Below are 72,089 nucleotides of genomic sequence, written 5' to 3'. Positions count from 1 at the left end.
ACATGCCAAGTAGTACATAGCAGTGATCCAATTAAAGAAATGCACGCAGAATTTAGTGTTGATTAGTATATGTATTATAATTAGCGCATACAGCAGTACTTCAGAGTATTAGTGTATATATACATATATGTGTATAGACACATATTAATAGAATGCTTAAAAGACAATTACAGATAATAAATACGGTTAAGAAAAAATGAAAGCCCACAGAATCATATAAATAATAAAGTTCACACAATAATAAATGCAGTATATTGCCTGCAAATGAAATGTATCTACGAAAATGTAGTGATAGACAAGAATACGTCTTTGTTTTATTCTGAATTTCTGTAGGACTATGCAGGAAAATAGAAATCCTACTGATGACATAGTTCCATTGCTAGCTGTGGAAAACAAAAAGCATTCTGGATTTCTGTTTTGCATTTAGAAAGGAAAATAGAGTCTGCACTGCCAAAGTATCATCTATTCTGACATCCTCCTAAGTGGATAGTAAAGAGGATCTATTAATTTTTTTTAATTGACAGGACCAGATAACTTGATTTAAAGCCTGTAAAAGGAATCTTGCACTGCTGCTCATTGGCAAAATCTCTGGCATACTGGAGAAGTCCAAGAGGCCTGGAAAAATCTAATGCCATGTTGATATTTCAACAGCGTAAACAGGATGGCCAGGGTAACTGTAGATGAGTTAGCTTGACCTTGGTTCTGTGTGAAAGAATGGAACAGCTGATATGGGACCCTGTCCATAAGGAAATAAAAAATGGTAACATAATTACTGCCAGTCAACGTGACTTTATAAAAAATAGGTTAAGTAAAACAAACTGCATAATGATTTTATGAGATAAGAATTTTGATTATTTGATTTGTTTAATAAAGGTAACTATGTTGAAAAAACAATGTCTTTCAGACTTCTTTTAAGCATTGACACCACATGACACCCTGAATAAAATATTAGCACCACAACAAAAACAAGAAAACATATATTAAATGAGACTAAATGTATAACCCAGGAATCCAACATGTAACTGTTAACTAAAACTTGCCATATATTGCCAGCGTGGCATTACAGAGGTCCTTTCATGTCTGAGACACCATTATTCAATGGTTTTACCTATAGCATGAGAAAAAGAACATAAACTAAGTTCTAGTAATACCTCTAAGTTATGCAAGTGACATAGAAGGAGAGAAATTTTGAGGACAGATTACAAGCAGGAAGTGATTTAAACTTTCTCAGCAGAAACAATATGGGTATTAACACTGCAAATTAAAGGCTATCTATTTTGGGAGGAGGACATATAGATTACACTTGCAGGACTGAGGAGTGTAATGACTGAAAAAATGGGAAGGCAATAGTTGATGGTTGATTTTTTAGTGTAAAATAGGCTAAAGTTGGCTAATGTGATTCACAGTTTTACACTGGAAGGTGTCAGAGATGGTCTTCTAATGGGTATGGTGGTCAGATCATGTTAAACTTTCCACAGAGAAAGGCAGAAACAATGAAAGCTACCACCCTACAAACACACATTACTCTGTTTTGGGCTATATGAACAGAGCAATTTCTCTGGGATATATTGCAAATGCAGTGGATGGAGAAATGGTTAGCAGGGGTTATGTACATCTGCGTAAGTAAGGCACAGAAGAACAACAGGGAGTTTTTCCTTGCTGTGTGTGGGGAAACAAGACTTTGGCTGTGTTATTTGTAAATAACATTGCACAACTTTGCTAGTCTTTGTGGTATTTTTGGTTTTGGTTTGGGTTTTTCGATTTTAGGAAGCACAAAGCAAGTCTCAGAGTGAATCAAGAAGCTTGAGACTGCTGAAACTTTTGAGATGTTTAATGGGAGACCCATCCTGACAGTGTTCTGCTTATTTTCCTGTCTCCTGGTCCCCAGGGGTTTGCTGTGTAAGAGGTGGAATGCTCCCTGGTCCCCTCCAGGGCAGTCATCATTGGCATGGGAGGGCAGAACCACCTGTCCACCCCACACCCAATCTCCCCCTCTCCTTCTGGTCTCCCTTCCGCAGAGCATCAGAGAAAGACACTAGCTTTCCACATCCCTTCCTGGAATGCTTTAAAATGGAAAGGTGATAAAGAATCTCTGTAGGTCTCACCCTACTCTTTTAGTCTGGAAAGGAAAAAGCATACACAAAAGCAGTTTGATGCTGACTTGAGAAGCTGTACCAGATTGCACGCAGCCAGTCCTGGGACTCTGGTCTCTTAGCCTTCTCCAGTCTCCAGGGCTTGAGTTTCAGATGGAAACCAGGAGCAAGAAAAGGGGTTACTCAATGTTTAAGTTTCATTTCTGTGTGGAGTCAAACCTGAAGTTTGAAGAAACTGCTTGGGGTTTGCTAACCTGGTAGGACTAGGTAAGCTGTTGCAGGGAAGCAGAGATTAAGCTGAAGAGAAATAAGCAGGGAGATGCGTATCTCTTGGTATTACTTGGTGCCTATGGATGAAAGAGTAGTAACGGCTGATAATGTGATGAGGAATCAAGGTCACGTTGTGAAGCAGCAGCCCTCCTGCTGCTCTGCAACACAGGCATATACTCCACACTCTAAGAGTGCAAAGTACCTTTGGTGATTCACTACTTTGCAGCCCTGCAGCTTTTCCTGCACCTAATCTCACCCATGATCCTATATCTGATTAGTAAAACCAGGGAGGTGTCAATCAGCTGCATCTAGTACATCAGTTCATGAAGCAGGAAAGCCTGCAGCAAAAATGGGTGAGATGTGGGCCAAAGGGAGAGCAAGTGTACAAATTTCATGCTTAAGGGATGAGATTCAGCAGACTGGGAACTGAGAGGCAAATGTGGGGCAGGACTGATATTGGGGCTGGGAGACTGCAGGAGTCAAAAAAATCACCTAATCTAATAATCACTGACATTTGTATGGAATGTGCATATCAATATTGATGAAAAGGGATAAAACAGATGGATAGGTTACAATTAAAGCAACTGATGAATAACATACCTGCCCCTCAGCATCTTCACCACCACATGAAGGATATTGTGGGCTTCTGTTTTTAATCTCTCTTCTAAATAGCCTGTAATTCTGCCCTTTCTAAAACAATGACCCAACAGCTGGTGTCTTTCTTTTTTCTTTACCATCACCAACAGACTGTCTGTGAGGAAGGAGAAGGAAAATATGAAATGTCTCCATTTTGCTCCCACCCTGGCTTCCCTAGCTGGCTAAGTGGCTGTCACCCAGGTGCCACACAGCACTTGGAGAGCAATGAGCAACTTTAAACTACAAATGTCTTCCAGTTTTCTGATTTTCAGCAAAACCATCAAGGTTTTGCCCCATAATGCCCAAAATGTTTCCTGAAGTTTCCCAATACATTCCAAAGATCACATCGTATCCAGAGAGGCAAGCAACCAAATGCATATACCCATCCTGGCCATCTAAAGGGGAGGGTGCAAGAGTAAGCTAGTGCTCTAGAGTCCCTTGACAGCAAATGGAGAGGGACAGTGATTTTCTAATGGAAATATGTCATAGCTTTTTTAGGCCACTGTTTTGTGATCATTAATACCTGAGCCGAACACAAATGAACATAAGACATACTGAACATACCTTGAACACTTTTTTTAGAGTAAGTTGAATGTTGTTAAACGAGCAGAGCACACAATATTGAGCCCATTCTGGCACTGGGGTTTTATGCTGCCTACATAAGCTCTAAAGATGCCCTACTTGGCGCGAAGGTGAGTGATGAGAGTGGATGGTATCTGACGAGGCATAAACTTCCTGGTACAAAGTTAATGTCTTAAGTCTTTGTAAAAAAATTGAATTAGTTTTGTTGCAATCACATGAATCAACACCTACGTCACATGGCTATGTATTATCTCCTCCACTATTAAGAGGAACATAAACCCAGATTCACTATATTGTGAATATATTCACGTTAGACTTCAGATCTACCTGAAGAAAGAATGAATAACTCCCTTCATCTCTGTGGAGGAACTCTGGAGGCTAAAATGCATTAGTCATCCAACTTTTAGATAGCTGTGGTTCACTGAGACGAACACCACCTCACCAAATATACAGGGAGAGTCAATCCAGCTGAGTTTACAGCATCTCTTCACTTATCCCATGACTTACGGATATAACTTAATGGCCACTTGAGGCCTGCATAGGAAGACTTAAATATTATAATCTAGTTCAATCACAAGTTGTTTGTGCTGCAGAGGACATCAGATCACTGAACTCTCTACGGTTTGCTTTAAAGTCCATGCTGCTATAACAATTACAATTTGAATTGTGAATATCTATTCTTAAGTGACTCATTAAGCCTGAGAAATAGTATAAAATTTATCCAAGAAAACCAATAAAATAGATGTGCTTGTTGAGAGAAAATAGATCTTGGGGATTGTGATGGTTTTCTGCAGATATAACATCACTTCTGGAACTGCAGAGTACAGTTGCTGGATTTATGTAAAATAACCCTGATCTATACAGCACTAAAAAATGTGTAATGAGGGACAGACATTAATTTACTGAAACTAATGAACTTGAGACAAAACATTCTCAGTTCTGTGGGGTTGGTTTCAAAAGGAAGGGAGCCTCCTCAATTGTGTGTTCCCGAGTCTTGCTGAAACAATTCAGAGGCAATAGTTTGTAAGATTTTAAGATACTTTAAATTATTGAAATTCAACTGGAGGCAAGATATCTGTTTAAAGCAATACGTTAATTTGATGTGTGTGTGCAGCGTGGATACAAAGTTGAACCTGCAGATGGAAAAAGCAAATCAAAATTAATTATACCCAGCCTTTGAAAGTGAGAAACTGAACAACCTACTTTCTCTTCCCCAACTGAAAGTAAAAAAACAACTAAAATCAACAAGTCATTAAATTGGGTTGTAAAATCGTTTCAATATTATCAGGCTAAAGGACTGGTAATGTAAGGATGTTTGGGTGTGAGTGTTTTGGGGGGTGTGATTTTTAACTTGTTGGTATTTCTTTAAATATAGTCAACACGGGAGGGTGGCAGACAACTGTTGTTTTTAAACTTGATTATCCTGTAAGAACATCTAGATCACTTACCCATAGGCATTTTTCACCAAATGTTCAATTAACAACTTGATAGCCAACCATTGACTATAAAACTATATGATCTTTCCACAATCCATAAATCTCATCTGCATCATTTATACCGCTGCGATAGTGATGTGTTTAGCACATTTGTGGTGCTTATGCATTTCTAAACAAAGCAAAGAAGGTAATTTTGTCACAAAGAGGGACACCTCAGGAAATCGTTGCAGAGGAACCTGTTGGGTTGATACATCAGCTGGGAAAGGTAAACCGAAGGCCAAACTACGGTGCAGCCCAGTGATCTCTCACCAGGTCCAAGTTACTTAGGACAGAAGTTTCTGCTATCAAACAAACTTAGAATGCTTTGTACCAGAAATGAAAGGCTCTTCCAGCTCACTGGAGGGCGTAAGAAAAAGATACTCCTAGGAGGCTTCATTCCTGAGGCTTCCTCCTTACACAACTCCAGCTGAAGAAATGGTTTGCTTTGGTTTGGTCACCACAAGGCAGTGGACTGAATCTTAGCTCATTGATCCACTTCCATGACAGCTGCTTTCAAGAGATGACAGCAGCTCTTAGTTCACCTTTAAAAAAATCTACTTCCATAGCCTCAAAAGATTTTACAAGTCAGCAAAAGGTCTCTTAAAAGACAAGCGTGTTAGGAATGAAGTGATGGGCCCAGAAACATTCCCTTATTGTATGATTAAATGCAACAGATGAAATTAAAAACATGTTCATGTGCCATGATTACCTCATTCTCCTCTGTTACATATGCTGTTCCTTTGCTTAATCAGCAGTTTAACTGAAAGCACACTCTTCACTTGTATTTGATTTTGTGGTCTCCTGGTTCAGGAATGAAAATGCAATGTTCACATGAATATTTTACTAACATTAAGTGACCATTTTGTTTTGTGTCCATGAGCACTCAGCAGAACATGCATGATTATTTTTTTTTTTTTGTGGAAATTACTTGACAGTTTTTTAGCAAGTTATTATTATTTACACATATAAATTGCTTCCAACCACAGTAGTGCTTGCTGCAAGAAGGATCTTGGAGATAGCCACTCCTTCTTCTGCCCCACAATCCAGCCATCCGTGACAGAATCTGTACCAGTGTGTGCGGTGTTTGACCCATGATGCTCATCAGCTGAGAGGTTTTATTCAACCTGTTTTGTAGGCACATGGATCTGCAGAAATTTCTAGTGCCAACAGTTTTGCACTCATCTTGTTGTGATGCCTAATCTTCCTGAAATGAATAATTTCACCTAAGCTGTACATCTGAAAAATACACTTCCAAAAATATATTGAAAAAGATACTCCACCTTTTCCATCAGCACACTTGTTGCCTTTTATGCTTTCACCACCCGTGCATATGAGCCCACCAAAATATGGAATGTTGACACTTTTCAGTTCTTCTTTAAATGCTGAGCATGCCTGCAGTGTCCATCAGTTAGACAACTGGCAAGCTGAAGCCGCTGCTTGTCAGCCACACTGTTCACAGGACTGCAGAATCGCCTTTCTCCCATTTGACTCCCTACATCAGCAATCTTCCTCAATTCATTGTATATGTACAATATATACATTACACAAAACAGAAGGAGGCCCACCATTAATTACTCCTCTACACAATGTCTAGCACAATGGGAGCCTGAGGCTCCAGTGAGTTTCCCAGACGCCGTCTAAATAATGCAGATAGATGATAATTCTCCTTGAAAGCAGTCAGACCATTCCGAGGGCAAGCCTTCCTCATTTTATTCACATAAAACTTCCACTGAAGAGGTACATTGAAAAAAGCAGGCAAGATTCCCCTCTGTAGTGACTATATTTCCCCAAATGTCTCTTTATCTCCCTGGTGGTCTTGTGTGCACACAAATTAGACCAGCAAATGTTTTGCATGAGTAAGAATTGCACCAACAGCTTATCCTGAACAGTAAGAGTAAGCAATGGCTCATAATCATAGTTTTAAACTCTTTATTTTGTATAATTAAATAAGTAGACGGGGGAGGGGGGGGAGAAGACTGGTTTTTCCCTTTCAGCAGTAATGGTTCTGGGGCTATTTATAAGGTATATATATCACAGAAATCTAGTAAAACAGGACTGGAAGTAAACATGAGATCATCTAGACTATCACACTGCCCTGAGTCAGGACAACTGTACTTGTGTCATTCCCGATAAATATTTGTGCAGCTTAAAATGCTCCAGTGATGGGGACTCTATAAAAATCTCTTGACGATCTACTCCAGGACTGCATTACCCCTGCTGTTAGGAAAATTATCCTGATGTCAAGATAAATGACAGAGGAAGTTTGGCTCCCTTCTGAAGTTTTAAAAAAAAAAGAAGTTTAGAGGAAAAAGAGTTCCTACCTAAAGCAGATGCAAAGGCCATCTGAAACAAAGACAAATAGCCACATGAATTGTAGGGCAGAGGGGAATGAATGCCTGGGATTGTTTTGCTGGGGAACAGCCTCCAAGAGCAGTAAGAAACAAACAGAGAGAGGATGGAGTAACCTGCCTAGGGAAAAAAAAGAAAAAAGAAACTAATAGATTTTCAAACAGAATGCTATCTGGAAAGAAACACAGTTGGGAAAAACAGACCACAAAAAGACCTTCCTCTGTGTAGAGTCCTATTGCGTTTGGGCTAATAGGCCAGTGTAAATTTTCTGTAAATATTGCATCAAAGAAATATTGAATTCTATCATCAGTCTCTTCTTGAACAGAAATGCCCCGAAGGACCCTAGATCTTGGCTATCCATGCAGGTCAGAAAGATACATTAAAAAAAAAAAAAAAAAAAAAAAAAAAAAGAAAGAAAGAAAGAAAACCAGGGCATTGTTTTCAATGGTTCTTAGGTATTTACATTTTCTCCTAGAAGAGAGATCTATACCAAGAGAGGTATAGATTTCAGCTATTGCTTGAAACTATTTGGCTTTATTGCTACATGAACATCTTTTTTCTTTAAGGAGATCAGTTATTCTATCAGGCTTTTTTCTTTAAATAAACAACAATAATTTTTAGATCCATGGTCACTCCAGAAGGAATGAAAGATAGCATTCCCCCCCACACACACACACAAACAAACAAAAAGAAATATTAAAACCGATGTGTTGGTCCCTGCGCCTCAGGGGAGCGCCTAAGGGACGGCGGGAACTGTGGCCGGCCCCGCTCCCAGCCTCAGTCCCGCTTTCCCGCCGGAGCTCCGGGGCCGCGGGGCGGGGCGGGGCGGGGCGGGGCGGGGCGGGGCGGGGCCGGGCCGGCGGCGCTGCCGGCGGGGGGCAGCAGGCACCAGCCCCAGCGCCGCGACCGGGCTCCCTGCGCCGCCGCCGCCTTTCGGAATGGGGGGGAGGGGGGGGGCGCAAACAAAACACGCCCCCCACCCCCCATTGTAAACCCCGCAATCAACAAAAGCAGAGCTGTTCCGGGAAGACAGTCCCGGTGACGCACCTCAGCCCTCAGTGCGTAATTTTCGCACCGTCAGCGGAGGGGGGGGGCGCGGGGCAGGAGCTGGTGCCCCGCCGGCCCCGCCCGGGGTCGCCCTCAGAGGTTCGGCACCGGCAGCGATTCCCACGGGAGACGGCCAACGCGCGGGGCCCAGCGGGCGGTGCTATCGGCGAGTCCCCCCTCCTCCGCCCTGCCGGGGGAAGGTGGGGGGGTGCTGGCCCGAGGACCCCCCCGCCTGGCCCGAGCCAGCACCCCGGAGCACCGGCCCGCCTTGGGACACGCTGCCGAATCGAGGCGCTTTCCCCAAACCGGCCCGTTTTGGGGACACCTGTCACATGAAGAAGACTGTCCCCCTGTTTAGGCCACAGGAACTTTGCTCAGTGTCAGCTCCGAAATACCCCCAAAGCATCGGGCTGCGCACGGACTGACTGCGAGGCCCTGAACTTGCCACTTGAAATACAAACTTTGAGGCAGAAATGATCTGAACTCAGAAAAATATCCAAGTCTTTGTCAAAAAATAGTAATGCACTGGAAATCAGGCATGCTCCAGAATTTCCTCAGCTTTATTCCCCTCCCATATAAGAATGTACAGGCTAATAACATCGTTTTGGCATATATTTAAAACAATACATGTATTACTAGCTTCAAGAATTAATGAATATGCACAAAGTTGCATAACCATAACCCCTATTTATTTAAGCTGGAATCCTCTGGAAATCTGTGGGTGCAATATTCAGGCAAGTAATCTTTACTTAAGAAAGAAGTATTTTCAGAGTCTATGAGTTCTGAGTATCTTTCCCCCATGTACAAAGCCACCCATAATGGTTTTCACAGGACAGGGGGGCAAGGGGAATGGCATAGGATTGGCAGCCCCAGTTCAAGGGGGCAGGGCAACTGCATCCCTTAGCGTTATTCTGGCTGTGGAGGGATAAAGCATGCTGTTTGGAGTCACTAAATGAGTGGTTTCAAAAAAATCTCTATAAAACTATCTGGAAAGATGGCCTGTCATCCCTTCCAAATAACACAAAATTCACAACTAAGTAGCAGCACAGTCACGGTACATTAGCACTCAAAGGAGCTGAGAAAGGTTAGAGAGAAAGTAGCTGATGGGAGTTCATGTCCTCTTACAGTCAGGTTATGAAATGACACTGTATCAGAAGTATGCAAATAAATGTACAAGGGAATAAACCGACTTCACCTGTTTATGTAGAGGTTCAAGGACATCAAAATATAAATCACTCTATTTTGTTGGAACAGATAACTGTACTCTTGATAGTATAAGAAGGTGTTGCTGACGCACATAATCTTTCTCTACACATTTTTCCCATGGCTCCGCTACCATCAGCTCTGTGATCCTGGCAACAGGTAGAAGGCAACAGCCAAGTCAAACATCAAGCACATCCCTTTCAACTGTTACTCCTTATCCCGAAATTGAAAGATATTTCAAAATGAGATTTAGACTAAGAACAAACAAAAAGGTATTTTTAAAGGATGTGACAAATTTTGAAATTAAACCTGCTTGTGCATGCAGTCTCTCAGAAAGTCTTTTGTGAGTAGCCTGGCTGTGACTTTGGGCAGTCATTTAAATACAGCTACATAGTCACAGGGCCTGGTGCTCCAATTCCCTTAACGGGGGGGTGGGCGGGAGGTGAGGAACAAACAAAATATAACTGGATCCTTTTGTGTGTTGGGCTCGTAGCACTAAGCTTCCACATGTAACTAAAAGCAGCTGCATGCCCCTAGAGGTAATACTTTTATCTGACCATTAAGCTACTATTCAGGCAAACAGTCTTCCTAGCTAAAATTCACTGATGGCTTGAGAAGTTCGTAACCTGCAGAACAGTGTTGCTGTGCACTGTAGATCATCCATCCATACAGCTCAATAACCAAAACATGGAGCTTAAATACATTTATACATAAACAAAATAATCACACTTTCCCCCCCTCTTTTTTAACATATAGCTAAGGAACCCCAAGTATTTGAAGCACGGAAACATGAAATCAGTAAGGCTCTGTGCCGGCAAAACTGTATCCAGACTAAACTTCATCATTTTCATAAGCAAGGTCTATAATTTTCTAGGCATGTCTCTGCCAGTTTAGGGTGGATAGAGGTAACTTTTTATGACTGCCATCACTGGCATCAAAGCAAATGCCCCTCACATAGGTAGTATATTTTGATAAATCTGACCATTACCTGGCATGGCTTATTATTCTTGGAGGAAAAAGGAGATGGCTGAAGCAAGCAAGGTATGCTGGCAAAATCATAGTTTAGCAGGCAGGAAAGATGCTAATATTAGCACTATTTTGTTGGTCTGCTTTGTACATTAGCAAAGCATTTCCAGCAGAGAGCTCAAACTAGAAGATAAATGTGGGAAATAGGGATGGGGCAGGGTGATATGACATAAGAAAAGGAACAGGAGAGGTAAAGCGAGTTCATTTTTTCTTTCATCATGATGGAATTATTCTACAGTGATGATTTAAACAAATATCCTCTGGCAAATCTATCACAGTTACTGAAGATGCTGCTGCCCCTATTTGTCCACCCCTGCATTCTGCCTGAAATTACTTGGTGGAACAAGAGAGCATGTGCTATGCTTCAACCGTCCAAATTCACAACCTGTTGTATCACTGAAAACCCACTTATTTCAGAAATTAAAGCTACTGTGCAACATGACACACAGGAACAGCTGAAGTGTAAGACATGCCAGCCTGCAGAAACAGAGACCTGTAGCTGAGAGGTGGGATGGACGAGTGGTGGTACTGCATTTATTTTATTAAATGCCTCTGTAATAACATTGAAATGACTGGGAAGTTTTTCCAGAAGGGATATAGTTTTGAAAAGCAATTCAGAGTGGTTCAGAGGAACCTCTGAATAAGACAGATCACTTGTGTAAGCTGTGGTCATTCATTCTAGTGTCGGTCATGAAACAATAGTTCTTTTTAACCTGAATTTCGCGCACACCTGAGTCCCACTTGTGTTCTGTACTCCAGTTACGCATTAAAAAGCAAACTCCAGCCATAATTATGGAAAAAATAATACTTGTTATGAATCGTCCACTGCTAAAAATGAACTGAAAAAAAGATGTTCCTTATATCAATGCCAATATAGAAATGAAAAGTATAAATTCAACCTTGAATTCTAGTCTATCCTACTGCCTTTGTCACAGAAATTGTTCGCAAAACTTAGTTCTGATGCTATAACCAGTACATCAAATGTGTATTGCCCACACAGTCAAGAATAACATATATGGAAATATGAAATAGATGAATTAATATTAATCTTTTTTACATGTCAAACCTATGAATGCTTGGTCAAGGTCACCAAACATATTTCACAAAGGTCTGGAAAAATCTTTTGAAATTTCCAAGAGGTTTCTAGACAAAAGGCTCCTCTCGGTGTTTATGGGCCCAGATTGCTCACAGCGGCAAGAAATTGTTCAGATAACAAAATCCCCTTAGGTCTTCGGTAGCGTGAGTACAGCAGATAGTCTGGCCCATCACAGTCATAGGCAGAAAATCAACTATTCCTGAGTTTTCCTATGAAACTTCCCTCACTGAGATCAGTTATGCAATCATTACATATAATCTAAATTTACAATTACCAGATCTATGCATTTTTCCAGATACAGAAATCAAGGAATGTTACCAGGAGAGTAAGGACTGTAAGCATCGTTTTCTGTGGGGAGCCGCACAGGTACAGAAAGGTCACCGGTACCTTGCCCAAGGTTACGAACTGAAGCAGTCGCATGTCGCGGGAGCGCATTTCTTGCTTCTTCGGAGAGGTCGGTGCCTCAGATCTCCAATTACTTCTCTCTCTCTGCCCCCCCTTAACAAAAAAACACAATGAACAAACCCAGGTAACCAGTACTACTTTGTATGTAAACGTTCATATTTCCCTACAAGAGGAAGGGAGAGGTCTTTCTTCAAAAGCTGCGTTATTGCAGCGTACCGGTATTTACAGTGAAGTGGTCTTTTCCAATCACACACACACACCGGGTTACAGCTGTTGATTTCTAAATGGGTTATTATGACCCAAACCGCGGAGAATTCCTGGCAGGAGGGCGCGGAGCAGGGCCGTGCGGCGGCAGCGGTACGTGCGGGCTGCGGGCTCCCGCCGCCTCCGCCGGCAACGTGGGGAGCGCCCGCCCCCGGCCCCGCACGGCGGCAGCTTGGAGGCACCACATCACTTTCGTCTTTTTTTCCCTTTTTTTTTTTTTTTTTTTTTTTTGGGGGGGGGGGGGTTGGGCGTGGGTAGGTGGTGGTGGTAGGTGGGGTTTTTTTCTCGGTTTTACGCGCAAACCCGCTGCTTCAGCTTCATCGCAAGCGCACAAACGAAAGCGCGTCCCGACGGCGTTCGGGAGAGAGACTGGGAAGCAGGGATGGATGTCAGTGTGACCCCAGCCTCACTTTAACTCCCGGGCATGTGCAAAAGCAGGCTTCACCCGCCGCTCGGGGCCGCGACGAGGAGCAGGCTGGGCCATGCGCTCCCGGCACAGCCTTTTCTCTTCATCCCCCGACTTTTGTTATCACCGCCCGCCCCGCCGCGGGCTGCGCGCTGCCTGAGGAGCTGCGGCTGCCCTCCCCGGCAGGCGGTAGCCGGGCATCCCCTGCCGGGCCCCCTGCGCCCCCCCTTCCTTCCCCCGCTCCCGCCTCACACAGGCAAATGGGGACTGTCGGCTCCGCCGCCCACCCCGGCCGGGGCCCCTTCCCCGCCGTCCCCCCCGCCCGGCCCGGAGTCGCGCCCCCTCCCCGCCGCCATTCACCTCCCTCCGGCGGCAGGGGGAGGCGGGCGGGCGCCTATCCATCCCCGGGCGCGGCGGCCACGCTCACTAACGTGCGGGTCCCCGGTAAACAAGCGAGGGAGGGCCCCGCGGGGCCTCGCACGCCCCATACAGGAGCGCGGGTGGCGGCGGGGGCAGCAGGCAGCCTTGCTGGGGGGGGGCTCACCGCGGCCACGCTCCTCTCCCCGCCGCTCGCTCGTTCCTTTATTGCCGCGTGGCGAGCGAGCCCCGCCGGGGCCGGCTTCGCCCGGGGGGGCGCGGGCGCTGCCCCTACTCGCCGCTAACGCCAAACGCCCGGATCAATTAATTTATTTAACTAAAACCGGGTAACAGTGCGCCTCTCCGCCCGCCCTGGGTGGCATTTCCTCGCCGCACGCGAATAGCCGCTGCGGGGGCCGGGAGCAGCCGGGCACGGGGGAGCGGCGGCTCCCGCGTGTTTCGGGGCTGGGGGGGCGCGATGGGGGCGCGTGAGGCGGGGGGAGCGTGGGGGCGGCCGTGCGCGTGGGCGCGGGCTGACACACCAGGTGGAGGAGTGCGCGTGCGGCGCGAGGCGGGGGGAGTCGCCGTGCGTGCGTGTGCGAGAAGGGCTGACGCACACACGCGTGTGTGTGGGTGTGCGGGGGGGAGCCTGGCGCACACGCACGCCCGGAAGCTCCGCTCCGGGGGCGGAGGGCCCCACGCCAGGCGGGTCGGCAGCACCTGATGGCCGCGGCCAGCGACGCCGATGTCCACCCGTGTCCCGCCCGCCGGGCTGCCATGGACGGCGGGGGGCGGCACAGGGGCTCAAGCCGGGTGCACCGGCTCGCCCCGCCGTTCCCGCGGCCCGGCGCGCTCCGGGCTGTATGCGCGGAAGGCGGGGAGGGGGGGGCGGGTCCCGCTGTGCCTGAGGGGGGCCGGAGGCTGTGGGCGGGAACACGCCCGCCGCGGAGGGGACGGAAAGGGGTGGGGGACGAGGCTCCCGCCACCCAATGGCGTGACGCTGCCTCGCGTTCGAGGGCCTGCCCCACCGTTCCATTGGCGGTCGGTGCCGTCTTTCGCGCGGCGCGGCGGCCAATGCGGGGCGGTGCCGGCGGCGGCCGAGCCCCGCCCTGTCTCGGTGTGTGAGCGTCTCGGTAAGGCGGCGGTCACGTGTTGTTTTGCTCTTTAGTTGGGGCACTCGGTGCGCGATGTGTTACTTACGGCGAAACTCCCGCCGGCGCCGGCAGCAGCAGCGGCAGCAGCAGCGGCCGGAGAGCGGCAGCGGCGCCGCCGGTAGCCGAGCCGGGGAGGACGCCGGGCGGCCGCCGGCAGCACCCGCTGCCTAGAGGCGACGGCGGAGGACCCCGCCGCGGCTTCGGGCTGCCGCGCTCTTCCCGCGGAGGAATAACTTTATTTTACTCGCTTCACTCCCCGCCCCCCGTTCCCGTTTTCCCGCGGCGCTCGGCCCCCCGGGTCCCGCTCGGCAGCGGCAGCAGCGAGAGGAGCGGGGCGGCTCTCCTGCCGCGGGGTCGGGGATGGCGAGCCCCGCCGTGCTGGGGCTGCTGCCCCCCCTGAGCTCCCCGCCCGGCCCCAACCTGAACAACAACAACAACAACAACCAGGGCGTGAGGAAGTGCGGGTACCTGCGCAAGCAGAAGCACGGCCACAAGCGCTTCTTCGTGCTGCGTGGCCCGAGCGGCGGGGAGGAGGCGGGGGGCGCCCGGCTGGAGTACTACGAGAGCGAGAAGAAATGGAGGAACAAGTCCGGGGCGCCCAAGCGGGTGATCGCCCTGGACTCCTGCCTCAACATCAACAAGCGGGCGGACGCCAAGCACAAGTACCTCATCGCCCTCTACACCAAGGACGAGTACTTCGCCGTGGCGGCCGAGAACGAGCAGGAGCAGGAGGGCTGGTACCGGGCGCTCACCGACCTGCTCAACGAGGGCAAGGCTGCCTGCCAGGGGTCCCCCCACCGCCACCTCGCCTCCCCCTTCTCCGCCTCCTGCGGCGCGGCCGCCGCCTCCCTGGCCGCCGCCGGCGAGGACCTCAACTACGGGCTGATCACCCCGGCCGCCGCTGCCTACCGGGAGGTCTGGCAGGTGACGCTGAAGCCCAAGGGCTTGGGGCAGAGCAAAAACCTCACCGGCGTCCACCGGCTGTGCCTCTCGGCCCGCACCATCGGGTTCGTGCGCCTCAACTGCGAGCTGCCCACGGTCACGCTGCAGCTGATGAACATCCGCCGCTGCGGCCACTCCGACAGCTTCTTCTTCATCGAGGTGGGGCGCTCGGCGGCCACCGGCCCCGGCGAGCTCTGGATGCAGGCGGACGACTCGGTGGTGGCCCAGAACATCCACGAGACCATCCTGGAGGCCATGAAGGCGCTGAAGGAGCTGTCCGAGTTCCGGCCCCGCAGCAAGAGCCAGTCCTCCTCCTCCTCCTCCTCCGGAGGGGCCGCCGGGCCCGGCGGCAGCGGCGCCTCTGCCACCCACCCCATCACTGTGCCCGGTCGCCGGCACCACCATCTGGTCAACCTGCCTCCCAGCCAGACCGGTCTCCTCCGCCGCTCCCGCACCGACAGCCTCGCCGCCGGCACCGGCACCAAGTGCACGCCGTGCCGGGTGCGGACGGCCAGCGAGGGCGACGGCTGCCGGGTGGGCTCGGTGGCCGGCAGCCCCATGAGCCCGGGCCCCGTGCGGACCCCCCTCAGCCGCTCGCACACGCTTAGCAGCGGCGGCGGCGGGGGCCGGCAGGCGGGGAAGCTGCTGCCGGTGCTGGCCGGCGGCGGCCTGCAGAGCAGCCGCTCCATGTCCATGCCCGCCTCCCACTCGCCCCCCTCCGCCACCAGCCCCATTAGCCTCTCGTCCAGCAGCGGCCTCGGCTCCGAGCCTGCCCACCCGCATCACCCGCAGCGCCCGTCTAGCGGCAGCGCCTCCGTCTCCGGCTCCCCCAGCGACGCCGGCTTCATGTCCTTCGACGAGTACGGCTCCAGCCCGGGCGGCGACCTGCGGCCCTTCTCTTCCTCCTCCACTGCCAGCAACCGCAGCAACACCCCCGAGTCGGTGGCCGAGACCCCCCCGGTGCGGGACCCCGGGGGCGGCACCGACCTTTACGGCTATATGGCGATGGAGCGGCCCCCGAGCGGCCGCCTCTGCTACCGGCCGTGCCCCGACGCCGCGGCCGAGCGGGGCCATCGGAAGCGGACCTACTCGCTGACCACCCCGTGCCGGCAGAGGCCCGCCCCGCCGCAGGTCTCCTCCGCCTCCCTCGACGAGTACACGCTGATGCGCGCCACCTTCGCCGGCAGCGCCGGCCGCCTCTTCCCCTCCTGCCAGGCCGGGGCTTCCCCCAAAGTCACCTACACCCCCTACCCCGAGGACTACGGGGACATCGAGATCGGCTCCCACCGTAGCTCCGGCAGCAGCAGCACCAACCTGGGGCCGCCGGCAGGGGGGGGAGGCGGAGGAGGAGGGGGAGATGACGGCTACATGCCCATGACCCCTGGCGTGGCCGCAGCCTTAGGGCAGGGAAGCCGGGGGAGCGACGACTATATGCCCATGAGCCCCACCAGCGTATCGGCCCCCAAGCAGATCCTGCAGCCCCGGGCGGGGGTGGGTGGCGGGTCCCCCGGGAACGGGAGCAGCTACAAGAACAGCTCGCCCGGGGAGAGCTCCCCTGACGACAGCGGGTACATGCGGATGTGGTGTGGCTCCAAGCTGTCCGTGGAGAGCTCGGACGGGAGGCTGAGTAATGGCGACTATATCAATATGTCCCCTCGGGACCCCCAGCACGGGCCCCAGGCTCCCTCCCTCACCCCCCCGGACTTCTTTTTTGCTCCTTCAGGGCACGGTTCCAGCGAGCCCCCCAAGCCTGGCTGCTACTCGTACAGCTCCTTGCCCCGTTCCTACAAGAGCCAGGGCCTGGCAAAGGACAGCGACCAGTACGTCTTCATGAACTCCCCGGGGAGGACGATCCCAGAGGAGGTGGCGTGTGGAGCGGGCCAGTCGCCTGCGGGCTCCTTTGCCCCCTCCAGCCACACGGTGCCTTCTCCCCTGCGGCACAGCCGGACCGAGAGCTTCCTGAGCCAGCGGTGCCAGCGGGTGGCCCGGCCCAGCCGCCTCTCTTTGGAGACCTTGCGGACGATGCTACCCTGCATGAACGAGCACCCTCTGCCGCCCGAGCCCAAGAGCCCCGGTGAATACATCAACATTGACTTTGGGGATGCTGCTGTCTATTCTCCCCCCTCACTGCCCGCTGACAGCCCAGCCTCCTCCCTGGGCTCGGGCACTGGGCAGAGGCGCTCCCCTCTCTCTGACTACATGAACATTGACTTTGGGTCACAGTCGCCCTCCCAGTCGGGCACGGTCTCGGTGGGCTCCCTGGAAGCGCTTTCTCCAGGCTCTTCCTCCAGCACCAGCCAGCCCGATGGGCGCTACCTGAAGGCAGCTGTGGGGGTGGCTTGTTCGTCCAGCCCATCCGACGGTGGGGATTACACAGAGATGACCTTTGGCATGGCCACTACCCCACCGCAACCCATCGTTCAGAAGTCAGAAAGTGCCCGGGTCACCAGCCCCACGGCTGGGGTGAAGAGGCTCACCCTCTCTGGGGTTGAGGCTTTCATTCTCTCCAGCCCTCCCCCAGACCCCAACCGGGGGGGCCAAGGTCATCCGGGCAGATCCCCAGGGGCGCAGGAGGCACAGCTCGGAAACTTTCTCCTCCACCACCACTGTGACCCCCGTGTCCCCCTCCTTCGCACACAACCCCAAACGGCACAACTCGGCCTCAGTGGAGAACGTGTCCCTCAGGAAAAACGAAGGCCTGGAGGAGGAGCAGGGTAGCAGCCCCATGTGCCGGGAGACCTCGGCCGGCTTCCAGAACGGCCTCAACTACATCGCCATTGACGTCGTGGACGGGACCCTGGCAAGCTGTGACAAAGCCAGGTCGAAAGCCAGGCATGTCCTGAACGGGGGAATCAACAGATTGGAGATGAGCGCCTATGCCAGCATAGACTTTCTGTCTCACAACCTGAAAGAAGCGAGTGCTGTGAAAGGTGAGTAGCTACGTCTGACAGTGCCTGCCATGCGTGTTTGTGCTTGGTGTTTGTTGCTCACCGCGGGGTTGTGTTTTGTCAGGTAGAGCACTATCCCTCCTTGCTTTCTTAAAAATCTCTTTTACCCCCAATGTGTCCTGTAATAAACAGTCCTGGAGGAACTCGCTGGCTCTTTGTATAAGAAAAAGTTTAATTTTGGGGTATTTCTTCATATTTTAATTCAACTGTGCTATTATTATGAGCGTGTACTTTCGGGTCGTGTCTCCCCACCCCCACCCCCCCCAGAAGCTAATGTTTACACGGTTACTATGTTTGGGCTGTACTTCAGAGTTTTCTGATGTAAGATTTTGGAAAATGTGACCAGAATAGTTTGTGTTAATGCGGCTTCTAAATACTATTTAAAAATGTAAAATGACTGAGTTAAAAAACTCAGGATTGTTAGACTGGGGACATCAGGTTACAAAAAAATTCTTGGCTCTCTAGCTGGGAAGGTCAATCATATCAAAATGAGAAAGATAAATTTAATATCTTGGTTTTGAAATATCTTCTCTCTTGCAAAAGTTTAACAGTAAATCGCGCTGAGCATGGAATGTGAATTTAAAAAGAAAATAATAATTCTTTCCAGAAGTCACTGTATGCACGCGCTATTGCATGTTGTATCGCACATTTCACTTAAAGGCCCACCCTATGGTGGCGTGTAACTATGTCCCAGCTGGCGGCTCAGTCCCAGCATGAATGACCAGTTGGTTGGCTTGCTTTTACACGGATTGCAAACGCTGGGTGTTCAAAGGCAAAAGCAAACTGAAGAAATCTGAAACTTGGGGTGAGAGAGAATTCAGGTTTCAATTATGTAGCTGTTCCTTTCTTGAGGTGCTAGTTATGCTGTTTGAAAGAAGAAAAAAAAGAAACAAAGAAATACACACACATTTACACAACATCCCAAAATAGCAACCCGCCTCCTCGTAGGGAGTGAGAATTTTTACACAACTGGGGGCTGGTTGGGGAGCACACAGAACAGCCGGTCTGTCAGGGATTAAAAGTCAATGATGAGACACTGTAGGGATTTTCTTTGCTCTTGAATATATGCAAGATGTGGTACTTTAAACCCGTATGCATATATGGCTGTGCTATCTACGTTTATGGGTGTAGCTAGGTGAAACAACATACCACCTAATAGTAGTTGCTTGGAGGGGAGTAGGTACTGCTCCTGTATTCACAGTGCTGATAGAGGTCACCAATAATAGGCAAACAGCGACAGTTTGCAAGAGCCACTTGCAGGGTTGGTTTTTTTTTTTTCTGTTTTCTTAGTAGTTAGTGGATTTTGAAGAAGAAAATATTTTCTCTTTTGATAGGAAGTACAGGAAGATGGAAAAGATGAGAGATCCACCGTTTGCAGAGCAAGCTTTGAACCTAATTAAGACGAGAGGATTGTTGAATGAAATGTCAGAGTTTGAAAGCATGAACTCTTATTCTAAGCGACTGGAAGGGTTGAGGGCAGAGTGTTACTTGTTTGTTGCTTCTAGTTTTACTGGGGTCGTTTTCAGGATCCCTGTGGCTTGACTTAGAGCGGTGGGGATGCTGCAGCTCCCCCTGTCCTTGTTCACCCTTGGGATTGTTTTCCCGGCCACCAAAAAATCGTCACGCCCTTTGCTTTGCAATCTGATTTTTCACAGAAACGAGTTTTTCTTGAGCCACCTACAGCCCCAACCGCAAAGCAAGCCCCATGTTGGGAAAGAGCTATTTCCACAACGTTCCCCAAACTGCTGACCCTAAAGCAGGGTGGGGGTGGAGGTGGCGGGAAGCGGGCACCAGTTACCGGGAAAACCTGGAGTGGATGGCAGCCTGGTCACCATCCAGGCGAAAAGCAGGATAAATGGGGAACCCGCTGTTGCCCTTCCCATCCAGTAAACAAAAGGCTAATGCAATAAACATAACCCTGTTAATTTGGTACACAGTGTACAGAGGAGGGGGGGGGTGTTGGTTCTGCCATATATTTGTCAAAAGGGTGGTTATAGGCTTGGCTTATTTTAATATTTAATCTGCATGCGTGTTTATTTTTCCTCTTTTCCGTAAGCTTGTAAATGCAGACCGCAGCGAGAAGTGGTGCGGGGAAGCCAGTTGAGGTTTACTCTCTCTGTAGGAGGCAAGGCTGTCTTCACCACCCTGCTTCCCTGAGAAGCGTGCACGCCTGCTGGGCTCAGGGATTAATGTAGCCAGTATCAGCAGGCCAAGGCGGTAAGGAAAAACCTTACACAAGCATCAGCAGGCAGCAGCACGCAGGGTTAGGTACCAAAAAACAGGGCTTCGGGTTAATTGCAGGCAAGCTGGGGAAGTCATAGCACAAAGAAGGAGAAATCTTATCACAAAGGACTTCATCAGCGTAAGTTGAATCAAGTCATTAGCTTTTGCAAATTTCCTAGTTTTCCTTCTGGTTTTCGTTGGGATTTTACACTGAAGTTTGTTTAAAAAAGATCACCAAGTATTGTGCCAGTGTATGTGAATTTCAAACACTGTAATTTGGGAGACTACTAAGAATTTAGTGTTTTCCAGAGAAATACATGCAATTTAAGGAAACTGTATTTTGAGCATAGGCAAGATTATTTTAACACAGTAATTCAGGTAGAGTTGAGAGAATCTAATTTTCTAAAAATTAATGGTTTGCACAAAAGATAGCTTATATATAATCAGCATTGTTTACTTAGTAGTTTGCACTTTTTTCAAATTTTGTTTTTAACTATATTAGCAAAGTTAAGAAGCTGTACTTCTTCAAAAACCAAGAGAGGTTTCTAACAATTTTAAAACAGTGGATAATCCACATATATTTAGTGTTTAGAACAGGAGAATCTCAAGAGATACAGGGTATACAAAGAAGCTCCTTGTAATTACCTTCCCAGTAAATTAATAATTTGGTTTGTGTAAAATACATGTTAAAAACCAGTTTGAATTCTCCCTGAATGTCTGTAGCAGTAGATGTGTTTTCTTGTGGATAAGTGTTTTAAGGGAAATTATTTGTATATTTTAAAGGTGGCTGGTTTTCACATGTAGCTTGTCTCTCTGCTATCAGTAACTTGCCTCTGCTGTAGGGAGTGCTGTGCTTTTGGAAATCTCTGTTCATGTTATCCTGTTGTGGCAAGAGAAGTCAGTGCATCCACAGCTGCTGTCAAAACAGAAAAATTAAAAAGGTTGCTTGAAATTATTGGCTCATTTAGTTTTACTGTGTTCTGAAAGTGTGCAAATATTTAAGAATTGGAGAAACACTTGCCTTCATCTGATGTGTAAATAAAATACTGTTGCTGGTTGGTTGAAACTTGTTACTTGCTGACAATTAGCCTTTGTTCTTAAATTATGACCTTTTTTTTTTGGCTTAAAAACATATGAACTGTGTATGGTTTTCATTATTTATAGAGACATTTACATTCATTTTTCTCATATAGTGTAATTTATTTATTCCAGTATATTTATGACAGTTTACATCCAATAATGATGTGACTTTTTATGGTGGATCTTAGCTCCATTGAAATCAAATGGGAGTTTTGTTTCTATTTTGGTGGGGTTAATATGTGTAATCGTGAAAATCTTAAGTAAAATTCCTGTTAAATTTAGTGGGTGTATAACAGGGAATTTTGCTTAATTGAAAACACCGAGCTTTGGTGGCTTATCTTTTAATTTGTTTTCTTTTCCGTTAACAAAATGCTTTGTAACTTGTACATGTTTCTAGTAGTTGGTCTAGTTTTCTGAAACTGAACAAATACTGTGTGTAATAGTGCAAAAAAACCCTGAGGGTTGTTCTCCTCCTATGTTAGTTTCCTTTGTCTTGATTTATTTAAAGAAGTAATCATCTGTAATGCATCAACTTAAGATCATAACAAGGTGATTTTTGATAATAATGACCCCCCTGCCTTGTCAATTAGCTCTTACTTTTGTGAGGGTTTTATGATTGCACCTAAACAATAAAAAGCCTATCTTGAGAAATCTCTTCCTGTGTCTTTCTAATGGCATTTGAGATTATTGAAGACATAACCCTTGCTTCCTTTTTCCTTGGGATTGCTTTGCACAGTGAATTATATTACTAATTTTTTTCTCCTCTGATATGCTAACTGCCATTAAGTTTTGGTTCTTAGAGCAGCATGAGAACGTTTGTCTCTAACAAAACTTGTATTCATTTTAAAATGACTTGTTAAAAGTATTAAAAGAACTATATGCTGTGTTAGAAATCTATACATCTTTTTAAATTTTTTTTTAATAAATCAGTTGTAGTAGTTTTTTATTGCAAGTTCTGCGGGAACATCAAAATTAACAGCAGAAATAACTACATTTAATACCTTACGTAGTTTTATTTTTTAAATCTCTTATGATTAGAATTAAAAATCTGAGGTTTTATTTTAAAACCTCTAGAAATTCATTTCTTGTCTTCCAGACTGCATTTTACAGCCGGCCAAACCAAAATGGTTAGGTCTGAACCCAGCAGTGCCACTTGTGAAACACAAAATGTAAACTGAAGTTATCTGAGATTAAATGAAGCCTTTGATATTTTAAATCATGTTTATTATACGGATGTCAGCTTTTTACAAGCAGATAGAATATTAAAATGCGTAACATCTATTAGACTTTTATTTTGCTTTTTATACTTTATGTTTAGCTATACTGCTCTTAGAAAGAATGTCATGGTTACTTTGAGTCATTTAAGATAAATTGTTATAGACCAAGTTGAATGGTGGATTTGTTCTAAAATGAACCAGTACAGTCATTGCTCAAGGCAGAGGAAATGCTTAGGTTGATGATTGCTTCTGATTACATGATTTCTTTCAAGATAGCTACAGAGACTAACATTTGCTTCTAAGTAAAATGGATAAAGGAATGTGTGAACAGAAAGAGTATTAGGACATGTTTTATACGGTGGTTTGTTTGTTTTTAATAAGGAGAAAGTAACATAGGTTTCTTTACGGTTGATTTACTATTATTTTAAATAGCGTTAATTACACTGGAATGTTGAAGTGGTTTAAAGGTTGAAACGCAGCAAGCATCCAAGGAAAAATTAAGCTAGAGTTCGTGTGTGTAATCTAACTTTCCTTCCTATTAGGCAGTTAAATGACAACATAGGTACATCCAGGTGTTTTTTGTTTATATCAGATTTTCTCTAAAGCACTATTTATGTTAATATGTTTCTTTCTAAAGTAATAAACACATAAAGAAATGCCTATATCTGGGGTCTTTTCTTTTTCCCAATTTGTTGAGGTATAGTATGCTTTTATACTGGTTGTCTGTATGTTTTCTCTTTGTGCCTAGGTGTGTTGTGTATTAGTTATGATACACTTCAGCAGAGTTTGTGGAAGTTTTAATGTTATGTCGGTGCAGTGTGTGTAATGGCAATTTGAAGTGAGTATATTGACTGATGTGATAAATTGGGGTGTGTAGTTATGAGGGTTTCACAACACTGTTTTTTGTTGTAGTTTCTTACAGTGTTTACTTAGAAGTGGTCTGTGTATACACAGAGATCAGGAGCACCCGTTGAGTTTTTAGAAGATGGTATGGTGACCCCAAAGTTCATACACGATTTGTTTGTGTGTCTGTTGTCTGGCATGTGGTTGTTTTTAAAGTTTTTGTGCGTATGTATGCAGAATGTCAAGAGTGACAGCCTTGAAAAGCCAAGTTCTGCTCAGGGGTCCCCTTGCTGCTGGTTGTTGAAAAGGCTGGTTTTCCTCCTTCAGCCTTTCCAAAGGCTTTCTTGTTTTGTTTTTTACACTTGTGTTTGTCTGAACTGCCTTTAGCTGTCCAGCATGTGGGCATCTTGGGTTAGTCAGATTGCCAGGCGCTCACAAGAAGCAGCCGCAGTAAACAGAGCCAGCAAGGGTGACTGCTCCCATGTCTTTTAAATGCAAGTTACAAAGTAGCCCAACTTCTCCCCTGCACCTCTGTCAGCTGTAGAAGAAACCAGGAATACTGGTTTACATTGTATTTGCAGTTTCCACACTTATATAGGTAGGACGAATCCCTTTGTTGCAGGGTTGTAGGTGTTTATATTTAAAGCAAGCTTTTAAGGTTTACGTATTATAAGCCTGATCCAAACCACAGAAAAATCACTGTAAAGATTACATCTTTACAGAACCTCACCTAAAAAATACACTTAATGGAGCGTTAAAGCGTTAGCATTTGAGGCGCACCTAAAGACAGCAGTAGTGTGTAAACTCCTGTGTGTTGCCAGTTAGACAGTAATGAGTAACTTTCCTGAACAAGTATGATTGCAGCGACTAGTCTGGTAAGTGTGTGCACATTTGCATGGAGTTGTGCTATTGCTTGGTAGCTGAGGTGAAAAATGGGCCACTAAACTAGCACTGTTGAGAAATCCCTTTGGAAATGGATTTAAAAGACCAAAGACTATACTCAGAGTTCTGTTACTATCCAGGGATTTTTTACTCTCAATTTTTAATTTTTTTTTTTCAAAACAGATGTTCTGAAATTTTTAATGAATTGATGGTGGCCCAAAATTGTGTATAGATGTATCAAAAATAGTGATTGAAAAAATCTAGTTCCTGCGCACAGTGAAGGGCAATATGCTCTGGAAAGACGTATGTTACAAGTTAACAGCAGGGAAATACTTTCCAAAATAAACATCTTTGATACTAGGGTATTTGTTTGTTTGTTTTCAAATCAAGGCTTGCCTGTCCAGTTAAATAAAAGTTATTTTAGAGGTTGTTTTTTATCTCAGTAAATCAACCACAGAAATAGTTAAGTGGGGGGAAAAAAAACAACCCAAGACCCAAACCTAAGCCCCCACCTCTGTTGGTAACATCTACATTGCAGAAGAGTAATGCAATAGCTTGATTCCATAGATTAGGAATGATTCAGTGTTTTGTTTACATGATTTGTCAATCCCTTCAGCATCCTAGAGGAGAACACTTCCTTCCTGGCAGATGGCAGCCCCAGGGCCATGCACCTGCCATTACAAGCAGTACGCACTAGTAATCTACCCCAGCATCGCTGTTGACAAGAGGCTAATGATTGGAGAGTGTCTGCCTGACAGCCTAAACAAAATAGGAACATATTTGTCCTTCAGCGAGGGTCTGAGGGATCTTAGGAAGGACAGTCAGGACGGTATACTGAAGAATTACAATGGAATTTAATTTAGACCTCTTTGGTAGTATCTGCAGTGTGAGCCACTTTTGGGATAGTGATGCTGCAGGAAGCAGACGATGTCTGAAAGAAGGGATTTTCTGTTTCTCTGGCGGAGCGGTAGCTGACTTTGTATTAATTGCTCTGTGTGGATGGGAGGAAGGCTTGCATGATTTAGCTGGCCATGCCACAGTCCTCTGCAGCAGAGTCTGCCCTCGCTGGAAGCAGGGGGAGAGGTGTGCCTGCACAGGGTTCTGTCTTGTACTGGTAAATGTGGCCAAAGCAGCGTCGAGAGTCGGAATGTCTCTTTAGTTGTTTGAGTGGTGTGTTTGGTGCTCACATCATCTTCATGTTTCCATTTCAATAGTTTGATTTGTAATAGCGTATGTTTTTATTATGTTATTAGACCAGGATCTCTTATTTCATCTTTTGTTCATTTCTCTTATGCATTTATGTGTGTTTGCTTTTCTTCTTTGAAATGAGTGTGGGTGACGTTTCTAAGGGACGCTACCCAAGGCGAGGGTATCTTTGAAGTAGGCCAGGATGTTCTTTGCTAAATTTAAAAACTACCCAAATATTACCCAGAGTTTGTAGAGTATTAAGCAGGATTACATGACGCACGGATTAGACATTGTTGAGCAGCTTGTTTTTGTTTGAAGGGGTCAGAAATGGAGGCACCAGGGCTTTAGTGTGATGCCAAAATAGCAAACTTGCTGATACCAGTAACAGCAGAAGTTTCTTAGAAACCGTAAGGCATGGTGGAGAATTTTCCAAGCTTTTCCAAGTGATGCTTTAGTAAAATCTGTTCGATACATGCCATGATGATGAGTGTACGGTATGAAACTCATTGTTCCATTGGGTCTCAATTTCCATATCTGTTTCACAGATACTTTAAAGCAGACTAAGAACAAGTGCTGTAAGTGCAGCTTGAGGGAGAGGATTTTGCTTCTCTTCAGTCAAAGACAAATCAATAAATCATTCCAGTAACGGTGGGAAAATCATGTCAATGAAATAAGATCTAAGCAGTTTTAGGTTTGCCTCATGTTGTGTCCTAGGCAGTATATTATTTAAAAACAGTATTTAAGACAGTCCTAATGTCCAGTTTAACCCCTTATTAAATTGGATAGCATTGTCAAAGTAATGTATGGAATGAGAATTTGGAAGATTTTGTTTTTTCTTTGGATCTAGGCTTTTGCTCACCAGAAGTCACAAGATGATTGAACAAGACATCTGACAGCCTTTTTGGGGGAGAGTTAGGTTTAACTCTTATGTAGGAGACAGTAATGTTTAACAGTTGCTCAAGACAAGAAAACAAGAATGATGCTGGCTTAGTCTGCCTTCACTGATGGAGATAATTCAGGCTATAGAAAGTTATTTGCAATAACTGGTAATGTTGTATTTTAGCATTATTTAAAAGAGATAAGACTAGGATTGACAAATGGATGCAAACCTCATCAGTTTTGTAGTTAATGCAGAACCCTTCTACATCACCAAGTTGACTGCTTCAACTACAGTGGTCTCTCCAGTGCTTGAATTATTGAGAAGTCATGGTATGAATTTCCTCTGTAGTCTTTTTACCATGTTCTCTGATACTGATTTTTTTTTTTTTTTTTTTTCAAAAACTCAGTGAGTGTTTTTAGTTTACTTTAAAAGGCAGACGAATGTCAGGTGATGTATCTAACCAAAATTTTCACCGATTCCCACACAAGAAGTCTTTTTTTGTGTAAATGAGATTTGGATCAGGAAGGTGGAGGTAAAATTTTTCTGTAAGGCAGTTGCACTCTTTTGTGTTGTAACATCATTTGATTTTGTGATGTAAACATTTGGTAAAGTTTATAGGAGGGTGGACTTCCACCTTTTACAGGATAGGAGGGTAGACTTCCACCTTTTACAGGTTTCAGTCCTGAGTAATTATTTCTGCCAAAAGTAATGAAATATAACTATAATATTGACTCTTTAACACAACAAAAAGTTATGCTTTTGTTGTAACAATCTTGTACAGAAACTCTTGATAAAGATTTGTGATGTTGATTAAAGTTGTTTGTGAACTACAAAAATTCACTTCATAGTGAAATTATTTACAACTGATTACTTGTGGTCTAGTATAAAACTTTGATTATATATCTTTGGATTTGGAATCGAACTTGTATAACGTAATGCAAGGGTACATAATCCCCTCGGTGGTGAAGTTACAGAATTAGTGCTCATGGCTTTAACAGTAGTTAGAGAAGTGGTTATGTGGAGGAGAATTGGAAATAAACACACACACACACACATGATCCTGAGGCACAGAATAGTTGAGAGAATTGGTCATAAACTTAAAATGGTTAGTACTTACAATGTTATAATCCCAATAGTTTAGCAGTTACTCTCACAAATACCAGCAAGAGTTTCTAATGTGCACCAAGGAGTGCTAGGATAATATAGCTTTCTCTTGGACGTCTATGGAAAGGTAACTTATTACACTGTTCTGTTTTAATCTTTAAATGTCAAATAGAAATCTTGTCAAGATAACCTTTTTAACTTTAACCATAGCTGGTGTATTTTAAAATAAATAGCAGATTGTGTGGTTCTAAATAAATAAATGGGTAGTACTGAGTTTTTGAATGTTAGCCAATAGGATGATTTCCAGATACAAATGCACCAGTGTAATTTCAGCACTGTAAGTTTAGATTTCTAGTCCAGGCCCTCTCTTAATTTTTTTTTTTTTTTCCTGTTAGTATGAATGTTCAAGTGACAGTAATCTAAAAGCTTTGTAAGATACGGTAACATGAGATTTCATCCATTTGTTTTTTAAAAAAAAAAAGTCTGAACTTCATAGTAGTGAAATAGGTGGACATTTTTATTATTGATTTTAAGTAGAACTATAATTCAGCCCTCAGGAAATAAATTGATGGACTTTCATTTTAATAAAAGTACACTTGACTGTGCTAGGAAGTTGAAACAATAGACTTGGATCTTGCAGCTTGAGTGAGCACAGTCAAGCTGGTGTGCCTGAACACGGAGGGAGCTGGTCTGTGCTGGGAATGAGCTGTGTAGGATGTTTGGATACCATGCTGCTGTTTGACAGAGTCGTTGCAAGAGGTCATTTGTAGTGTTCTGCCAGTCTGAAATTATTCCCTCAGTCCTGAGTCTGCCTCATAGGTCACAAACATGGCAAGCTTTAACTTGCCATACTGGCCATGTGGATGCTGTGTTGTCAATATATTAAGAGAAAATACTGTGGCATTTTGTATTCTTCTCACTCCTCAGTAGATCTTTTCCATTTTCTTTGTATTCATAGATTGGCTGTTGTCACTTCTACAGTGTGATAACATTTCAACCATACTATTTTAAAAACCATATTGAGAGTTATTTTTGGTCGTGTAGACTCAGGCTTGTATTCTCCTTATTTTTACTTTGCCAAAGAGTATAATTGTATTGATTTTTACTAGTGATTTCCATGTCGTTATAGTTCAGCTTGCTCTGTTTCCTTAATTAAGCATAGAAGAAGAAGAACGCTGAAGTTTTAAACAAACTAACAAAAAAAAGAGGTGCTGGTACTTGAGAGCATGTACCTGAGGAATAGCGAGCTCTTTTGAGAACTGATGCGTAGGAGTTAACTTTAGACTCTCCACCGCAAGCGGATTGAAGCATATACATCTTGTCCTTAGTCAGGTATCTGAACTCTGAAGGTATTCTTAGCATTTCCTATTAGTTTGCTTTAGATCCCAGCCCCTTTATCTGATTTTCCACTTGTCGTCTTGAGGCTTTTTCCCATATATTTTGTAAAGGGCCACCTGAACAGCCAACTCTTCTTCTTTCCACTATGGCGGCAAAATTCTGTTAAGTTCTGCTGAAGATGGCAAAACAGTAGACAAATAAGTCTTTTACTTGAACTGTATGTTAAACTTCTCTGCAATCTTTTTTATCATGTAAACCCATTTTTTATTGGGCTGTGAAGTGTCTCTATGTTACTCATTAGTTGGGCTGTGTTTTTGTGTGTGTGTACCTGCAAATGATCTTCATTTTGCTTCTGTAGTTAAAGAAATGTTTCACATTTTGGTATGTCTGAGAATGCCGTAACTCATTATTTGCATCAGATACAAACAAAGCAAATTTTTATCTGGAAGAAGGGAATAAAGTGTATTTGATACATAAAAGCCTGTGGTCTCATTGGTTAAAAAGAGCACCATGCTAAAAATAATTATATTGGGTAATTGTCATTTAATCTGGGAGCAGGAAACACTCATCCAAATTCTGTGATTTACTTTTGGAAAACCACTGGAAATAAGTGGTACCCATATTGGTACAGGATATAGCATAGTGAGGCTATGGCTCTAACTGTTGGAATGAAGAGCATTGCCATCTGTGTCTCCAGTCTGAAATTCTGTTTCTTCATTGGATCAGATGCTACTGCAGGGTTGTTTTTTTTTTTTCTTAGTATGTGTCTTTGTGTACATGGTGGCACCTTTCTTAAAATTCTCTGCTGCTGCTGTAGTAACTTTTAATTTGACAGAGGTTTTCAAGATTTTTCATAGCAGTGATGAGAGATTAATAGGGAGGCTTGGAACCATTTCTCTTCTTTCTCATGGATTGTCTGAAGTCCCTTTTTGGGCCATTGGTGACCACAGAATATCTTTCTGGAACAGTAATAATTAATTACTTCAATTAATTTTTTCAATGTACTTTAAAAATAGCTACTGGAAATAAGGACCTCTGATACAGTATAAAGTAGTCCATGGACTACAATTTGGAAAGCTGTGATGTGGAGGAACCAGTCATTTACAGCCTGTTCAGAGTTTTTACATGTGTTTGATGGAAATGGTGAAGTGATTTTGCTCAAGTGTTATTCCTGCTGTATAGGAAAGTGTATCTGTGGTCTCTTGTCTCAAACAGAAATTGAATCTGGTTGTTGTCTTTTTTTTTTAACTTAAGAGATTTTTTTTAACAACAATTGGAGATGCTGAGGCATCAAAGTGGAAGGTGCTCAAAATTGTTGTGCCCTTTGTTAGGCCCCCAGCTTGGTTGGTTGGCTTTTCCTCCTTGTAAACAGGCGTCTTATAATTGCTGCAGAAAAGTTTCAGTAGGATTGTTTAGCAGACAGGATGGGATTATTTGCAAGCTGAGGAAGGATATTCCAGAGAAGGCCACTTATCCATGTTTTTCCTAACAGGTTTTTTGGAATTTGCCTGTGCTGGGCTCCTGTTTTAGTCTGATGACAAAAGCATAATTAAAAGGCAGAAATATTTTCATTTAAACCACGGGATGACCACAGGACTTTAGAATCATAGGGAACTTAATGCAGGTGTTCTGAGTTCCGCTTAATGCCTTCTGTGTTGCAGAGTCCAGCTCAAGTGTTCCCAGTATGTCCCAAGGGTCCATATTCCTGTTTTAGATTTCCACATATATGGTGGGTTTTTTCATCTAGTCAGTGTTCATGCACTTTACATAGAAGTGAGAGGTTTGGCGCAGTCTGTAGACACCTCATTCGCACCTGAGTAGGAGCCTACCAAAACAGTCCTTGTAAAATAAGGTTCTGGCTTCCTTAAGTAGTCACTGGAAGGTTACAGGTACCTTGTAAGTATTGAAGAGGCTGATCAAGGCCAGACTTAGGAGATCAGCACAAACCTGTCTTCCCTGACTATAGAAGGAGCCTATATGCTTGGTGTAAATGGAACATCTACCTTCCAGAGGTCTGAGGCTTGTGAGATCAAAATTGCTGTGTGGTGTCTATTTTAAGCAGAAGGACTTGAAATGAGGCTGATATTTGTATGTGGATCAGCTGGCGTAGCTAAGTATTCCTGCCTGACCTGGGCTGTGCTCTAGTTAGTTGATGATGTATTGTACTTGTTCGGTAAATGTGAAATTAAAAGGGATTTGTGTTTTCTTTAGCTATGCAGCTGCTGCACTGTTGGCTGAACACTTTTCAATGTATTTCCTGGTCAATCACAGTATGTGAAATATGCAGTGGTATCAGGGCCTTAGCATCTGGAAGCAAACTTGGGCTCTAAAGGCACAGACATCTTGGGGGAAATACTTTTGCAAAGTATTTCTTCATGTGCGTTGTCTGTGATCTTTCCTTTTCTTCACAGAGCATCCTTCTAGAACAGCTTTTTAGCTTTACAAAGTCTCACTCACTGCGTGGTATCCTGCAGGAAACTATAGTTCCTTAATATGATGTCCCGAAGTGTTCATCACACCTATTTGACATGTCCTAAGCAGCTTTAAAGAGCCGGGATGCTGGCAGTAGGAGAAGATACATGCAGGTCTTTATGTACTGGAAAGCCTCCCTGAAGTCTAGGGGAATTCTTTGCTAAACATTGTGGGACTAGAGCCAAACTCTTAAGTATCCCATCTTAAGTGACAAAGATGGGGTTTAATCTGTTTTATAGAAACAGTCCCAGCAATATAATACAATTTCAAAACTATGACAGTGTCATTTATATAGTCGTGTGGTCAGATATATTGCTATAAGTAAAAAGTATTTTTCAAAAATGTTATGAGGTACCAGTGAGCCTCTTCAAGAAAATTAAGTGTCTTTGGTTGCTTATAAAAATGTTTACTGGCCAAAAAAACAGGGGAGCCATAAAACAAAAAAAAGACACCTGTGTGAAAGCACTTGGGAGGAGATAAAAATGGAACTGGTGAAACAGTAGAGTACAGCTCTGTTTGTGTAAATATTTACTGAGAGCCCTTGTAATTTCAGGAAAAAAGTGCATCTTGCTCTGGAGTTAGCAATAGTGTATTTAAATGATACTAATTTTTTTGTATTTTTTTTAAACTGAAGTTTTGAGAAAGTGAAAAAATGAGCACATTGAAAAAGTTCTGTGAAAACACACTGTGGTCTGACAGCGTAGTATTTCTCATGTTTTAACAAAGACTTTGGGGGGTAACATTTTGTACTGTAGGTCTTGGCTGAAAAACAGTGAAACAAGCGCTGTTTTCTGAGATGAGATTTACTGCATGTCTCAGGTACTCTTGTTCCTTAGGGTAGGTAAAATTTGGCATTTTGCATTCACCTTCTTTAGCTGCCTTTTTAAAAAGTGGAGCTTTAGCATCTGTTTGGTCTTGCAGAGCTATTGAAGGTGGACTTCACTTTATTTCTGCAGTAAGCTATTAGATGTGGAGGATTCAAGACACATCCAGTGGAGTTGGGAACGATCTCATTCATTCAGTACAATCTGTGTTTCTTGCTTGAGAAAGAAAGTAAAATATGAATAAAACAGAGACGGTAATTACTGTATATGCTTTCTGCTATCACAAGTTATTTTATGATCAGCTTTGAGTTTTGAAACTGGTGTCTCGGAAGATAAATTTTAACCACCAAAATTACTTTTCTAAACAGTCTACTAAGCCTTTTGCCTCTGCTTCCCAACAGAGCACTAGTTAGCCTCCAGGAGTGATATGCAGATGCTATTTATGATGCCCATGTGACAAAAACACATCCTCTCCTTTCATGTCCTAACAGAATACTAGCTTCTGTATGCAATACAGTCCACATCAGCTTCAGAAAGAAAAGCTAATTCATCTCAAGATGAAATTCAGAGAAGGAAATTACAGGTGCCTCTGTTGGTTTTAAAAATGCAACATTAAAATGGTTTTTATTTTGTTTTTCTAGCACTTCTCAGAAATGCATTTGATGCAAGGGAGAATACGATCCCATCTGTAAATAAGAAATATACAAATTTTTTGAGACTTAGTTTTGCTTTGATTACTAGGGTGGGTGTTGGTTTGTTTATTGAAGGAATAATAGGAACTGTCTGCTGGGGGATTGTGTTAGAGGAAGAGTGGCTGTTTTCAAGGGGACTTACTGGATTGCTGCGGACTGGTAATTACTAAGGCTCAAGCAGACGAAGGTGTTGAAATCAACAGGGACAGGGCACCTTGCTAGATTTGTGAATCTGGCATTCAGACAGCATCCAATGTGCCTAGCTTAGCTGTGGGTTGCAAGCCTACAGTCCCAAGGAAGTTGATGAGGGTTCAGCTCGTGGTCGTTAACAAGCTGCCTAGGAGTACTTTCATAAACATTATCTGGAGAGATTATCATAGCCCCATTGTGCACCTGAGAAAAGGGTAAGACGTTTTGATCATTCTCTGTGGAGGTACTGTAAAGCATTTGCTTAAACTCAACTCTTTCGGTTCTGGGCAGGATCTGTCTCCCAAATCCCATGTCTGAATTGTGGGACCAGGACATTTTCCAGGCCCTGGGTTCACGGCATGGACTCCTCAGTCAACTTCTGACTGCATGGGAAGTGACAGAAAAAGGTTTAGATTTGCATCATCTTCCAACCCCCATCCTGTCCCCTGATACTCATCTAGGGGGGAAACCCAGCCTCAGGCAGGGAGGGAGCCCCTGAGCCCTGCAGTGGGTTCCCTGGTGGCTTCCCATAATAATCTTGCTTACAGCTCAGGACTTCAGGGCTGTTGGTCTAGCCTACTTGCCTCGTTTCAGGTGTAGCCATCATCACTTCTGGTTATCTTAAATTGTGACTGTCTCCTCTCTTCCTAAATCTATTTCTAAGACTGAATTAATGTATTTTCATTTTGTGTTACATAAATTACATTTAACAGATGCCCCAGGGGTAAGGAGTATAGCTGAATACAGCAAGACGCACAGATGATTATGAAATACCAGCTGTAATACTGTAATGAGCAGAAATAAATCTGTAAATGTTTTTGACCAGCGATAAGCTAAACTTGTAATTCAGAGTCAAGTCAGAAATAATGTTCCTGCGGAAATATTTTTTTTTAAGGCTTAAAAAAGTAAGTTACTCACAAAGAATAGGTAGTTTCTCATCTTTGTGTAGTATGTCTGGGACAGCATACTGAACCTGGGACTGCTGGTGGCTGGGTATCCCAAGCAGAGTCAGTACCAAGGTGTGTCACAAATGAAGCGAAGGAAGGTGCTCAGCGGTGATGCAATGAGGAACAGCTTGCTCTGCTTGGAGGAAAACATGCTGGTTAGAGCTTGAGCAGCAGCTGGGAGCTGTGTCCCTAACATGTGATGAATTAGTAAGGCTGTGCTTTGGTGCCGGCTCCCACTCACCATGAAAGTTTTGTCAGTGGTCTGGTAGTATGAGGAAATTTGCTTTCTCACAAGGTGGTGGTGTAATGGCTTTGTCTCATAAATTCAGTCTTCCAAATTCTTTTTGCAAGCTTGTTTCCAAGCACTTTTCTGGAGTGCTTGGGTTTTTTTAGTTCTTTTATGTGTTGCTAACAGGAACAATACATTTGATAAGTCATAATCACAATTCTATTCAGTTAATTTTCTGTGGTTAGTAGAAAAGTATATTGTGCCTATATGCATGTGCAGTGCCTGGAACTATAGACTCCATTAACAGAGGTTTCTAACAACAGCAATATAACCCCCCAAAAGTTTACAGAACAAAAAGCAGCCTTTAAAATAAGGAGACTCTGGCTTTATTCACATAATATTTTTTTTTCTCCATACATTTGTATATAGAAGCTTGAATTCCTGTTTAAATAGAATGAATAAAGCAAAAATGTTGAGGGCTTAACCTGTTTTGTGGTGCTGTAGTAACAACTCCGAACTCGAAGACATAATTTTAAAAGATCAGGGGTAATAATATATGCAACAGTAGCTGAAGTGAAATATGTAGTTGTTTAATGACTCAGTAATGACACTTCAAAAGATACAAAATTGAGAAAGTAAACTTGTTACATTTTCTAAGCAATATTGCCTAAAATACATCAGGTCATTCTTCTTTCAATGTAAGAAAGGGGTCCAGACCTGGTCTCATGAAAAAATACTCTAAATCTGGATGAAGCAAACCTAAAAACCAAAAAATGGGTGGGTGGGTGGGGTGGAAATCTTTGTGTAAACCTACTGAGAAAGGTTTGGTTAAAATGAAAATCAATTGTAGGAGCTATCTTTGTCAAATATTGGGACCTATTAGGAAATTATGTAAAAAGAATAATGTCTTGTCCTAAAGAGCAGACATTAAGTAAATGGCCAAAATAAAGTAGTTACCTATGTTGAGAAACACTGTACATCTGTGGATACTTTTCTCTTTTCTCACACAGAATTTGTTTTCCTTCCCTCTACCATAGTCCACATACACGGTGCAGCTGATTTCCCATCAAAGTGTTAGAACACTTTGCAGGTTAACGTATAGCATAGTCTTTCTTCTCCCAGGAATTCTGCAGAAAATGTTGGCCAGCTGTATGGGGCTTTTCTTCTCAGTTTTGCAGGGTTGTATAGAAATGCTTGGGCACCGTTTTTTTGAGCCTTTCCATTGTGCTCTCAGGTTGTAGATGGGAAACATCCGTATGGGGGAACTGCAGTTCCTGTTGCTGCCTGTCTCGATGTATAAAGGAAGGACAACTTGTGATGATATATGGACTCATGGGAAGTAAGACTTCAGCTTTAATGGAGGCATGAAACTAACCTGTGGCAAGTTCAGAACAAGCAGAAGGAAATCATCTTCTTGCAGTTCAGGTGTAAACTGCAGGCTATAGGGTACTAAAGGTTTCCATGAAGGAAAGTGAAATGCAGGAGGTCCTTGATAGGTAAATCATTAGAAGCTAGATGAGAATTTGGGACAGTATTTCCACATGCTTGTCTTGGTTTTTATAGTCTTGCTTAAGCAGCTGCTTTTGGCCCAGTGTCAGAGAAAGAGGTCAGAGGATTCTTCAGCCTGCTTCAGTGCTGCTGTTCTGTGCTGTTTTTCTCATTTCACTAAATGATTTTGTGGAGGTTAGGGGGTGGTGATGTCTTTTCATCATGGAACGTGAAGTCTGCAACCTCTTGCCTAGCTTCGTCTTTCCCTCACTCCTCCTGCTGACTGATTCACACTGATAACACTGAGAACACAAAAGGTTTCTAGAAAGGCATCGATAGAGATTGAAAAGCATCCTTTAAAATCTTTGTCTATCCTACTACAAGATGCTCAGAGTTTTAAGTGAGGGTGTGACAAGAGAAAGCAGTAGTGACAAGATTGCCCTCCTGTGCATGCTGGGTTGTTCCTCTTAGCTCTTCCCTGCTTTCTTCTCTGCCCTCACTCCCCATGGATTTCTTCTGTGAGAAGAAACATCTCTGTGGACATACCTCCTAACTTGAAAGTCCAAAAGCTGCAGCAGCCAGCCTAATGAGCATGTTGCCATTCAGTGCATTTAGATGTCAGGTTAGATGCATTAATTAATGTATGTAATGCCAGGGGTGTGTCAGTCTCCTTGGTAAGCAGTCTGAAAGTCAGTTTACAAAACCTGTGAAAGTTGAGGAAGGCCTTGTGTTTTCAAACATGCTGCGCTCTGGAAGATTAATGTATCCCTGTAGGATGGAGGAATGCTCCAGTCTCCATGAAGGCTTTGTAAATATGAAACTTCTTTTGATATTAGCTGCCTAAACTATCCAGCGATGAAGGCAGGGATCAGTCTTTCAAAGAGTGCCTGGATGAAGTGTTTCTGTTCCCCTGCCACAATATTTATGTGGCTAGAGCACTCACCCAGGACTGACCAGTGTCCGGTACCTTTCTGACTGAAGAAAAAAAATCTCAGTCCTGCCTCCACCTTCCCATCCCGAGCACATCTCAGCCACATATTCTTTGGCAGAGGGCTCTTTAATTTCTTTACTGAAGCTTTTTTCATGGAATAATTAGATATTCACTGTAATGGAAAGGGAGAGTGAACATGACTTCCACAACTTACATGAGCCCTTATCCCTGTTCCCATGAATATTTAAACTTTTTAATATGAATAATTCTTCAGTTTAATCACTGGAAAAGATTGCTTTTTCTCCCAAGTGAGAGAGAGAAAAAGTGTGCTTTTAAGCTTTTTGAAAGCACTCTTAACACTGTGTGTTCAGGCATGTGGATGGAGGCAAGTAGTGGCTGAGAATAAGCTGTTGGACTTTGGTATTGGCCATTGATATGTAGAAGGGCAGTCAGGTTCTTGCTTGTGGATCTAACCAGAAGTCTAATTATATTTTAGATCCCCCCTACCCCTGCTGCCATTCCCTGCCTGAAATGGGTCCACTCGGCTTGAGAATATCAAGCTCTACTTAAAAGAGCTCTTCTTGTCAGACCTTGTTGCCCTCGTTAATGACTACTGATACATGTTAGAAGAGGGACAAACAGGCCTTTGACATTCCAGCTGAGCAAACTTCCCAGCAATTGTAAAGGTGTGTAAAAGGATATGGTCTCTGCTCCTAAAATGAATACCAAGTCATATACCTCACAGACCTGGAGATCTTTCATAACTCTTATTCATCTGATCCTAATATGAAATAGGGGAGGAGAATTGTTGCTTCAAAGTGCCAGTTTCTTCTCCTTGTCTATAAGGAGCTAGAATGACTAGCACCTTCTAGGCTGAATAGGTTAGAGATGTGGAGGTATACATTGGGAATGGCAGAGGCTGGCTGAGTATTGCCTGGTGTATGCTGTCAGGGCAGACGTGCTAATTCAGTTGTTTTTGTTGTGTCTCCGAAGATGGGGTTGGTAGGTAGTTTGGTGTATTAGTCACTAATTCCTTCCTCCCTCGCTCTTCAGCACTTGTAAGGTGAGCATGTTGTTTTGCAAAAATTCTCTCTCTTAAGAAACTTCCAGCCTCGTTTTGTATGCAAAGTGGTGTCGCTGGACTTTGTGCATTGCTGTCTGGGTCTGTACCTGGGAAGAGCTGTGTGCTCTTGTTGGTGTGGTGGAAGGAGCTGTGAAAATCAAGCCAACCACCTGAGACCATGTTTGCAGTGTTGGGTTTTGAATCTGCACTGATAAAGGAATGGCGTGATGGTTGTAAGGTGGGGGGCAATTCCAGTTGCATGCAAATGGTCATCAGCTGAGAGCATGACTTCTTGTTCCGTGATGGTTAAATCCTGTGCATGTGAACTGTTGAGTGGCTCTTTGGATGGCTGCCATGGACTAATCTTTTCAGTGGCAAATTTTCTATAGTTTCCACATCTGCTTCTGTATGTGTGTTTCTGTCCCTCTTACAAATTCCCAGTGGAAGGCCAAAAGGACTAAACATTTTTTTCCTAGCTTTTTTTTTTTTTTTTTTGCTTGGAGAAAGCAGCTTGATTTTGTTTAATTTCATGTAATATTTTTAAATGATTTTATACGCAAACTGAAAGGGAGAGGATAATTGAACACATTTCAGATAGTACTATGCTGAGATTTTTTTACTGATCTTATTTTATCCCCAATCATGGGATTAAATCACATCTATACAAACTTGTTTAATAGTACACAGTGGCTGTAGCTCTGAAATTAAGAGATACAATAGCAACTATATTAAATTAATCCTGGAAAAATGAGCATGTCTAGTTTCTTAATTTTAAATTTGAAGTGCTTATTTTTACTATAATTGATATGGCAAATGTATTGCTGGACCAGCGCTTCAGCTATAAATTCATTATAATGACATTCGTAAGTTTAATCCTTTATTTTCCACATGATTATGTTTTAAATTTAGTTATTCATACTACAAAAAGTATAAGAACCTTAACAAAATGATACGAAACACAAATTATATCAAATTCTGAAACCACCTAAGCATAACCCTCATCATCATCTGTACTTCTACTGTAGACTCATGTGCTCTAAACTCTAGTGTAAGATTGCAGGTAAAATAAGTGTTAGTCATGTAAATATATGGTGTCAAATACAGATTACTTTGATTTTTAGTACATTTGGATAAAAGTTGACACTCATAAGTTGTGGGGCCATGCCAGCAGATGAACATTTTAGCCTTTTGTGCATATGCCAGGCGAAAAAAATAAGAAGTACTTGCAGGTGCTGACATGCATCATCTTTTTCCAGATAATCTAGTGCTGTGTTTCCCACTTTAGAAGATAGTATCTTTCCCCATGATTATCTTAACACAATTCAAGATGTTATGATTTTTAACTATTTGACACAAGAGTTAAAAGTACTATAAAGCTCCTTGTAATACAAATAACTGGCTGCAAAATCCCTACTTTAAAGAAATTCAGTGATTTTTATATTATTTTTTTTTGTAATTACCGGTCATGAAGAATTTATGTTGACCCAATGCTTGCTTTTCTAAATTCATACAACAACAGAGACATATCTAAATAACATCATGTACTGTTTCTTAGTGGAATAACATACCAAAAGAGCGTAGTTACTTGGGGCAGCATGTCTCCAATTATGATCAACCATGGTTTGTTTAAAAAAAAAATAACAACGTGTTTTTTTCATTTCATGGTTTGACTTGTTTTTCCTCTGAAATGTGGAAACATTTTACTTTGGATGGATATTATTCATGAGCTTTGTAAACTGCTAGATCACACTATGTTTTCCTGCGAAGTGCTTGTGAGGCAAATGTTTAAGCTCTGATTGAAACCTTTTCCTATGACGATGGCCAAACTTGCCTTTATTTGGTATGAACAGTCCCACTGAGTGGAGCTCAGATTCCCTGGAATTACTTGTGAAGAGCCATAGCTCCGCACATGAGTTATTCTGTTATCTTTAGCAGGTTTACCTATGTACTTAATATTAAGTATAGTGTTCATTAAATTACTTAATGAGAGTCAGAGCCAGGTCAGGATTTGGCTCCTAATGTGCACCTCTCTGGTAGCATCCCAGGGAGCAGGCAGGCTGCATTCTCATTGGGGTGCTTGACCAAATTTGTGACCTTACAATGTGTGTGCATGCATCATACAACTCCTCCCATAAGGAAGCCCTCAGGGACTGTGGTTCAGACCGTCTGCCCTCGCCATCGGTGCCAGGCCAGCACGGCTTCATCTCCATCGGGATCCAGGCTGTCCATCCCCACCCTCAGCCTCTGCAGCTCACCTCCCTGCTGTGCTCGCTGGCTGATGCTGACAGGTCTGGGTGCAGGGAAGGTGGTGCGGAGGTGCAAGGCTACAAGCCGTGCTGGTGCCCGTGAGCCCACCTCCTGCGGGGCACCCGGCTGGGTACAGTGCAAGGTGCTGGAGGGTAGGGAGGGCACTGCAGCTTGCTGGGGGGACACACACCAGCCTTTTCTGACCAGCCAGCTGCCTCACCCAGGGCCATGCACCGCTTCCTCAGTGTCAGGGGGGCTGAAGACATCTCCCTGTGGGTGGGATTCAGTTCCTTGGGCTGTGCTGTCTAATGGCCTGGCCCGATGCCCACAGACGTATGTGGTGTTAACCTCTAGATTCAGTTGTATCAATAGGATTGCTCTTCCAGGAAAAGTTAGTTAGTGGGATCAGAGCCTGAATCGATTTGGCAGGCAGCATGGGGAGGGGAAACAAAGGGACAAAGCCACCAAGCGATTTGCCTGCAGTCAGGGCAGAAGCCCGTGGCGGAGCTGGGCTTCTGTGCCTGATGCCTGATCTGCTCTGGCAGTCGTGCTGCCAGTGGAATAAATTTACTGGTTATGAAAAACCAGCAACGTGTTTTGCCATGAGCCACATGAATAGCTGTTTGCGTGCTTGTTAGTAGATGAGAATTATTTTTAGGAATTAAGAAAATTTTTATTCATTGCTTACTGACTTTGAAAATTAATAAGCAGAGTAGATCATCTTTAATTGACTAACCATTGTATTCTCTTCACAGTGTATTTAACAAGTCTTTGAGTATTTGGTAGTCTCCTAGCAATTTGTGTGTGTGTTTATTATCTGATTTATTCCCCAAGAAGCACTGGTGGAATCAAATGACTTTTAAGTAGTTTTGGAAACTCAACAGTGATCATGAATACTTTCCTTAATAAAGCCCAAACCCAAGAGGAAACTTCAGCATTGACATAGTGCTGGACTTTGAATTTGGATTTGTGTACGTCCATGGGGAATGAAGTTACCGAAGAATAAATTCATGCCCTGTAGGAATTTTGTTTAGTTCCTGGGTAAAGACAATGTATGCTGATGTGACTTGCTGTGTAAGTGGAATATTGACCTGAGGCTAAGTAAAAGATACTAATCACTCAAGTAAAAATCAACACTGATACTGATGTAATTTATTTTTTTTCACTTCAGCATGCAACTTGCAACTTCTTGCAAGTAAGCTTCCTCTGAAGCTGACATTGCTGTTGTGTGGATCAAGTGGTAACATTGTTAGTTTTTCTTTCTTGATTCAAAGCTTCTTCTGAAGTCAGAGGAAGTTGTTTCATGATTGAAGACTCTGTTTGGGTTAGTTTTTTGTTATAGGTCAGCATTATAGACTCATTGGATGACATGGTTATTGCATCATAGGTTCTTAGGCTTGTGCTCACAGTCCCGTTGTCCACCTACAAAACACTATGAACCAAGTCTGGAAGTGCTTTGAAGCATCAGCCACTTCGCCTGCTCCAGTTTAATTCTGGCTGGAAAGTACCTGTTGTGCCGTAAGAACAACGGCAGGTTTACTCAATTGCTAATAATCCTCCCTGATGACCGCCCTAGGCTGACATACTTCTGGAAGCACACTTTTTTGTGTTTTTGCATGTACAAAAATATCTTCCTCTGATTTACCTATTGGAACGAATGTTTTTTGTTTGGCTTTGTAACTTTTATTTGGCTTTCACTATCATAGCCACTTTTGGGAACCTAAACTTAGTTGTCAGGTTGGTTTCTGTTAGGAGGAGGAAGGCAATAAAACAGAGTTGGCATGTATCGTTAAACACTCACTTGTTTGCCTGCGTGATGCATTTGTCCTGCTTTCCTGAATGAAAGTCGGAACAAAGTGGTTTGTTAGGCGGCTCTTCCTCCAGTGAGGGATCTCTATACCCTTCTGAGAGCCATCCATCCTGCTACAAAAGCTCTAGTTTTGAAGGTTGAATTGGTTGATTTGGCTTTAGTTTCCGATCAAAAAAGTGGCAACAAATAAATGGCAATGGGTGGGGGCAATGAGTTGCTCTCCTTTTGGTCTTGGCAAGCTATTAATTAATCTCAAGCTGTGTCATGAAATAAAATCCAAAGTAATATCCTAAGTAGCTGATCATATAGTGGCTCCGATTGACTCCAGCAGGACTAATCCTTAAGTAAACCTTAGCTCTGAGAGATTCAATAGCAATTTAGCAATTCTCACATATATGCCAAGATATGTCAACCTTTGTTTTTGTGTAGACTTGAAGGAAAAGCCTTTGTACTGGTTTATCAGAGGCTTGTATGGATTGAAACTTGCACAGACATCCACTATGTATAGTTTGACATCCAGGTTTCATATACAATTTATTTTGGCTTTTTAGTCCCAAAGGAATTAAAAATGTACAGAAATACTGACTTGTATCAATACAGGCAAAATTAATGAGTTATGTCCTTTATTGACTTTTCTACGTATCAACATTAGTTCCCAAAGTGTTCCAAAATAACTTCATTTTTCAGGAAAACTTGTGTAATACATATTCAAACTAAATTTTTCATCTAGCTTGTAAACTTGGAGACAACAACATAGAACAAAAAAATCACTGTAAACTATTGAATGAATTAGGCTATTAATAGCACTCATGGATGTAATGTTGCAGCCTGACGTATTAAGATTTACCACTTAGACGGCACCTTTTGAAATGGGGTGTTAATGTTCTGTCATGTAAAGTGTACAGTCTTGGTGTTTTACTCACTACTGTTTGTGCATTGCTGCTTTCCAAATATTGCATAGATTTTTCCTGTTTGTGATAATAAGCAACATACTAAGGAAATTTTGATATTTTTTTTTAATGACCATGTGAACAAATCATCTTAATGTTGTAAGTTAATCAATATAATGATGTCCCTTTATGATTGTGGCACCTACTATCCATTAATTCTTTGCAGTGAAAAAAACCACAAAAGGAGTCAGCTGCATTCTTTAAAATAGGATGGGTTACTTTGTCGTCAGTTTCTGGTTTACTGCATAATTCACCTTGAGTGTGTAAAGCAGCTTTGTAAATCAAATAACTCAATTCGAACATGGTTCTTTCTATACTTTGCTTACGGTTTTGGAAGACTCTTTCCCTAAAGACAACGTAGACTCAAGAAACTTGTTTTTAATGTCTGGAAATGCACAGCTTTTGATAACACCCAGCTGACTGGAGAAAAAAAAAAAAAACAACCCACAACCAAAAAAACAGTTGAGTTCGTATCTACTTTCTGCCACCCTTTTCCCTTTCCACTGATGCAAACAGTGATGGTTACAACTTGAACTGGGGGGAATTTTGTGTCAGGTTTTCTAACTGGTTCTGTCTCCCATGGTTTGCTGGTCTGAAGAGCCACAGATGAAAAGTTCTAAATAAAGGAGGGGGTATTGGGTTGGGGAGTACTCCCTTTATTGCCTCTGCAGTACCTTATGATGTATACAAATATAAAAGCAGTTATTGCATAGCTTTGTTGTGGGTTGTGGGGTTTTTTTTTTCCATGAAAACCCATTCTGAAAAATCTCCCTATGGTATTTTTGTGTTGTTTAAAGTCATAGATACGATTTTTTTTCACAGATTTTATTGACTTTCTTTCATTTGTTTCTTTTCAGAGTGAAGGAGTTAGTTTTCTCACCATGACCTCAAACAACAGCGTACAACATTCAAAGAAGCTGCTCGGCATATACCTTTTTGTTTGTTTGGTTTAGGTTTTTTGTTGGGGTTTTTTTTTGTTTGTTTTTGTAACTGAAGCTGCTTAAGGTTTACTTTTTGTTGTTGTTGATATTATTTGTCCTGACAGTTACTTAACTGTTGTGGACTAAACCATGCAACAAACCTGGGAGGAAGGGAAAGCAACCTGCCTAACTCATTACCTATTCATGGCATCTACGGTATCATTTTGCTGCTGTTTCAACAGAAGTTGGAGATGCTCTTTAGATCGTAGGAACTTTTCTGCCGGCCTCTTTAACTAACGGCCAATGCCTTCATTCCCTTTTTCTTCAGTGACAAACTGTATTTATTCTTTGGCATATTAGGGGATTCTGTAACACCTGCTGAAGCAGTAAGATCTGGTATTTACTGGCATAAGTTCAAGCCTACCACAGTACTACCTCAGTTCAAAGTAAAGCCAGATTTGCGGTGTTGGTGTACAACAGGACCTCCTTTTTCTCTATGCTGAGTCTCTCAAGAACGGTCCTCAGCCTTACTGAACTTGCAACGCGTACAGCTGCTGCTGCTGGGTTGTGAATCACTAGCCGCAGGGTTTACTTCTCAGACAAAGCCTAACCAGGGCACTGAAAAGTCTAAAATGAGATGAAACTCTGTGAATCGGACTTGGACAAAGGATTCAGAGTATTTAAAAAATATAAAATGTGTAACTGAAGCAACGTAAGTTAAAAACATCAAACTATATTGGGGGTATCTCTCTGTACCTTTGACACACTTGTTTAATCCTCTCTATGTAGGTGTTTATATAGGTACTTCAGATTGCAAAAGCCTTTTCTCCTATTTACAAGCTCACTTTTGTCAGCTAACCCTGTTCTTAGCTGCGTTTCTTGTAACCAAAAATCCACGTAGGCATGCTAGGAATGCAGGGATGATAATGGGTATCGGGCAGATTCAAGCGCTAATATTAACACAGTATTATCTTGCCATCTAGAAAGTCCTGATATTTGCCTTTTACCCAGAAAGCACCATTGTAGCTGCAGGCATTATTACAGGGAAGAAGAACCATTGCAGTCATTTATCCTGAGTTCTTTTCAAGGCTACCTGTGCATCACATTTCCAGTAGCCTGAAAATCTGAGTGATGTGGTGGCTACCGTCACAAACATCACATACAACTGTTTCACCAGACTAGCAGAATGTCATGCCACCTTGTTTCTCCTTTGGTAAATTTGTTGAAGAGTTCGTATACATTGTAAGGGTACCTCCCCAGTGCCTGCTCTGATAGACATGTACGTATTAGTAAGTTATGAATTACATGAGGCGTTTTTTCCTTTTTTTTTTTTTTTTTTAAATCATTGTGCTAGGTGGAACCTGTACTTCACTGTTAACAATGCATTATCTTTTGGGATTTTTTTTTTTCTGAGGAAGACGAAAGTCAATGTCTTACAAATGTAGTGAATGGCAATGCAGTCTTCCTGCTTACATGCTGAATTTTTAGAACTGAGGATTGTATTACAAGACAAAGATGAATGTAAACTAATTCCTTCCCTACCCCATGACACACTTTATTTTTCAGTGTAACTTTTGGGGTCTTAAATCACAGCAATGCATAGGTTGATACAATATTAGATCTAAAATTAGTTTAAATATCTGATCTATCTGAGGGGTTTTTTTTAGATAATAATGCTATAAACGGTTCTAAGACATTCTAAAATGCTGCTTGTTCAAGTCTGGAACTAAAAAAACAAATACTTTTGATATTTTCTGTCTGAACTTCCCCCCCCCCCCCCCCCCCCCCCCCCCAGCACTGAGTGTGGTACCTGCTGAATTCGATGCTTTGAACTTCTATTTTGAAGTAGCCTTCTACCAATTAAGAAATCACACCACTAAAACAAATGGTTAAAATGCATACATCAACTTCAAAACAAAAACTTGACAATATAGTAAATTCTTCTCTATCCTGTATATTTCACAAAGGCATATGCAATACTTACATTCTTAATTTAGTTTACAGAATGGAACCAAAATGTATAAATGTTATGTTTGCTAAAACTTCACAATGTATATTGGGTCTTTGTACATTTTGCCTGACTTACCTTAAATTTAAAATATTTTTTGCTATATAACCTTAACAGTTATTAAGCAGTGTTTTCTTTTTGGGTACGTATTGTTTCTGGATATCAAGATGTTAAATATATTTCTTGCTATTGTGATATGACAAGAGACTTAACTTATCTTGCTGTGTCTTCCAATGTACACGCTGTATATAAGGATAAATGTGATGCTGCTGGAGACCAGAATAAATGGAACTAGAGTAGTGTATTGTATTTAGTCTGTATTGATCATGGATGCTCTCCTTAATAGCCATATGCAATAAAATACATTATTTATGAAAGGAGTAAAGTATTTGTGTGCCTTTTTTCTCTGGGGGTGGGGTGGTTTTTCTGGTTGTTTAAATAAAATCAGTTTATTCTCTCTTTTAAATGGAAACACACTTGCTCTGAATAAATCTTACTGTTGTGCACATACTTACCTGCTTTTACTGAGCATATAACGCTTCTGAAAAACTATGAAATAATTTTAATTTTGTTTAAGAGTAAAATGATCAGTATTGGGAAGGTGAAGCTTGTACACTTGAGGAAATAACTAGGAACAGAATTTGGTCTTAATTTTTAATTCCAGTTCTAAAAGTGAGTGGAAGACTGGCAGTCCTTCTGGTAGTCTGTTTAGTGGGAATGGATTTGACCTATACATGCTGTATAGTCACACTGTTACAAAGTGAACAGGAACATAATGCTCTGCGTAGGTGTCTTCATCTGCTGGCAGGAGCTCCGGGGGGCAGCCATAGACAGCATGGTCTGCTCCTGGGCAGTAGGAATGTCCTTTACACCTGTGCAAATGACCCTTTTTCAGTGTTCCTTGTGCCCAAGTAAATGATGTGCGTGAGGGTCACTGACTCATGATGGGGATTGTAGTGATGCGGGGCAGGGGATGACAACAGCAGGTTCATAAGAAGCTTGACGTCCATTTCACAGCAGGGTCTTGCTGAGATCTCTTTTGCATAAGCTGAGGAGTGTCGAAGTGACATGTCTTTGTTGCTCACATGCAAGGCCTGCTGGTGCAGGAAGGGACGTGATCTCTATACATACCACATTTGAAGTAATTTGGAGTGAAATCCTGTCTTGGGACACATATGTTACATTTTCCTGGCCATGTCTACCACTGAGTGGGGTGCTGCTTTCATGATTACATTATGTTTTGGAGACGGTTGAAGGACCATACTCATACAGCTTTGTCTTAAAAGGACAAAACCTCGCTCATTGTGGCAAGCTCAAGTTCTTTCTCTGAAAGTGGCTTGAATGGAAAAGAGCAGTTCTGTCTGTTGCTGGAGTAGGATCATCCTGTGGCTGTTGGAGTGTCCACATAAGCCACAGAATGTGGACGTAAATCACAGACAATTTATGTACTGCCCAAGACAGAACATCCCGTTCCTTCTCTCATCTGTCTTGACCATCTTAGCTGCAGGTTTTGCTAGGGGAAACAAAATGGAACATTGTGGATATTATGGTGCCTACATCCTTGAAGAGAAAGAGCAATTGCTTTAGTCTTTGAAATTGCTTTGGGGAAATACAGCTCTCCAAAAGTATCTTCTTTTCTGCTTTCAACAGGATATGTGAGTGGTACCTTACAATCCCGCAGAAGAAGAATGTGTTTGATAAGACCTCTGGAAATCCAGTGTCAAATGATTCTCTGATGGGTTCAATTTCTGGTAATCAGAGCTTTAGGAAAGCTTTGGATACCCAGCCCACCCACAGCACAGTTTGGTTTGACGTAGGCTGCTTCCAGAGCAACATTTGCACTGACCTGAGTGGTGCTCTGAAGTCCTTGTCCAGTGGCTACTTCTTAAGGACCTCAACTGCCTTCCAGCCTCCTTGGGAACCTTTGTTTACTTTTTGTGGTACAGAGGTCAGGGAAGGGGTGATACATATCTAGGTGTCACCCCAGCATGGAATGAGTTTACTGTGAGCACTTACCTGTGCCCTGGAGCATCGAAGCATTCCCAAATTCTCTAGTTTGGAGTGGCCCCGGAGACCACAATAAAAGCATCTTTCAGTAGCCTTTAAATAATAAACAAGGGACAAGCAAGTTGCTTCCTTCAACACCTATTCCTACCATTCAACCTGCTTTCTGTTCTCAAAGAAGATGGGAAGAAGAAAGTCTTCAGGTCTTTGCTATGCTAATTCTGAACCCATCTGTGAGTATTCTGAGTGTGGAAATGCAGCTTGGAGTCTGCTCTTGGGAGAGCCGTTGCTGAAGAGTGCAAAGGAACAGACTGGGCCGGAGGTGTAAGCCTTCATGCTCTGTGGGAGGCAAACCACCTACCAAATCTTTCAGTACATTACTGCTGCTTCAGTTGTTCCCACATGGCTTTTCCACCTTGAGGAACTTCAGCCAGCTCTTGCAGAGACATCGAGATGCACTGCAAGACTCACCTGACTTGCACCTGGCTTTTCCAGAGTCTCTGATAGGATCTGCAAGGAGAGATTATATTTAATGAATGGAGGTTTTGCTTTTTAGGAGCCCCAAATATTTAACTTACAACTTATGGTAGATAATCCTTATTTAAGGGTACAATTTGTGCCATTTAGTGGGAGTGACTTCTTAAAAAAGGACTTCTTTGAAGTATTTCGGTGGCCTACCAAAGTAATAGGGACAGAAAATGTCACCAACATGTCACCAGATCCCCAGGTTGGGTTTTTTTGTTTATTTGTTTATTATTGTGGTGTGTCCAATCTATATATCAGACTAAATATATGTTTTTCAATGTTCAAACTAGGAATGGGGAAACTGGCCTGTAGGATAGATTCGACACATAACATTGCTTTGTATGAGCCATGGCATCGCAATTTTTTTCATATTGTTAAGCAAAGTTGTGTCATGTGTTGAATGTGTGGCTGCCAAAAGTTTTTGAAAAGTCTGCTTGATCCTCAGTATTTCTTTACAGGGCCTCTTTACATCTTCTCTTTTCCCCTCTGCTTAAAGTGAGCATATAATATTCATATATATATACACACATATACATATAATATACATATACACATAATGAAAATAATCATAAAAATGCATCAGTAAGTGCTAAACTGAATGTAGAAGGTATGTCTAGAAGGTGAGGAACACTAGTGCCAAAATACTTGCTCTTACAGAAGGAACAGGATATAAACATCAGGCTTTGTTTAAATATTGTAAAGGGAGGAAGCAGAAGGTGGAATTAGACACACCTTGAAACATCCATTAATAACGAATGCAAGGAAGGTCTAAATAAAGGAACAGGACTCTCTGACTTGGAAGCATGCGTGTTGCAGATGGACCAGTTGAACTGAACTCCCACATTTGACAGGAATTAAACATTAATGTATTATTCTGTCTGAACCTTTGAAATTTCTGTTGCTGCTCCTAAAAATAGTTTCCTTTCTCATTAAGAATCCTGTCTGAAAATGTGGGTGTACCCAGCAATGCAGTTATTACTTCCCTGTTCATTCATTAGTGTAAGCAAGCTGTACTGCAGAGGTGAACATCCAGGCCTACCATTCTACCTCAGACAAACTCCAATGTGGAATTTTTGCCCAAGCAAAAGGTTCCAAGCTTAGATCTTGTGATATGACTTAGATTTTCCCAAAAAAAGGGAACTGAAGTGTACCCTTAAGTCAAAATTTTGGTTACAATGATGAAACCTGTCTATGAAGGGATGAATTTGCTACATCTCCACTAGAATATTTTTGTGTGAGAAGTCTGACCTTAAAACAGTAGAGTTAATATATGCTCCTAATTCCTTTAAAAAGTTTTCTTTCACCCAGGCATAATGGCTTTTTGGACAAATTTATACACTGAATGACTGTGGAGAGGTCTCCCAGGTACCCCCTATGAAGTCTCCAAGGAAAGCATAGTCTAAATTTATGGTGCTATGGTACATTACGACCCTATTTGACAGGACAGTTACTCTTGGAAAAAAATAATGATAATTTCTGTAACGTCGTCCCTTTACTGGCAATTGACCTGATTTAGATGCAGATGCTGAAGAGAAAAGAACTGGTGAGACTAGTTACTGTCAGTTAAAACTCAGTTCATTTGCTTGAGTGCTCTTATCTGACCGCAGATGAAACTGCTTCAACATGATGAATCCAAAAAACCAAAGCAACACGGTGATCAACTTCTCTGACACTTGTGGGCAGTATAATTTCGTACCAGGAGACACCAATGCTTTCCTCGTATCAGGAGAGGAACTGTCCCGCTGAAGGCAGAGCGGTGTGTTATGGTGTACTATGCCATTACTACAGCTGTGTGATAAACCTAGGTGAAGCTGTCATGGTTCATGTAAATGTGTGTATGCTTAAACAAGCTATGGAGATAAGGGAGGAATAAGTGATACAGCAGCTACATCACTATTATCTATCATTTTACTTAATCTGACCCAGAGGTAATGGTGAGGTGGTTACCTCTTCCCTATGGAGCAGTGATTACTCCAGATTATCTCGCACTTGCCATGGGATCAGGGTATAAACACAGAGACTGGGGAGTCAGTTCACACCGAACTCACCCTTAGTAGGGTCACCCAGGTCACCTACAACATACCCACCAATCGCCCTTTCACTGCTGCCAATTTGCAGTCTAAATATCACAAGCTGTTGCACACAGATAAACCCTGGGGCCCTGGTCTCGGTGGCCACAGATTAGGAACATGTCACTGTTGCATTCATGGTGATTTACTGGAATGGAAGCTCTGACTCAGAGTCGTTTGAGAGGTTGTTTATACATTTTTGATATTTTGGTTTTTTAAACCTTATGTCCTTGGAAGGCTTTTCCGTGTTGGGATATAAGATTGCCTTTAAGCGGTCCCTCAAAAAAATGTAATTATAGCCAGTTACTTATCATGTCTTATCAAGCTGTTCCATAGAAATACCTTGATTCTTAAGTGGGGTACAGGAAGAATGTGGGTTTTTTTTAGAATGCCAAACCTCACAATGACTGCCCATTTTCTCAAGGCTAAACTGCTTTTAAATGCCTTTTTTTTTGTTCCTGTTCAATGTGTCAATACAAGCAGAAAGGAATTTTCATGGCTAGTCTGTGCCTTTGGCCAATGGATCAATAAAGCAATCCAATATTAATTTCAGCTGAAGATAAGCGAATGTTTCTCTAAGGGTTTCAGAAGAGTAAAGGTTAAAATTTAATCTTATTTATCTAAAGAACAAATATTGAAGTGTTTCACTTTGAGTAGAATCTTTTCTTAGTAACAGACAACAAAAGAGGAATAATATTTTCCTTCTCTGCCTTTGATACAGCGTGATTAATATCCCAGTGCTGGATTCTATATTATTTTAATCAAATAATGATTTTACTATTTCACAGGAAATACTTGGACAATATAAACATTTCATTACTTTGTTGAATTTGTCTGCATTTCTCAGAAGGTAACGTACCCTGGGATTTTTCTGTTCTAAAGGAATAAAGAAAATTAGACTTCTAATTGAGCAGCTGTAGTCCAATGCCTTCAAAAACAGAAAAGTGGTACTGCAAAGAAATTCAAGCCAGCATAATTTTCATATCGGAAACCTGATCTTTTGTTTGTACAAGTGTTTGTTTACAAGCACACTTGTTATGTGATGCACCTGGAGAACTGCATTGCTGGGTTGTATCTGTGATCTTTGCTCTTTGTTTACAGACATGCAGATTATGAGAAAGCATCCAGGGGTCATGGTCAGGGGAACCTCATTTATGTTTGGACTTGTCTGTACACTCTTCAGCCATTGAACTGCCTGTCCCATGACAAATTATAAGCTCCAATAGTTCTGTTATTTTACGCTGTGATCATCCTCACCTTGATGTGTAAGGCAGCGATACACCTTCTTGGTGTGTCAGGTGCATCATTGCTCTGTGGGTGAAGTTCTCCCATGCTATTCAGCAAAATGCTCTGGTTCTCCTCTTCTGCAGAAGCAGCACTGTTTTTATCAGTGGATACCGTGATAAAGGCCTAGTCATGCTTGTTACTACACAAGAAATTTCACGTTTTGTGTACATTCAAATATAGCTTGACAGATGTCAGTGTATCGATTGACATGTATTTGGGGGATGTTTGTCTGTTTGCTTTGTTTTGCTAATGAGCAGGTGACTATTTTATTCTTCCTCTAGCACAGAAGATCCACAAGGCAAAAATCAATTGTCCCCTGATTGAAAACAGAAATTTCAAATGGGCCTCCAACTTTCATCAACCACGACTTCACCTTCCTGCCTCAGTGCCTGAACCGCTGGCTGTGCACCTCTCTCGGTGCATCCATTTCAGTGGTCACATTAACCCGTGTGACTGAGGCGCGGTGAGGGTGAGGGCTCTGCAAAGCTCTTTCTGAACCCCTGTCTCACTGCATTAATCAGCAAGGTAGCTCTGGAAGATGACTGGCTGGAGGAAAAGTGAAACTTTTCATATTTCCTTTTGTATTTCAAGGTTTTTCAGGAGCCTTTCAAGGGAAGAAATAAAAACTTCCAGCTAAGCACGGAGCAGCGTGCATCACTGTACAGGAAACACCATAGCCTGTATGGTGGTGGGCACAGAGGCAGTGTAGACGTGGATGCTGACCTTTCTGGCCACTGGGACGGGGAGAGCTAATGGGATGGACACATCATCTGCCGGGCTCTGCCCAAACTGCTCCCACTCAGTCAGACCAGTGGGGAACGTCACAAAACTCGGCTGATTCTTTCTGCCATTGCATTCTCCTCACCGAGAAGGCAAGAGCGGGACCCTTGAGGTATTTTAGTGCCTTCCTCAAAGGCAGCTGCTGGAAGGAAAGCAGCCCCCGAGAGCCCCCCGGCCGGGCTGCACACACAGCTTCCCTGCAGCGTGGCAGACCTCTCGCCCCTCCGCTCTGTGTGCCTGTGTGCGTGGGGCAGCCATCTCTCAGATTGTGCCTGCCTCATTTACAGCACTAAAGAGGCTTTATCCGCTGCTTTGCTGTGCTTTCTGGGATCCCCTGCTTGATTTCGATGCATGCCTCCTTGGCAAGAAGCCAGCATTTTGTTTACCTCTTAAAAGAAGATTCATTAATATGTTTTTCCTATTCTAGCTTATTTGTGTGTCATTTACCCTGCGCAGGCAATTTTGCTTTCCTAGTCCTTTTTATTTTTTTGTTGGCTGGGGAATGGGGGAGGTTTGTTTTTATCATCGATATACTGGTGAGTTAAGTAATTGTTTGCAAAATGAGCCACATATTGTTTGTGGTTAAAGAATTTCTTTTCTTCTTTCTTTTCTTTTTTTTTTTTTTTTTTAAAGTTCCTGAGCCAAGTTTTACTAGCAGTTATTTTTATGCAGCCCCACTGAAGTCAATAGAATTGCTTAGTTATGACTGAGCATCATACTAAGCCCACGGTAATGTTTTCTCAAGCCTTGTTTAGAAGAGTGTTTTTATGTGATATATCCACCACTGCTAGCACCAATGGCCTCACAAAAGGACTAGAAGCAGTGTGAACGTTAGCAAATGAAGCCCTGTATTTCTAAACTGCCAGCATAAGATAACCTGAGAAATGTAAAAGAAACAATGCTGAAGATCTCAGTGTGTGTTAATATTACACTGCTGCCAAAAGCGGTGGTGCTATTTTAGCAGAGCAATCAAATTCAGGTTTTTGACGCTGTAGACAGGCTGATAAAACAAAGTGGTGAGAAAGTAATAATTTCACAACTTTCACTGCACTATCCTACAGAAGGTGTAACTTTTTTCTGTATTTTAAAATGATGAGATGACAACGAAATTAGTAGAATTCCTTTCCTTTTTGTTACATGCACCAAATGATTTTTCAAGCTCTGCATGGCCAGTTTGCATATTTGGGGGGGGGCAGCAGGGGTGGGGAGCTGTGGAATGAGGAGATGCTAACAAGTGACCCTGCTCACAGTGCAGGCAGGGGGAAGGGAAGGGACCGGTGGCTGGGGCAGTGCAGCAGTAACCTGTCACTGCCTGGGCATCAGGTGCAGAGAATTCAGGGAGGCCAGATGCCCAACATATTGCAGGGGCTTACAATGGCCCTCATGTGGTTATTTAAGTATAGGAGCTCATACAAAGCAAGAAGCGTAGGACACGATTTTCCATTCCTCAATCCCAGAGCTTAATTAAGTTTGTCCTACAAACTGTCATTTTGGGATGGAATTATTTTAATCATTTAATCAAATGTGTTCAAGGACAAGTTGAAAAAAGGAACTAATGAATATATTCTGGAAGAAAGACACTTTATGTTCAGTACAACTCTGTTGGGGAACGGCTGAGATCAATTTCCTCTTCCTATAAAGCCATAGCACCGAGGCTTAAAAGATTTATGTTAAAAAAAAAAAAAAATAATCCTCATTTCAGGACAGAAAAACTGTGATTGATTGGCTCCTTCAAAGAAAGGAAGTCATTGTCTAATTAAAACCCCCATTTGCTTTCTGTAAGGTAAAGCATTAGGCGATGCAGTGTAATGATCTTTTGTTACATATTCTGTTGCCTCTTCTGCCAGACCAACAAGTCAGGGTCAACAATGCGACAGCATTTTCCAGCAGCCCCGTGACCACAGGGAGGAGGATTTTGAAATCCAGCTTCCACATTCTCTCCTCAGAAGAGAGAAACGTTCCAAAAAAGTGTAAGATCCCTTCGTCAACCTGACTACCTATGTTTCAAGTTTAAAACCTGTTTCCTTGGTAACTAGGCTCACTAGGCTAGTCTGCTCACACCACGCATGCAGAGGCCACCACATACCGTACAAATCAGCCATTTAGCAAAAACATTTAATGCATTAGATTTTTTGTGCTAGTTTGAAAGGACTTCTGAGAGACAAAGATAAACTTTCTCTGCTGCTTGCCTTGCTCTGTATAAAATCTCCTGTGATGCCAGAAGGTATCGTGACGGGGGATGGTGACAGTCCCTTCATCAGAGGAAAGCTGTTCTTCCATTGGACTCGTCTCTCCATCACAATCTCTTCCTGGATTCCTCCCAAGTATGGTCAGCTGCAACACCACTTTACTGTACTTTTTCTGTCCGTGATTGCTGCTGTTACAGAAGATGTTCAAACTTGGCTGTTCACGGCATATCTCTGCGCTGTCGTCACGTAGCTGTGTGACGGGCAGCTACTTGGATATTCCTGACTGGCAGTTTGACTCTCCACACCCAGACAATGCACATTCATAGCATCTTGGTTTCCTGCCACCCAGCCCATCTGTTGGATTGACTCTTTGCCCATTTAAAAGTCAGTCAGACAGGGGTGTAGGTGCCAAGAAAATGTGAATTGAGGAGGGGAGTCTGCATAACGCTGCTGGCAGAGCATCTTCAGCAAGAGCCTCCTCCTTTGTGGCAGCCATCACTGCCAGATGCCTCCCTGCAGTGGGTTACAACTGCTGACATTTGTGTACCAAGAAAAGGATACACGAAGCAGAGAAACGGAGGGAAGAGGTTTTGGGGTAGCCTTGGCAACTTGTAAGGCAAGCTGTGCTGCTGCAGGTACTCAGCTCACAGCACAACTGAGAGACACATGGAGCTTGCAATATATTAAAGATTTACTCAGTAGGAAGGAGAAGACATCGTCAGTGTACTAGGGTGAACCTGAGGGAACCCATTACACTTGAGAAGAGAGCCATTGACCCAACTGAGATAGCTGCAAGAGGCCAGTAAAGTTATTCTCCTCCCTTTCTGTGTAGATCTATACAAGATTGTTAGCCCTGCCTGTGGAGCTCCTGAGTGCAGAGTAGACATTCAAAGATAAGATCCCTTAAGACAGATCATCTTTCTCTTGGCCACAGCCAGGCTCTGCAGCAAAGCGGGTTAACTCATCTGTGTATAACCTTTATAATCCAAATCTGGAGAGTGTCAGGCACAGGCATGCTTGCAATACCATCCATAAACGTGTGTTTCACTTCCAAGTCTGGCTGACCAGGATTACTTTATCTGCGAGGCCAACTTGTGTATCTGTCTTTGCCTGGATAGCCCTTCATTTCTTCTGAATAGGCATTACTGCTGCTGCCCTTTACACCAGAGGAATAGGTAGCCTCTTCCCATCACCAGTGCTATACTTGAGTACAGGAGAGGAATACCTTCACAGCTGGTAGTGGATTTGCCATATCAGTGACTATAGATCAGCAATAGACTACAACCTAACTAGTATTTCATGGATGATTTTATTTTCTGCTCAAACTTAAAACATAAATAGATATGTGTGGCCAGTTTGAACTCCAGAATGTGTTAAATCATTCTTTATAAACTAAAGAAAGCAACCATCTCAATCTGGGTGAATAGTTCTCTGTGATCTGAATTACTTTCTCATGTTTCCAGACTATTTTTGCTTGTTTGTTTTGGTGTTGGTTGTTGGTTTTTTTTTCTGTTATAACGAAGATGTGGCTTTCCTAGCTACCTCATGAAATGTAGCATGGCACCAGGAGCCCTTAACTAGTGCAGAGATGATAGCTCTCTTCTCGTGAACCTAAGAAAGGAGTTTGTGGAAGGCACCGAAAGCACAGAATTGCCCAGTCTTTTTGAGGACTTGCTGCAGTGACAAGATGAGCTTTCAGGTACTGGGCAAGACTGTTTTTGTGATCAACCAACTCCTCTTCCATCTTCTGTTATTTTGTCTTCTGTCTTTTGGCCAATGTCTAATCCCAAGCAGAGAACCCCAACTTCCAGCAGCCTGGGATAGTGTACTGAAGAAGTAACACACAGCAAGTGATGTCTGGTGCTATACTCGGCTTTCCCAGATAGCTGCAACTAACGCTGAGGAATCTGGTGCTCAGCATGTTGTCCCTGAGCCAAGAGTTAGGGACCACTGCCTGAGGGGACAAGAAGCAGATTCAGTGTGCTTACTTGTCAGTTAATAGTCAGCCTTATGTTGTACAGTAACCACCCTACTTGCTCACTACAAGGGAAAATAAAAAACAGAAGACAGTAAAAATCCCAAACAATAGCAACAGTTCTCTCCCACTGCCCTATTTCCAGAAGTGTTAGGAAGTATGCTGCAGCTCTAAACACACATGGTATCAAGTAGTACCAAAATTATTAGGTGCTGATTCTTGCCTAGCCTTTGCAACGCCGGTCTGCTGCTCTGTAATGTGCTAGCCACACGGCCCACCTTCGGTGCCCCTCTCCCCACCCTTATCCCCTTCGGTCTCACACCTCTCAGCCTGTAAGATGTATCCTGCACAGTCCTCTACCTTGTCAGCACGATGGAGACTGACTGGAAGAGGGTGCCTTTGCTTGTCCCCCAACCGTGCCACTGATCCACTCTCCAGGAGGGTGTTGTGGGGGCTAGGATGAGTCTTGATGGGGACTAGGGCTGTAGGGACAGAGGGACTGGTGGGGGTAAGGTGGGCCTTGTTTCCAGAAGAAGGAGAAAAGCAGAAAGCCAAGTTGGAAGAGGGGAGTTCAGTAAGCCATGGGCTGTGAAAGTGAAAGAAAGAGGTGTGGGGAGAGAAGAGGAGGAGACAGAAAGAAGAGAAAGCACTGAAGTTGCAGGTCATCTGGTACTGCTTTCCTGTCCTGAAGTCTCTTCTCCAGACTGAAGTCTGCCAGGGAAGTCCCATATTCTGGAAAACAGAGGTGTTAATGAGGAGCAACCATACCCTTGTTCTCACCTGAAGCCACCTGCAACATGGCATTTGGTAGTATCTGTATCATGTAAGATTCAAACGGTAATGTGTAAACCCAAGCATATGCCCAGGTAGTGGGTTGTCAACAGATCAGTTTGTCCTGGACAGAGGAAGAAGCACAGAAGAACAATCACCATTCCGGAGGAAATACTTAATATTTAGTCTGACCGGTACTAGGAAATACGAAAGTTCTAACAACTGCAAAGAAAGTCAAATACTCTCCTGGTGTTAATGTGCTGCACTCCAGTGAATAGAGTTCCAGTCAATGAAAGCAGCTTTTTAAAATAGCACAGCCTAATTCCTTGCTCCTCTTCCATGTACTCTACAGGGACTCTTGCCAGCAGCCAAACTGCTGCTTTTTGGTCCCAGAAAAATATTGCTTCCCGCCCCCCGCCCCCCCTCTTATTAAAGACTATCCAGAACTTAGCTGAAAAAACAAATATTCTTTATTTAAACTTTAAATTTGTTAAAATAAGATGGATTATTTTGGCACGTATTTTTCACTAGGTCTTTTTCAACATCGGTTCCGCTGTATCTATTGGTAGCCATAGGTTATGAGAGACCTACATGATCAGTCCTAACCTAGGTCCATTTCCCATACTGGATCACACGTCGTTATGCAAGTGTTTGTAAAACGCAGCCTTTTGAGTTCCAGATTCAGATATTCAGGATTAACACAGTTAAAACCACAAAACCTATAATTAAAAACATAACCTGTGTAATATATGTATGCTGCATACTCTCTGCATGTTCTGTGTGTTTTCTGTGTGTAAGTTCTATGCAGTCACTTCAATAAATACCCTGTATCAGTAACATCCTCTTACCCATTTACAGCATGGCACTGTGGAGGATGCATTTCCAAAACAGGTCAGTGAATTTGGAATCTACAGCAAGAAAGAACTACTCTGATGCCACGGTCATTTAGAGCTAGCCAAATTAAGCTAGCGGGCAGCACTGCCACTGGAATAATCAAGCAGTCCTGCTTTCTCCTTGTCCCCATGCATTTTCCCCCTCAACCCTATGCCATGGCACACCTGCTGCCACCGCAAAGTTTCATGCAACTGCACAATGCGCTGGGTAGGGAATCCCATCCAGGAGAAAGCTAAGCCAGGAGAAGGAGCTTGGCTTGCCCATACGTATGTCCGTTCCCCACTCCAGCCCACTGCATCAGCGTGCACCTTCTGATGCCAGAACAAGGCAGAGAGCAATGTTGAGTCAGAAAAAAATTATGGTGATGGAAGAATGGGACTGCTTCTTTTGGCCTCAGTGCCGGACCAAAGTGTTTGTGGAACTAAAAGCTCTGAATGCCAAGTATGGATCTCTTGATTTAATGTAGTTAAACCATGAATAAAATCTTATTCTGGTGGAGAATTTACTCTGGCCTACAGTAAGCAACATCCATTGCTTATTTGGTCAGGTTCCTGGAATACAGGCAATAAATATATTTCTTTTTGATTGTTTTTGTAGAAGTTTGTATAATAATGCTGGACTGCATCAAGTTTTTTCTAGTCTGAGTCAGACTGCACTCCCCTTTCTTGAACAACTGAGATATTAAGGACTGGCACATATATTTTGGCACATTTTTGGGGACCTTCGTTGTCTCCATGAGTTGGCAGTGCCCTGCAGTGGTCACTGCTGGGGTCTGAGTATTTCCCAGCATGAAGCCTATGGCGTGGTCCACTTGCATGTGTGTAGTGTGCAGGAGACAGCCAGAGAGTGGCAGAACTGACTGCCTTTCTAAAAGGTGCTCTCACTGCTGCCCTTCTCTGAGCCGTTCTTCCACCGTCTTCCACTCTGAAAGGAAAATGAGGTTAGTGTAAGGGTCTGCAGTAAAAGATGTTTTATCAGGTACTTGGATGGTTGTGATTCAGGCGCTCCCTGGCTTTAGCAGAGGCAGTTATGCGCGGGTAAGCACAGCTCCTGCTCCATGTTGTTAGACCAGAGCTGTTTGCACAATGTCTCTGGGTGAGGTAACCATGTATGAGGCAAGGTCCAGGATGGACTGTCCTCAGTGGAAATATGTGCAGCTCGGCACAGAAATGGAAGTCTTCCAAAAGTTGCACAATCACTCACTAAGAAATCCCAAAGGAAAAAAAAAACCAAACCAATCCAGATGCCCTACATGTAGGGATGGACCATGGGTTTTACAGGCTGGGTAAGGGCTTAAGAAACTAACAAAGAAGTGAGTCCCTGCTCACAAAAGCACGTAGCATAGGTGGCAGGCAGCCCCCAGCAAAAAGAGGCTGAAAGATGGGTAGGAGGGTTGCCCAGCACAGCTCAGTTGAAGTGCAGGCATCTCAGGTGGGCAGAGGGGATGTGTTTTGAAGACTTTGCAAATGGTCTGGCTTTCTGTAGACAGCTCTGGGTGGACTGTACAGCAATGGGAGACTGGTTTTGTCCTCTGGCTTTGTTCCATAAAAAGAGCATATGGATATCTTAGGTTGGAGGAAAACAACTCTATTGATATGCAAAATAGCAGCAGTAGAACGAAAACACAAGTTCTCTTACAAGCCACAACAGTCAATATTGGGGTTGTGAAACATTGAGCATATAGATGTACCACTGAAACAACAAGAAATGACATTGCTTTCCCATCTTTACAGCTGTTCCCATCCCTCTAAAAAAATCTATTTCTTTTCTTTTATAGAGTCACGCATTCTTCCCCCCCTACAACTCCCCCCACCCCACCCCACCCCCACCCCCACCCACCCCCGACCTTTTGTTTTACTGTATTTGAGTTGGGAAACATCTCCTTTGGTTGTCAGAGTGTTGTTTTGATTTGCAGTTCTACTTTGTTTTGCAAAATCATTCAGGAATTCTTGATCCAAAGGCAATTGTTTGAAAGCATTTCAGTAAAGCCTGTAAGAAGAAAGACATCTATTCTTCCATTATTCACTTTTTGTATCGTTCTTCTTGCTCTTTCCTTGCCTTTGCCAATGACCATTAATTTGTCCATTTAGAATCCAAGGAAAAGCCTGCTTTTATATTTTCCAGAAAAGCCAGTGTTATTTTCTGTCCTTCGCAAGATGCCACATGTGCAATTTCCTTCCTGCCTTGAGGTCTGAAATCACCACAACAATGCCTTCTGCCATCAAGGTCTCAGAGGCTCCTCTGCAGCAAAACACTTGAACAAACACTTAAAGTTAAGCCTCTGCATAGCCTTATTGAAGGAGGTGAGCAACTATGAATGTACCTTGAAATGCACAGAATTTTTGTATAAACATTCCGAAGATTTGCATTCGAAAGGGAACCGATAATTTTTTTACACTAAAAGTTGCTTTTCACTTGAAATGGCTTTTCAATTGATAGCAAGATTTCACATCATTCAACATTCCACAAGAAGAAAAACAATAAACTCCTCAAAGCCAAAGCTTCCAACTGGAATTATGGTGTTGTTTTTTTTCACTGTCACAGAAAATGAAAAAATAAGCAAATTGTAACTGTATTCTTTTTTTCACGCAGAAAGAAAACATTAAGACCATTGACCCTAGGTCTAAACTAAAAAATGACATGAAATGAAGAGAAAAAAAATATCTGTTGACCTTTTGTTTGTTTGTTATTCCTGCTTTGTGATTTATAAACCAGCCTGAAAGGTTTGTAGATTAGATACAGTGACTCCTGAGACAGAGTCCAGTTCCCCATGTTCAGTGTGGTTGAGTTCAATATTCAGGTTTGTTCAGACGGTTCTCTTCTTCTGAAGGACAGTTTGCAATCCCTGCTTTCTGGAGCTGTAAATAACTGCTTAAGCTTGAAAGTATTGGAAAGACCACCTGAAAATCTGTTACTTTTACCTTAGCATAATCAGATAGATGTCAAGGATTGCTGTATACCCCTACAGGTGTTTACAGTATCACTGTGTGGGCACGGTATCATGAAATCAGTTGAGAGACCCAAGGACTGGAGCTGCTTAATAAAGAACTGTAAATATTTGCATCAGACGAATGCACTTAGAAATAGATGGGTAACCTGTTTCTGACACAGGGGATTCATCAGGAAGTCTTCACACAAAGAGTCTGAAAGATCAGGCCCCATGTAATTTGGATTAAGATGTTGCTATGTTGTTATCTGGGATTAATTGTTGGATTTATATAAACATCTTTGCCTTGCTGAGGATCAGCCAATTCAAACAACTTGTATAAGTGGCTTCCATGCTAAAGAAGACTGTGTTTACATCTTGAGCAGCTGTTCCTGTATTTTGGTCCTGCACAAAACCAAACTAAACCAAAAAACCTATTTAATTTCACATTTGTTACCCTGTTTCCAAACCTCTTGGACATAGTGGCTGCTTTGTTCATCTGGCAGCAGGTTTTTAACCTAGGCAATTTGGCCAGAGAAGGAATATTCCCACTTAGTGGGATCCCCAGGTTTTGCAAAGTGCTGTTGTGCTTCCTGTGCCACCTCCTTCCAGAGATGAGAAAGGAAAGAAAAGATAAGGGGAAGGGATATTTTTTTCCTTCTAGACTGCTTTACTTGAGCTGTATAGAGACATCTAACTTAGTAATTGCAGCTCATTTTCTGCCTCTCTCAGTGATATGGAGGAAGGATCTGGCAGCCTTGGATAACAGGGCTCTGGACTGATCATCACTCTTGTGATATTAAATGCTGGAGTGGCCGTCCCAGCTTCCTTAGGCACCTCCAGTACCATGACTTGGAGAGTGCCTTTGAGAATGGGGACCTGGGATTGGGGGTTCATAATTGACAATTTAATACCAGTTTCTGGCCGCTCTGATAAACTGCACTGAGTTTCCTGAGAGAAGATCAGGGTCCTTATTTCTCCCCTAAAAATGAAATGTAAAGTCCTGTTCTTCAGTGTTTTTTCTTTCCGTGTACAAAAGTACAAATCCCTCCTTTTGTAGCTCTGGTATAGCCAGAGTACTTTAAACAGATACAAACGCAAGCAATAGCCTAGCTCTTTATATCTTATTCATTTTGCAATTCATATGGCCCTGACAGGAATTTTTTCTTTAAAATTTGTAACCTGTGTATTAATGAACCTCATCTTGCCTGGTTAGTTAAGTCAGGTCTGATGAAAGCCACCTTTGATTTAATTTTTTGTTTGCATTAAATGTCTTTTTGAACTTTGGTGTGGGTGGCTGACCTTTAGAATAAAAAACTATACTGGTGCAATGCAGCTAGAAGCATTAAACAAGCGTACTGACAGTTAAATGAAAAGTGACTGGCTGGGCTGAGGTACACCTGTCACATTAATGCTGCCAGGGGAACTTGGTGCTCACATGTTTGGGTTCCCCCCTCCTCCCCTATAAATCTCAGTTATATAAATTTGCTAGGGAGATTTACGTCTACAGCTCTGGCTTCAGAGGCACCTCACATGATATTTAAAGGAACTCTGGTTCCTTTTCTCTGGAATGCAGGATCAAGAGAGGGCTTACACATTAAAAATGAAAAACTAAATCAAACAGCAGTGGCTTATTCTTTAAAGTAAACAGAGCAAAGGCTATTGGTGTCAGCCACAGCAGCAGTCAGATGTGTGCTGACAAAAGAGAGTGAAGAAATTTTTCCTAACAGACAAAATTATTGGGGTTTGTTTACATTTTCCAGGGAGAAAATGATCTTTTTAAAGGATGCAGAGTAACAACAGCAACAGCAGCAGCAACAACAACAACAACAATAATAATATTAATAATAATAATCCACCAGAAGGCAGACTTGTTTGCAGTAAACCCACTGAATATTATCCAGCTTATTGGCTCTGCTCAGAAAAGTGCTGAGCACCCCAAGTTCAAAGAGGTCAGTAAAAAATTAGGTGATGCTCTCAGAATCAAGCCCAATGGCAGGATGAGGCAGTGCTTTAGGGAATTACTTCTGGATTTACCATTAATAAGCTGAAGGCAAGGAACTCCAGGCCCATGCACAATTGTGCCAGTAGGTAAAGCTGTTTTGCACAGTCATACTAAAGGACATGGTAATTTGCTGGCCCTGCTGCTGTTTACCTTGTTTCTTTGTGGATACAAAGCTTCAGTTTCATTTGTCTGGCTGCCTAGATTCTTTCATCTGTTTTGGAATTCTTAACCCCATGCTAAATTACTGTTTGACTACCGTTTGATCCATCAGCAGTTAACTCCAATGCAACAGAATACAAAAATGGAGCATGCCAATGAAAAACAAAGCCTATCCTGCAAAACCCGCAAAAGTCAGAAAGAACTGTATTTTCATATGTAATGGCAGGTATGTATCAGACAGGAATTTTGGGTACTTATCAATGATAACATCATCTTATCAGTAAGAAGTCAGTGATTTCAGGCTTCTGACCCCTTTTTCCTATGCAAGGCTGTTACTGTTGCAAAGGAAAGAGACTGGTCTACCCTTACTTTGAATCAAGTAGGTAACGCAAAGGAGACAAAACCTGTCTGAACAGCAGCATTGCAGTGATTTCTGGCAGTTGCATCCTGCTATTTTCTCTTGCTTTGGAGCCACATGCAACAAATACTGCTGGCTTAAATGAAGGTTAGGAGGAGTTGAGGGCAATGCAGGTCATATGCTGGGAAGTTCTGGAAGGAAGATGAGTCCCTGAAGGATGGCTCAATATCATAAAGTTGCCTCTTATATTTTAAAATTATGTTGGACAACAGACACATTTACAGCTCTGTTGCATCCCTTGCTCCAAAGTCCGGCCAAGCCAGGGTGCAGCCACTTGTCTCCACCTGCTGAAGTGCCAGCAGTGTGAATACACACATCTGTGAAAATAACATCACACAGAGGAGGTTTGCTTAGTCACGACATCATTTCTGTCTTTATAACAAGAAGCCTGACTGCAAGTGAATAATTTGTATTGGTTGCAGTGGTTATCTTCTTGTTAGTGCTGCTATTTTTTCAAAAAGTAATGGCAAATTTCCCTGACACAGTTGAGCCAAATGAATAACTGCTGCCCCTGAAGGAGCAGACTGCATTTCACCCTTTTACTTCTCCACTTCTTTCTTTTCCTGCCCTGACTCTTTCCCACATCTCATTTCTTTTACCCTGCATAGGCATAATTCCTTTCCCTTCCTCTTTAAGGTAACTCCCTCAGTTGCTGGGGACACCACCCCCCCACCCCTAATTCAACAACTCTACTTTTTTTGTTTCACTGAATTTTAGTAGAATTTTAGTGAACTGAATTCACTGAACTTCTTGGTTGTCCCTCTGTGCTGTGAGACATGCAGCACAGCTGGCACAAGCTAAGCAACAGGCACGGCTGTCCAGGCACAGTGAGGGAGCACAAGCTTTCTCTTTTCCTGCAGTGAAACAGGTATTTGGCTTACCCTGCTGAACAAAGTCATACCCCAGAAACTTCATCCCAGTAACATTTTCCCATCGGCGAAGACAGTTTAAGAGGTTCTGATTTTTTCTGTTCCTCTACCTGTTCCCATTCTCTGGAATGTTTCCCCTACTACTTTCTTAGCTGTGCTGGTATGACTGTTTGTAGAGATGTGTTGCAAACCGGATCATTGAAATTATCAAAATCCCTCTTCAAAAGTAGTTTAAGAAAAGAGAATCCCTCTGATCCTTCTAGTGATTGCGATCAAAGCACAGCCCAAAGCAGCCCTGCAGCCCTCTCAGTCGGCAGAGCTGGGAGGGCACCCAGCTGCGGCTGTGAGCCAGGTGAGTTTGCAAAGAAGGGAACCAAGGGTCGGCGGACAGGGGAGCGACAAACTATTTTACACTGCTTTGCCATTAGAGAAAAGGAATGTCTAAATTACATGGATTTAGTTTTTGTTTTCAGTAAAGGCTGCACTGAACACAACTGGGTTGCGTTCAGCAACAGATGAAGCAGAACTTCTAACCACTGATGTAAATACAAATTTTTACAGTGACAACAAAAGGCTAAGGACATCAAGGTGACAGCTGTGTTTTCAGCTTTGATCATATGAATTGAGAACTGGTGCCAGCTGGGAACACTTCAGCCTTACCTGGGATCCAACTTTAACAAAGAAGCAATTTTGCTGTGGGAGCTTGTGGGCCTTACTTGTTACACCTGACTGCTCTGTACTTAGAAAATGTATAATAAAGAGCATTTTCTAGGTTTGGAATGAAAGAAGTGCTCATCATCATAGCTGTGATTGCTTGGCATGGGAGAATGTGAAGTACAGTAAGATACTCTTCAAAATGCAGATTAAGAAAGCCTTCAAACCTACTATCCCCTAATAGTTCTCTGTCTAGTGTTACGTCCACCCTCAATCGGCAACACGTAATGAGCCACCTCACACTGTAATTTATGTACTTGTACAAAATGCAATTGTCAGCTTAGATGTTTACATGAGATACAGGTATTTGTCTGTAAAGGATATGTACACTGAGAGCTGAATTCTTTGAACACCAGGCAGGAGGGAATGTTTTCTCCCCAGGGGGTTAATGACTTGTTTATATTAAATACATAAATAGTGTCTAGCAAGTTTCTGTTTATGGGGAGATGACTCCACCTGAAAGGGATGTTAATAAGCCTCAAAGTTAGATGGAGAGGGTCAATAACCCATCAGAAGTGTCAAATTTATCACTGATTAAATTGCAGATCATGGGTATCTGTGGTGGAGTAAAAGTTTGAGTGTGAATATGACCTCAAGAGGAGTCTTTGCCTTCAACAACATTTTCTTCCGAGAATGAAAGATGAGAGTTTCATCCTAAGAATAGTGTGCATGGGAGTAGTATTTGAAGCAAAGAAGAAAAATGTCTTTGAGTGCATCTAAAGTACAAATATATATAATCATTATTCCCTTTTGTTTATTTAAATTTGAGTTTAAACTGAGTATCAGTCCATAACTATTTGAACCACAGTAAGTAGTTATTTTCCATAACTGTTTCTGCATTAACTTCTGTACCTATTTCTTAATGTCTGTCTTGGGATAAAGTTGATTTGAGGTTAACTCAAACACCAAGCCTTTTTTCCCTCTGGATGTGGTGACCCTTAAATCTTGGGTTGTTTATCACTTTTCTGTGCCATCACCACAGTGAACATGTTTTGGAGGACTGAAGAGTTAGTGCTCCTTCTTTAATTTTTAAAATTATTTGAAATACAGAGCAACTGCAAATAACATCTCTTTCAATAAGCAGTGTTAGCCAGAGTTTCAAAGTCTTGTACTGATACAAGACAGTGCTTCTGCTGAACCCTAGATATAACTGAAGACAAAGATGTTTCAAAGAACTGGTTGTAGATGAACCATGTTCTCATAGTAAGAGATTAAAATAAATTTAAAATCTCAAACGCATGGTTAAGTAAACAAATAAAGAGCAATGCAGTGCAAGCTAGTTGTTATTAGCATATGTAGCAGTAATATGGAACATATTAGATCTGTAATTGTGTGAATAATAAAAAGGAAGATTATTCGTGAAATTGCTGCAGGTGTATGATGTTTAGGATGCATTCTACCTAACAACCTCGGTTCAGCATTTGAGTTTCAAGAAGCTTTTAGGACCTATGCAGATCTAATGAGGGATACAGGTTCAATGCCAGATTTCTGTAAAGAAATCCCCTTTCTTTACAGAGCTGCTTTCTGACCTTCATCCATTGAAAGCTCTCATTCAACTTTAAAAATCTGAATTTTCTCACTACTGATGTTTTCCAGACATCTTATTTCTTGTTACCATGACTAAAGCTAAGCTAAGCACACGCTCTTTACAATTGCTACTCATGCTTTGCTAAGCTGGTATTGATATTGTTATCTCAGACTATTTCTAATGCTATCTTACACTATTCCATATACTAAGGTCTATTAAAAGACTTAAGATTAAATTTTTGATCTGTACCTGAATCTTAGCAAAATCCTTTTGGAAAGCATCTGTGGAGGTTAGAATTAATTTTCTCTCTGTTTGAACAGGTCTGTCTAGCTCTTTCTTGTAGAAGCCAAGAAGTCATAATAAGGTTTGTAATTTTTATGAATAATAGAAACATGGTAGTGCCATTTTAAAGGCTCAAAAAAGATCAAAGATACACACCCTAATGCTTTAGGATCACTGTTATCTACTTGGAATAAAAAAAAAAATAAAAATCAGTGTCTGCAAGGTTATTTTATCTATCATAGAAGTTATTGGAAGAATTTCCTTGGATATTTCCAAAGATGTGTATGGTCTGCCACTTTGAACTATTGTAGACATTCTTGGGCTATGAAGACTTATTTTTCAAGCCCCAAGAATCATGCAAGTCATCACCAAAAGCTAGCAAAGATGTAAAGTATGTGCTATCAAAACTTCAAAGCAAGGGGAAAAAAACACAGCTGCAACTGTGTGGTTAGCAGGAGATTTATTTTCCTAATGTGGCTGATTTGACAAGGAGAGTGCTCAGATGCTGCTGTGATGGGAAACAGTGTAAAACACTAAAGCTGTTGCCACTGACAGTTGTGTTTTTACTACAGAATTTTCAGGTCTTGTTAGCCAACCCCATGCAGAAGCGTAACAGAATCAACATTTTGTTGTACTGCAAGTGAGGTATTAACCATGTGGGGACACATGAATATCACCTAGTTACTCTGGGCGATACCTAGTTTACTGTCAGATTTTAGTGAGGTGTGTAACTGGAGGTAGTTTTGTAGGGGTGGAGGTGCTATAAAGCTGTTCTAGTGGTTACTGGGAGAGATGCTTTGCTGATGACTGGCCAAAACAGGTTCAACTACTGCTTTCTGGTTTGTTCTAGCTGAGATCTTCCTGTGTTTATAAATATTCCACGTCAGCCACGTTGTTATACTGAAAGCTTTTGTGTTTGTGAATATAAATCACCAGATGAGATAGGGATAAAAAGATTTAACAAATAGAGATAAGACTGAACATGCAGGAAATAAGAGCTGATGAAGTTGTGAGAGCAGGAACACAGGAAAAAGGTAGCCCATTTAGACATCTTCTTGCAGAAGTTGTTCAGGAGAGAGGAGAAAATTACAATATCACTAGGAAATTTTTAAAACAAGTAAAAAAAATTAATGGATTTTGAAACTGAGTTCTGTGTGGTTTTGAATTAACATCTAGAGGATCCTGCTGGCGTAATCCAGGGATGTAAAGAATGAGTGAAATCGATCCTTCATATTTGTCCTTTAAATAATAAGCCTGATTTCTCAGCTTGCATAATATCCTTTGCTTTCATTCTTTTTTTTTGTTGTTATTTTTTTTGTTTGTTTTTTTTTTTCCCCCTCCCAGGGTCTTAAGACCATATTTGAAACAGTTTTCTATCTGTTGCTAGGCCTTTGTCCTTTTTCCCTTTCCCATAACTCACAATCGACCCTGAATCAGGTTCCAAGAACAATTGGGACTGTTTTACAAAATCAATAGGAACATTTTATTGCTTGTTTTCCTTGCAGGGCTGCTTTATTTCCTTCTTTCTTACTGTGCTGTTGTCATATGATTTTATTTATTATTGTTTTTTTAAATTAAGAGACTGGTGATGAATGATGTAAATTGTCGTTTTGGTGCCTTTTTCACTTAGTCAAAGGAAAATTCAAAATATAGGTTCTTAGGAAAATTGCTTTGTGCATGTAACAAAAAGAACGTCTTTCATTTCTCCTGTGTAGACAAGGGTGGGATGGAAGAAATGCATGCAGGAGATTTTCCTTCCTTTGAGGCTCCATACCTCTCTCTGGCTACCTAAACAATACCCTGATAAGGAAGAGAGGCTTCACTGCAAGTTTATGAAGGACTTGTTGCCACATGTGCAGAGCATCTCCTCTCCTATAAGGCATGAAGGATTGTATCAGATATGCCTGAACTGAAATCAAGTCATAACTCTGGCAGTCATTGTGAATAGTCATTACTTCTGAGTGTTTACCATCTTACAAAGTTGGGCTCAAAGGTACTTATGATGAGATAAAGGAAAATCTTGGCCTTTAGTAGTCTAAGGGAGTTCTGCTGCTGACTTGATGAGTCAGGATTTCACCTTGAATATTTAGCCTGTTGAATGTCCTGAATTCCACTATAGAGCAGCTGCTGTCCAGTCTTTCTTTAGTGGATGAGGTCCCCAGATCATGTAGCTGCCCGCAAGGTTTTAATTCCCTATCCCTCTTTGTCACATGTCCTATAAACTACTTTCTTTGAAAACTACTTTGAAAATAGGTGTACTTTGCACACAGGTGTTAGACTGATGCAGTCTGAGCTGGCAGCCTTCTCGTGATAGAGGCTGTTTATTTATTACTGATTAAATCAAACATCAGACCTGACAGCAAAGTCTATTTATCATTTTAGCCTCCAAAAAAAGAAACTGGAATTTAATTTTATTATGAGTTTTCCTTAGAATCATTTAATTCAGATTCATGACCCCGCACTCATGTATTGATATTCAAGAGATTAATCTCATTATAAATGACAGGTGAAAGTCTTCAGATCAGGCATATGGTACATATCTATCTGTGCAGCAAGTCTCCAAATGGATCCTTCCTAGATAATTAACAGATTTCAAGGCAGTGACACAGTGATAATAATTCATTCTAGAGTTCAGAGATATACTTGATTGACTTCAATTTAAATATGTTAAGATAATAATAATAATAAATTCTATAATTCAGGCATTGTAAGAGCTTAAAGGCAAGTGTCAGTTTGTTCCACACCTCCTAGCAGATTAGTTTTCTAATATATCTGTTTTCTAATGAAATAGCTGTGGCAAAGCTGTAATTTGGGTTTTCTGCCAAATGTTCTTATGCCTATTTACATTATAAGCTTCAGCTGAAACTGACACACATTAGGTATTTCCAAACTACATGCTAGATTTATACAGCACATGGAGAATGAGGCATTTGTAGTCTGAGGTGGAGACTCCTGCTCATTGTAAGACTTTCTCTGTCATTTTATCACAATGAGCTTCTTTTAAGAAGTATGAATAATTGTATTGATTAAGTGGGATTTGAGAATACCAAATCTACCACAAGGCTGAATGGTCTAACTGCTTGACTATTAAAAGGAAAACAAACCTGGGGACCATAATTTCTTCCTCTGAGTAGTCAAGGAGGGACATGTGGGCAGGGGTTGGATTAGGTCCCAGATAAGACTTTGGTTCTTAGTCAAGTGATCTCCAAACAGCCTTTGGGAGGGTGCCAGGCATCACCACAATGGTGGCCCCTCTAGACATATGGAACAGCAGCATTTCAGGTATTTGAATAGTTTTACCAGCAAAAGTGGATGATCTCAGCACTTGTCGTAGGTGCACAGTGGGTCACTATGTTGACCATCAAAGCACAACTTTCTTACTTGCTTTTTAGGCATAATCCGCAATTTTATGCTCCACTTCACCTGCAGTATGACCAGCAACAGGCAATTCTTCTGCATATGCACTTCTCACTGGTTTTGCCATTTTGTGTTCTGCCCTTTATGCAACAGCAAAGAAAGAGGTGCTACTTCTGGTGCAATAATGTGGAACTCAGCTCTGTGCCACCAGCTGGTGCTGAATGTGGTGTTGATAGTGACCACAGCTAGGGTTCCTGGAGCCGTGTCTCCCTTGGAATATCAGCATATACATTCACAGGAATGAAACAGTGAGCTGCTCTGTTACCATCTCCCTTACTTATCCATTGCCATCTCTTTACCCTGTACCCACTCCTACCTACTAGTCCCAGGGCATCTTTTGCAAGTATGCATTTTCCTATATTTATGTGGTGGACACCCTTTGATAAATTCGAGGAATCATGAGCAAATGCCCTAGAAAGCCATTGGAAAGTATTTTAGTTATTAACAAGAGTAAAGGCAGGATATATAGCTGAGGTGGGGAAAACCTCCAAAATATAGCCTAAGAAAAAAACACCTCATGACAAGAAGACATCAGAATGTGATTCGTGCTTCTTTCAGACTTCATGCATTTAGACAGTCTTGAATCTGAATAGTCAAAACTGTATAATGGAAAAGAAATCCAAACTATTATTCACATTAATAATGATAATATATGAATCTTATATATGGTTATATAGCTCTGGGGATTTAGCGAGGACTGTGTCTTAGGGTTTCACTTTGTGCCTCCCGCTATGGCCCTAAATAATTAATGAAAGAAGTTTGGTCACAAAAATATTGGTTAAAAAAAGATTTCTGCCATTATGAAAAGCCAGGTATTTTTTCCTCAGAATGTTGAATAAACAACTCTGTTTCTGGTCTTACTGATGCTGGGGTAAATGTGGGGAAACTCTAGCAAGGCCAGAGAATTACATTTACATTCATGCAAAACCAGGGAGAGATCAGAATCAATAATATTATACTTTACTATTTTAGGAAAGGTTGCCAATATTGTCAATATCTACATCAGTCATAGTTTTAAGGAACTGTGCCTTGATCTATCTTTAGTGATTAGTCCAATGAGCTCAATTAAAGCAAAGAAAGTTATTTAGCATTATGTTTACTAAAAATAGATCTGATCCTTATGGCCTTAGACAGATTAAACTATGCTTCAGGTGGTGAAAGGACAGAGTTCTCTGGCATGATGTCATTATTGAGCTATTTCTCCCTGAAAATCAACTTACATGGGGGAAAAGAAAAAAGGATTTATTTTATACCGCTCAGGACCTTAAACCAAATCATTATTGTCACCTACCTGTGTTTTTCTGTGTTTCTGTCCACCTTTCTACCTGCCTACAACACGGAAAGGATTAGAAGTGAATATTCTTTATTTCCCAGACTTAAAATAAATGATACAGTTTTGTTCTTTTTGCCTTTCTTCTGATTGCAATTCAGCAAGTGATTGCAATTGTTTCAGTGTAGATCCTATAGTCAAATTAAGCAACTTTGACTCTTTCTTTTTT

The 72,089-nt window shown here is 42.6% G+C and overlaps 1 protein-coding gene across 1 annotated transcript; it reads left to right on the top strand.

The window, feature by feature from the left end:
* The first annotated feature begins 14,333 nt into the window (after window positions 1–14,333).
* On the top strand, window positions 14,334–46,082 carry IRS2 (insulin receptor substrate 2). The gene is given in 3 exon segments (XM_056329255.1): window positions 14,334–17,800; window positions 17,802–18,235; window positions 43,708–46,082. Coding segments are annotated over 3 exon segments (3,516 nt in total). The 5' UTR covers window positions 14,334–14,723; the 3' UTR covers window positions 43,713–46,082.
* Window positions 46,083–72,089: the final 26,007 nt, after the last annotated feature.

The sequence above is a fragment of the Falco biarmicus genome, chromosome 2 (assembly GCF_023638135.1).
Source record: "Falco biarmicus isolate bFalBia1 chromosome 2, bFalBia1.pri, whole genome shotgun sequence".
In the NCBI taxonomy this organism is placed as follows: Eukaryota; Metazoa; Chordata; class Aves; order Falconiformes; family Falconidae; genus Falco; species Falco biarmicus.
This window is presented reverse-complemented; position numbering and strand designations above follow the sequence as displayed.